This window comes from Vitis vinifera, chromosome 1, assembly GCF_030704535.1.
Source record: "Vitis vinifera cultivar Pinot Noir 40024 chromosome 1, ASM3070453v1".
NCBI classification, from domain to species: Eukaryota; Viridiplantae; Streptophyta; class Magnoliopsida; order Vitales; family Vitaceae; genus Vitis; species Vitis vinifera.
In genome coordinates this window covers 13,150,552-13,222,640 of record NC_081805.1, presented here as the reverse complement: position 1 = coordinate 13,222,640, position 72,089 = coordinate 13,150,552, and the positions used below count along the sequence as shown (strand labels likewise).

The 72,089-nt window shown below is 33.2% G+C and overlaps 3 protein-coding genes across 6 annotated transcripts; all 3 read left to right on the top strand.

Annotated features, from left to right (window-relative positions):
• The first annotated feature begins 1,895 nt into the window (after positions 1-1,895).
• Positions 1,896-3,433, top strand: LOC100243671 (galactoside 2-alpha-L-fucosyltransferase). Its single transcript, XM_019223753.2, has one exon. The coding sequence runs from the start codon at positions 1,917-1,919 to the stop codon at positions 3,342-3,344; it is 1,428 nt and encodes a 475-aa protein (XP_019079298.2). The 5' UTR covers positions 1,896-1,916; the 3' UTR covers positions 3,345-3,433.
• Positions 3,434-28,339: 24,906 nt separating this feature from the next.
• On the top strand, positions 28,340-52,647 carry LOC100267719 (uncharacterized). Of its 4 annotated transcripts, none has more exons than XM_059740806.1 (6): positions 28,340-28,512; positions 29,128-29,246; positions 39,175-39,325; positions 42,762-42,884; positions 51,870-51,972; positions 52,105-52,647. In XM_059740806.1, exons 3-6 carry the CDS (start codon positions 39,231-39,233, stop codon positions 52,357-52,359), a joined length of 576 nt encoding a protein of 191 aa, XP_059596789.1. In that variant the 5' UTR covers positions 28,340-28,512; positions 29,128-29,246; positions 39,175-39,230; the 3' UTR covers positions 52,360-52,647. The 4 variants fall into 4 exon arrangements, with proteins under 4 accessions (XP_059596789.1, XP_059596790.1, XP_059596792.1 ...); XM_059740807.1 differs by having other exon boundaries at positions 28,776-29,246; XM_059740804.1 differs by having other exon boundaries at positions 28,372-28,512; positions 28,814-29,246.
• A 1,074-nt stretch (positions 52,648-53,721) lies between these two features.
• Positions 53,722-55,559, top strand: LOC100264211 (uncharacterized). Its single transcript, XM_002266361.4, has one exon. It carries the CDS (start codon positions 53,876-53,878, stop codon positions 55,349-55,351), a length of 1,476 nt encoding a protein of 491 aa, XP_002266397.1. The 5' UTR covers positions 53,722-53,875; the 3' UTR covers positions 55,352-55,559.
• Positions 55,560-72,089: the final 16,530 nt, after the last annotated feature.

Genomic DNA, 72,089 nt, shown 5'->3' with positions numbered 1-72,089 from the left:
ATTTTGAGCACAGTCTCATAAGGCAAAACGACGTCGTGTCAACTGCAACGACGAAGAACAGCCATGCTCCGAGGATCACAAGTGGTTTCATATTATCATTGAGCAGTCATCAGCGACGCTCCTCCTCCAATGGCCGTGATAAAATCTGGGAGTGGGGCTATGAGCTTCACCAAGGCTCTGGCTGTTTCTTTGATATCTCTGCCTTTTCTCTTCACACTCTTCGTTCTCTACCGGAACCCACCTTCTGATCCAACCCCAGATTTCAGAGAAGCTAGGGTTTTGGACGTGCCACCCAGGATTGTTAATGCGTTGAAACTGGGTACGAAAACAGTATTCAATGGTTCGCTTTTGATTTTTGTTTTCCATTGTATTTGGAATATTACGTGATTGTTTGTTTAGTTGATTTTGGTTTTGAATGAAGTGATTATTATGGGATTTGATATTCCTGATCATGGAACTTGTTTCAGTTTTTTGAGCTAGTTTTGGGTTGTGAAAATTTTCTCCTCGGCTGTTTTTTGGAAGTGGTTTTTTTTTTTTTTTTATAGATAACTTTTTTACTAATTTTAATTTTATATTTTTTATAGCAAAACCCAATATCAGAAAATTATTTTCCTTAATATTTTTTTCTTTCCCTGATGATACTTTCCTATAACCAAACATAGCGAAAATGATTTTTGGAACTTTGGAAAAACCTAATTTTTGTAAGAAAAACACTTATAATCCTCTTGAAACCACTCCCAAAGGCACTCTTATTATGTAGGAGCATGGTATGAATCAAGGTTTACTTGGTTCATTTCTCTTGTAATTGATAAAAGTTTTTTGTCATGACCGATCGGCTCTAAGACACTCCATTACTTCTAGAACTTAAGTGACTTAAGTGGTGTTTGTTTTTTTACTTAATTCTAAATAGAACTTTAATACTTAATAGTGTTAAATATTAAGTTGTTTGTTTTTATAGTATTTTATTTCTATTAAGTATTAAAAAATAAAGAAAAATTAATATGTTATTTTTTCTATTTAGAAAAAGTTACGTATTTTGACTTTTTCTATTTAGTAAAAAGTTTATAATAAATTATGAAAAAATAGAAAAACAAACAACCTAAATTCTGAAAATAAATTATTTTCAGTAAAAGGCCAAAAAAACAAACACCACTTTAGTATCTTGTGAGTGTCAAAAGGTTGATATGAGTATTTTATTCATTAGGGCTCATACAATCTGTACCATGAATTATTGGCTGATTTGAATGCTCCAATTCATATGATGTTATGCTAACCTTCTGTTTAAGCTACCTGCTTTCAATTTTTTTTTTTCAGTTCAATAAACACTGAAACAAGTATGGTTCCAGGTGCTTAGCTTAGACTGAACACTTATTTCATATGGCGAGGGTGCCTAATAATGCTTCATCTTTTTTCTTTTTTCCTTTTTTTTTTCTTGAGTTATATAAAATTCAAAACCATTTTTCAATTCACTATCTCATTGGAAATCTCAACTGGCCTGGGGGTTGTTTGGATGAATCCCTCTTTTCACACATATACACTCATGTACATCACAAGTGAGGTTGGAAGGAAATGGCTCCTCCTCGCAGTAATGGTCGCGCCCAAAACTTCCTCTGATATATGCACTGAGTAAGGTTGGAAGGAATCAACTCTTCCTCTTAGTTATGATCATGCCCAGAAATCCCCTTTGTTGACAATCTTTGAGTTAATAACAGCACTCTCAGCATCAAGATTAAGTGACACTCTTTCTATATTCAGAATTATGAAAACAGAAATGTATCTGACCAGCTCTTAAAAGAAAAAAGATTTCAGTTGCCTGACCCTGAAATTAGTATTCTCTGTCCTGTGTTGTTTGCTAATATGTATCCTGGTTACTCTAATTCATAGGTCCAGAAGATAATTCCTCTCAACCTGCTGACATGTCTAAAGACAGTCTGCTTGGTGGGCTTCTTGCTGCTGGATTTGGCGAAAAATCTTGCTTAAGCAGGTACCAGTCTGCCTTGTATCGAAAAATTTCACCTTATAAGCCTTCTTCCTATCTTCTTTCCAGATTGCGGAAGTATGAAGACCTCCATAAACATTGTGGACCCCATACCAAATCCTACAGGAAAACCATAAAACTACTCAAGTCTGGCCACAGTGTTGGCCCAACAGATTGTAACTATGTTGTGTGGATATCTTACAGTGGCTTAGGGAACAGGATCCTCACCCTGGCTTCTGCATTCCTTTATGCTCTTCTCACAAACCGTGTCCTGCTTGTTGACCGGGGAAAAGACATGGCTGATCTATTCTGTGAGCCATTTCCTGAAAAATCATGGTTACTGCCCCTGGACTTTCCCCTACTGCCTAAATTCAACAGCATTAACAAAGAATCTCCTCATTGTTTTGGGAAGATGCTGAAGAATAATATCATAAATTCCTCAACAGAACAACCGCCACCATTTTTATATATCTACCTGAGTCACGATTATGGTGATCATGATAAGCTTTTCTTCTGTGATCAGGAACAAACCCTTCTTGGGAAAGTCCCTTGGTTGATCATGAAGACTAATAACTACTTTGTCCCATCTCTCTTCTTGATGCCTTCTTTTGAACAAGAACTAAGCAAATTATTCCCAGAAAAGGAAACTACTTTCCATCACTTGGGTCGGTATCTTTTCCACCCTTCAAATCAAGTATGGGGACTGATCACAAGGTTCTATAAAGCTTACTTGGCTGAATCAAATGAGAGGATTGGCATCCAAATAAGGACTTTTGACTCTGGAACTGCTCCTTTCCAATATGTGATTGATCAAATCATGGCATGCACTCTAAAGGAGAAACTGCTGCCTGAAGTCAATAGACAAGAAACTTTTGTTACCCCAGCTGAAAACCAGAAATCAATAGCTGTTCTAATGACATCTTTAAATTCTGGGTACTCTGAGGCTGTGAGGAACATGTATTGGGAGCAGTCAGCCATGAGTGGGGAGGTGGTCAGCGTATACCAGCCAAGCCATGAGGAAGTCCAACAGAGTGAGAAGCAGGGGCACAACAGGAAGGCATGGGCAGAAATGTATCTCCTAAGTACGACTGAGGCATTGATAACCAGCGCATGGTCAACCTTTGGCTATGTGGCTCAGGGTCTTGGAGGTGTGACGCCTTGGATTCTGTACAAGCCTCAAAATCGGACAGCTCCTGATCCACCTTGTGGCAGGGCAATGTCAATGGAGCCATGCTTTCATGCCCCTCCCTTCTATGACTGTAAGGCGAAGACAGGAGTCGATACTGGTGCGCTTGTTCCTCATGTAAGACACTGTGAAGACATGAGCTGGGGCCTCAAGCTGGTTGGTAGACATAGAGAGTTGTAGTTGCAGTCTTTATGTCGAAATTCATCAATCTCTTATGGTTTTGGCCGTAGAATAAAATCTTTGCCATTGAAGGTTCTGCAGAAATACATGGTATTTTTTTTTTTGTCACTACGTTCCCACAGGAAGTCAGAAGGGAAAATGGAAAGGAAAAACCCTCAAAGCCTGACCTCCAATCAAGGGAGCATAGGACAAAGATGATAGCAACTGAAACTGGAGCTTGAAATTTGTAGCAGTTTTAGAATACGTAGATGTGATGGTCTTTTTCTACTGTTGATTCCCAGGCCAGGATATATCTGCAGATCTCATTTAATGGGAATCACTTCATTTCATGAATTTTATTGCTTTCTTTAATATTTGGAAATTCCCACGAGTTCATTGGAGCCAGTTGCAGACACCAGACTGCATTGCATTGACCTCACAAAGGAAATAGAACGTTTCTTAGTCCTTGTTGGGACCTGGACCTCATTGATTTTAAACGTACGCATCTGAAGGGCCTTGAACTTGGGGCTTTTTTAACTTTTGCAGTAATTTTAAAAAATTATTATTAAAAAATAATAGTTAAGAAAATATTGATACATCTACGATAGTTTTGACTACGTGGAAGGTGTCCTTTGAAAAGACACCTTCCACAATTTTCAAAATCATGAAAGAATTGAATTTAAGCTAAAGGTGTCTCTTCAAGAGAAGAGACACCTTCTACAATTCCAGAAAATTGGATTTATATTAAAGGTGTCTCTTGAAAAAACACACTTTTCACGTATCAAAAAATCTAATATGCATTAAAGGTGTCTCTTGTAAAGACACTTTCCAGGTGGCAAAAAATCCAATATGCATTAAAGGTGTCTCTTGAAGAGACACCTTCTATAATTTGACAAATTTGAATGTTTTATGAATTTGATTTTAAAGTTAAAGATGTCTCTTGAAGAGACACCTTCTACAATTCCTAAAAATTTCAATTTATACAAAAAGTGTCTCTTCAAGAGACACCTTTAGAATTCCAAAAAATTAGATTTATACAAAAGGTGTCTCTTGGAAAGACACTTTCCACAATTCCACAAAATCCAATATGTATTAAAAATTGTGGAAATGATTTTAAAGCTAAAGATGTCTCTCTTCAATGTATGAAAATTGTGGAAAGTCTCTTCAAAAGACACCTTCAATATAATTCCATTTTTTGGGAATTGTGAAAGGTGTCTCTTGACACCTTCCACAATTTTAAAAATATTGGGTTTATACTGAAAGTGCTTGTTCAAAAGACACTTTCCACAATTTCCATTCAAACAGTGAAAAATTTTGAATTTATGCTGAAGGTGTCTCTTCAAGAGACACCTTCCATAATTACAAAAAAAAATGGAATTATATTCGGACACCTTTCATAATTTTAAAAAAATTGGGTTTATACTAAAAGTGTTTCTTGAAGAGACACTTTCCACAATTTTTCAGCAATTTTTTAGTGGAAATTTCGAATTTTGAAAAGGGATATTCTACAATTCCCAAAAAATAGAATTATACTAAAGGTGTCTCTTGAAGAGACACCTTCCATAATTTGAAAAAAAAAATTGAGTTTATACAGAAAGTGTCTCTTCAAAAGACACTTTCCACAATTTTCATTATTTAAAAAAAAATTCGATTTATACTGAAAGTGTCTCTTCAAGAGACACTTTCCACAATTTCCATACACATTCTATCTCTTAATTAGTGTTACCTACCATACAACCAAGTGTTTATAGTTTATCACTTATATACATTATAATCAATATTTTGACATTCAATCCAAAACCAATGAAAACAAGTAAACCAAATGTCAAAATCAGCATCTTTCCAAAATAGTAACAATACTATTTTGTGTAAAATAAGTCCAAAATAGATAGAATACTATAGAACTTATGTTAATAAAAAGTTAGTTAATCCAAAATATAATAAGTAAAAACATACATCTTGAGTATTTGTCCAAAATAATGATATGCAAAATACTAATAGCATCCAAAATACAAGTCATATGTAGTAACATCCTCAATGTGTACCGCACGAAGGAGCCTTCCTCTTCCGTAGTGGACGTCTATGATGTGCATGCTCCACTATTGGCTTTATGGGGCTAACATGTAACCCTCCATGAGCTCCACGACCACGTCTCCTACCACGTCCTCGACCATGTCCTCCACCACGATTAGTCTTTTGTCCTTGTTGATCATCATTTGCTATATGAACTAACTCCTCATGAACCAATGTAGCCTCTATTGATGGTGGTGATGATGCAACAAGTGGTATTACAGGTGGGGTGGATGGCGCCTCCATAGGTGTAAAAACAATATTAAAAAAAACATTTTAAATAAGAAATTAATTATAACTATTTTATAATTGAATGAAAAATTTTCATTTAATTGATTAGTAAAAATATATCATAATTTTTTAATATTAAATAGATTTTTTTTACTGTTGGGGGATTCGAACCCCCAACAAAAGGTTCAACATGCATCCCCAACTCCATTAGGGTAAACTTGCCCCATGACATATAATATGCACTAAAGAAATATATGTTAAAAGTTAGGATATAAATACAATATTTAAAAAAAAACTTTAAATAAAAAAATTAATTATAACTATTTTATAATTGAATGAAAATTTTTCATTTAATTGATTAGTAAAAATATATCATAATTTTATTCATAGTGTTTTTAATATTATTAATATATTAAAAATTTATATATTTATCATTATTTATTTTATAATATATCATAATTTTTTAATATTAAATAGATTTTAAAATTAAACATGTTATAATCTTATATTTTTTATTAACATGTACATACATACAAAATTGAGCCTTTTTTGGCCACTTGGGGATATATCATAATTTTTTAATATTAAATAGATTTTAAAATTAAACATGTTATAATCTTATATTTTTTATTAACATGTACATACATACAAAATTGAGCTTTTTTTGGCCACTTGGGGGGATTCGAACCCTCAACAAAAGGTTCAACATGCATTCCCAACTCCACTAGGACAAACTTTTCCCATAATATATGATATGCACTAAAGAAATATATATCAAAAGTTAGGATATAAATACAATATTAAAAAAACACTTTAAATAACAAATTAATTATAACTATTTTATAATTGAATGAAAAAATTTCATTTAATTGATTAGCAAAAATATATCATAATTTTATTCACAGTATTTTTAATATTATTAATATATTAAAAATTTATCCAACATGTAACAGTTACATTCTGATTTCGTTTACCTTGGAGTTTAGTCTAATTTTCACTATATCCGTATGGATATCAATCTAACCGGATGAACAAATTCAATCTTATCCAAATCTAAATTGTATCACAGATACCCACACCACCTTTACTTTATTCCTTCAACTGATGTATGTGGATTACCTATTAAAGATCAACATACCTTCTTGCAACAGCTGAAAGCAATGAAACAAATAAAAATTTTTCTTATTTATTTTTAATTTTAACAAATAAAAAGATAGTATTTTTTATTTTTTATTTTAACAAATAAAAAGATAGTATATCCATTTTGCCCAATGAAGAATCTCCTTGGATTTGAATTTGAATTTAAATTTGAATTTCAATTCTTGCAGGTACTAATCTAATCAGGTTATGATTTTTTATTTTTTTGCAACCCCCGTTTGATTCCTAAGAAAATCCATTCCCCATTCGCTCTCTGGGAAAATTCATCCTCCTTTAATTTTTGAGAAAATCCATGCAAAACCCCCGAGAAAAACAAAAAAAAAATGCTTTTTTTTTTTTGCTCTCTATGCTTTCTGGATCTGTTCTAGGGGTCTCTTTGCTTTTGTGCCATTGGATTTAAATTTCACAAACCCTAAATCCACGATTTTTGAGCTAGGCTGAAAAACACAACATTTCCTTGCAAATAATGATTAGATTACCAAATAGCATCTTATGTTTTTTTTTATAAAAAAAAATTGGACAGATTTTGTATCCTGTGCGCGGGCTGGACTGGTAGGAAATATCGGGAAATTTATTTTTTTTCAACTTTCCCACACTTTCTTGGTGACCAAACACAACCACACTACCAAATATAACCACAAAACTTATAAAAAACACCGAGGGCAATGGTTTCTCAGATCTGCACTTCACTTCCTTCCTATTGGTATTGAGGCAAGATTTCCATCCCATGATCAGCGTGCAAGATAATGGGTTTTCGGGCAGAGGAGTTTTGATGCAGAGAAGAAAAATGGGCTGGAAGGGAAATGGAATGAGGGGGAATGGGTTTTCAATTCTCATCCTACATGTTATCCTACGTGTTCAAAAGTGTCGTAGAATTGGAATTATTTTCCAATCTACGGTATTTTAAAAATTATTTTCCCTGATAGCAATACATTTATCAAGAATCCCTTGAACTTGGGATCTCAAAACAAGAGACATATAGCCTCCTGCCACCAGACCCAATATGCTTTGCTGTTACAATATCACATAACATTATAGTAAATGATAATAATAATTGTGGCTAGTTTTTTTTATTTATTATTATTATTATATTTATTCATTCAATCATTCATTTATCTGTAAATTAATTTTAAAAATAAAAGGTAAATAAATTATTTTAACTTTGTTTTGGCTTCAAAAAAAGAAAAGACAATGATTTTATTTTGACTTCAAACAATAAAAACTCCATCCATCAATAACTTTTAGGAATAGAAATTCAATTCAATAGAAGTGGTCATTATTTTTTGTGGTTAATTTATTATTATATTCATTTTATTAAGAGAGTAATAATTCTATTAATTATGGGTCAATTTGAAATATAAAATATAACTTTGAAAATATACTATTTTTTATTACTTATAAATTTTAATATTTATAAATTAAAAATTTAGTACTTCAATTAAATTTTTGTAATTTATATGATAGATTTATAACAATATAGTACAATATAAATTTTTTACTATAATTATTATTACTAATTTAACACAATAAATAAATATATTAAAAGAGTTTAAACACAATTAAAAACTTAAAAAAATAAAATTCTAAATCCAATTAAAAAATTAAAATTTAATTTAAAATGAACTAACAAACTATCGACATTTTAGAAGGAAAAAAAAACATTAGCAATATTTATTAATTAATATAAAGATTTAGCATTTAAAATTTTCATAAAATTTAAATGATGACTATTATATTTCATAAAAGCTTTAACAACAAGATTGCATGGATCATAATAAGTAATATAAGGAGCTTTTTTATTTACATAATTAAATATTGTTGTGCTTATAGGCCATTAATTTTTGTCTTGTGGTACAACTTTATGGGTTGTAGCACAAAGATATTTGCTTATTATTTCAAAACTTAGCAACCATGATAGATCAATTAGAGTTAATGTTTGGAAATTGTTATTGAAAATGATTTGTTATCATTTAAAATATATATATATAAATATCATTTTTAAAAATTAAAAAACATGTTAAACTTTTGCATAAAAATAGTTTCTGAATTTATTTATTTGTTGAGATAAAGTGTTATTTTTTTATAATAAATTTATAGTATTTTTAGGTATTTTATGGTGTATTTCTTTATATTTTAAAATTGCAAAAGTTTTTTTTTATTACTGATAACTTTTAGTATTTATAAATTAAAATTTTAGTATTTAAATTTATACTTTTATAAATTATATGAATTACTTAAAACCTACTATATGCATGAACATACATGTTCATACTTAAAATATTAATTTAATTTAGTGGAGTTGAATATTGAGTTGAAAATTTATACTTTATTATTAAAAATATGACTTGGGAAGTGATTGTGGATATGTGCAATTTTTAGTAAAAAAAATATTTTAAATTTGTAGTATGTTATATTGATGATATTATGACTTGGGAATTGATCGTAGATAGATGCAATTTTTAGTAAAAAAAAAAAAAATTAAATTTGTAGTATGTTATATTGATGATATTTTATTTTTGTAACTTCAAATAATAAGCAAATCATTATCAAAGAAGCTATTGGAAGTGTAAGTGCATATTTATTTATTGCTCTTACATGGTATCAATGGTCAAGAAGATAAAATTAACTTTTAAAGGTAATTAAATTTTTATACATTTTAAAGATTTTTTCTTTAGTGTTTTTCTATATATTATGTTTTTGAAGTCTGTCTAATTAAACATATTAGTTATTTAACCAAACTTTTCGCAAATGTTTTGTGTACTTATTGTGTTTTATATGCAAAAAGTGTTTTATTGTATAATACTTATGCATATTTTTCACAAACTTTTAACAACCATTTTGTATACTAATGTGTTTTGTATACATATTAACCCTTGTTCGTGCCTATATAAGATACATCTAGTTAGTTAAATATATCCATTATATTAAAGCAAGATTCATTTATTTTATTCTTAGTATTAACATATTTTGCAATTCTCTTGTCTAGTATATATCTTCTATTATACTTATTGAAATAGAAAATCGAGATTGGATGTCAAAAGATAGCAGGTCAGTCAAGTATAAAGGAGTTGAAAACTTTATTAATCTTGCATTAATACATTCAACCAACCATACCTCAACAAAATGTTCATTTTTATGTTGTGGAAATTTGTTATATTAAACTCCTCTAGTCATTAGAAAGCATATGTTCTTTAATAAAATATATCTTAGTTATCAAGGATAGTATTGGTATGGAGAAAAAGGTCCTAGTGGAGTATATCCAAATGTCTTATAATGACATTATGACAAATGTTATTATAATGATGTTATGAACACAATAGATGTGGTTAATGTTGCACAAGTTAATTGTATGAGTAATTTTAATGTATTTAGGAAGTTACTTGAAGATGTAGAAAAACCTTTATATTGAAACGCACAAAGTTGTTAACATTGGTAAAACTTTGCAACTTAAAAGCATGTCATGGTTAGTTTGATAAATGATTCTCATAATTGCTTTAGTTGCTTGGAGATATGTTGTCATTAAATAATGAGATGTTGTTGTCCATGTATGAAGCTAAAAAGACTTTAAAGGCACTTGCGATGGAATATCAGAAAATTTATGCATGTCCTACAAGAATGTTATTACATGCTCAATTTGTTGAAAATCAAGGTGGAAGATAGCAAAAAGGAGAGGAAGATTAAGAAGGTAGTTCCTACAAATTTTTTATGGTATTTCCCATTTGTCTATAGATTCAAAAAGACATTTCATTCCTAAAAAGTTATTGAATATCTTATATGGAATGCCAAAGATAAAGAATATGATGGTGAACTATGTCACACATCAAACTCCTTTGTGTGGAATCTAGTTGACCATATGTGGCTTGATTTTGATTTCAAATGGAGAAACCTTAGACTAGCACTCTCACCAGATGATATAAATCCTCATAGGTTTATGAGCAATAGACATAGTTGTTGTTTTGTTATACTGATCGTATACGACCTCCTTAATTGTGCATGAAAAGGAAGTTTATGATGTTATCATTATTGATCTCAGAGTCATGACAACCTGGTAATGATATAGATGTGTACTTTAGTCTATTATCATATGACTTTAAAACTTTGCAAGAAAAAAGAGTAGAGACTTATAATGCACTTTTGCATGAAGTTTTTACTTTAAAGATCATCCTTCTACGAATAATTAATGATTTCCCTTCACAAGAAAACTTGGTTGGTTGCACTATTAAAGTATATTATCCATGTTTAATATGTAGAGAGAGAACATATTCCCACAGATTAAAGCATGGTAGGAAGAACTCATATATGGGCCATTAACTATTTCTTCTATATAATCACCCTTATCAAAGACAAAAGAAGGCATCCAATGGTGAACAAGGTTTGGATGCCTCACAAAATCTTGAGTAGCGAAGAAATACTTAAAAATCTTGATCGCATTCCTATTTCATAGGGAAATATGAAGGTGAAATCTCTTATATCTAAAGTGAATACAACTCATAGGAAAAAGAAGTTTATATTTTTTAAGTTGGAATATTGGAAATCTCTTCAAGTTCATTACCATTTGGATGTTATGCACATTGAAAAGAATGTCTGTGAGAGCATTATTGGTACCTTGATTAACATCCTAAGGAAAACAAAGGAAAGAGTCAATGTTCAACTTGACCTAGTGGAAATGGGTTTAGGGTCTAAACTTTCTCCAAGAGTTGACTCAAAGAAGACCTACCTTCCTCTTACATATTATTTACTATCCAACAATTAGAAAAAAAAATAGTTTTCCAAACATTGTCTAATTTAAAGGTTCCTAAAGGGTATTGCTCAAGCTTTAAAAATCTTGTGTCTTTAAAGGAATTGAAATTGTTTGGTATAAAATTACATGACTACCATGCAGTCATGCAACAACTATTGCTAGTGGCACTATGTTTGATCTTGCCAAAGCATGTGAGATATACTATATTATGTATAATTTTCTATGAATTGCGTACAAAAGTTGTGGATGTGCCAAAATTGAATGAAGTATACAATGAGCTAGTGGTCATGTTGTGCTTATTTGAAAAGTATTTTCCACCTTCATTTTTTGATATTATACTTCATGTAATAATGCATTTGATAAGGAAAGTGCGACTATGTGGCCCAATTTGCTTTAGATGGATGTACCCATTTGAAAGGTATATGAAAGTTCTTAAGAGATATGTTTACTATCATAATCAACTTGAAATATGCATAACTGAGTGTTATATAGTAAATAAAGTTATTGAATTTTGTATTGAATAATTATCATGAACTCATGCAATTGGAATTCTAAAAAGTAACAATTATGACAAAAAAAAAATTGGTAGACCTATAACTAGTGGTTGTTATATCAACATTGATCATAAGTTATGGTCGTAAGCACATTATTATGTGTTAGAGAATGCAACTATTGTCCAACCATACATTGAGTAAGAAAAACATACATTTATCTTTTTATAATTTCATAACATAATGAAGGAATCCTCAGTTAGTATTCCTTATTTATAACATTATAAGGAGCACATGAATTGGTTGAAGTCTCAATACCTTGACAATCTTAGAGACATATCTAGTTGCAAAAAGAATACATGCATTGTTTTTTATATATTAACTTAAAGGAAATATAATTTCTTAATTTTTAGAAATTTTTTTATATGTTGAAAATATCATAAGTTTTTAATATGTTCTAATTGCACACAAGTTGAAGATGTTATCCACAATAAGCTAGATATTCCTGACACCTCTAGGTGATTAGCATATAACCATACTCACTAGGTGGTCAAGTATCCTAGATATATTATTCATGGGTGTCATTATCATACTAAGGAATGTGATGAGACATGTGTCACCTAGAATAATAGTGTTAGCATTCTAGTATGAACCATGCAAATCGCAAATTCTAAGGATAAAAACCCAATTTTTGGTGAACTTTGCTTTCATGGGGTCATTACTAAGATATGAGATCTTGATTATAGCATGTTCAAAGTTCCAATTTTCAAATGTGATTGCGTTGACAATAAAAATGTTATAAAAGTTAATGAACTCGGATTCACGTTAGTTGACTTTTTTAGAATAAGTCATAAATCATATTCGTTTATTTTAACATCACTAGTCAAGCAAGTCTTTTGTATTGAAGACTAACATAATCTTAGATGATCAATAGTTCTCTGAATTCCTCTAAAAGAACTCAAGGATATGTAAACATTGGATAACATGATTGATAATTGCATGAAACATCGCCCCTTTATAAGTTCAATACTAGAAGTTCAATCATTTGATGTTGTGGATGAATTAGGTGAAATATACATGAGAGAAGACTATGATAAATATGGATTGAAAACAATTCAATAATTTCTTGTACCCTTAACATGAGATAAAGTAAAACATCTCATTTATTGTTTTTCATGACTTCACATTAGCTTAGTTTCTATATGTTTTATATTGCTCGATTTAAATTTCATATATGCATCATAAACATATGTCACTCAAAGGCATTGAGTGATTCAAAGGCACCACTTTGATCTTCATTCAACTATTCTTTTGTTATCCATAGAACTAAATTTATATTTTTTTTTATAATCAAGTTTTGATTTTATGCTCACATAGCTTGAAACTCTCATTCTTGATTTTGTTTTTATTAAAACTGAAAATCATAATTGAAAATATGTACTCATTTATTTTATTATTTTCCTCACAAATCAAATTCTTCATATATATATATAAGAAATCCAAGAACAAGATAAACTTTGAAAGGAAATTTGGAGCAATATATCTAGGAACAACCAATTTAATTATGGAAATATATGTAAGGCTATATTGATCTTACTTTATGAGTCATGTTACAAGTTTTGTTGTTAAAATATGAGTTTTCACATTTATTTGATATCTTCCACATAAATATGAATCCTAAAGGAGAGGAAATCCCACCCCGCCCCCCCGCCCCCCAAAACAAAACATAAAGGCTACATTGAAACTAGAGATTGCAAAAAAATCGAAGCAAAGGGATAAAGCTTAATATTTGATACAATAGCTTTAGTAGTTATATTGGAGAAAATTCAATTGAACTAAGTTATCTTGGAACAATAACTTGAACCCATGTGCTTACAATTATTGAGAATTGAAGGAAATCCCTTAAAAAGACTAAGGAGAAGGGGGATTTAATGAAGGTAAGTCCATTTATAGCTTTAATAAATAAATATTGTATACGTTTAGTAACACAAGTTAATATAAGTTGTTATTGTGTAGACAAACTTTAATGTGGATAAAAAAAACTCTAAAAGGTGTTGTTTCATATTAATGAGCATCAGGTTTTGGACATTTAAGCACAAGTTGATAAAGAAATATATTCTTTCAAGAATGAACTAGAAAAGTTAAAAATGTCACCTTCCATTTACCTATTCATACAAGAGGCTCATTGGAGACATCTTGTTAAAAATACAATTTAGAACGTTTTAATGTTAAGCATATTTTTATTATATCTTCAATTTTCATATTTATACGGTTTGATCATGTACTAATTTTGTATCTATACTTTATAGGAATATCACAATATTAAGAAATTTAGGAAAGATAAGCACATTTACAATCATTATCTTGGAAAAGAAGGACATGCATGTCTTGAGTAGGATATAGTAAGTTATCAATATTAGTTAAAAAAAAAATGGAGTATATAATTTATTCATAGAAAAATTACTCTAATTTTTTATATCATTTATTAACTTAATCATATTACACTAATGACATTTATTGTTAAAAATCTTATAGTTATAAGTAGAAGAGGCTATTGATAGGGTTGGTAAAAGAGTTTTATAGAAGAAAGTATATGAGAAGAAAGAAAAGTTTAATAAGGTTAGAAAATTAGTTATTAACATGATAGTAAGTTAGCATATTTATGCCTTTTGGATTTATATGGTAATGGTACATAATGATATCCTTAAGTATTAGTAAAGGCTTAATGTTATCCTTTTTATTAGTTGTCATATTATATTGATGCAAATATAGTAGTCTAATTTGAAAATTAATTTTGAAACAATATATATCAATTTGTCTATTATCTTTTATATTAAACTAATTCATTTTTTAGCTACCTTGAATTGGTTCTCTTTGATTAATAGGTAAATTGTCTTCAACAAATTATTACTAATATGTCTATTGTAAGACAAATTACTAGAAAAATGATATGACCTACCTCCAATTTATCCAAATAATATATTATGTCAAGCGTTGGGTAAGCTTGATCATCCAAGATGCATGGAAGGTCAAGACTACTTGGTTAGGCCTAACTCATAATTTCATTAACCATCAAATGACATGAAAAATAAAAATAAAAACAAAAAGTGGGAAATTATATGAAAGACGATGCAAGATGTTGCAATAAGACATGTTGTGTCTCTACTCCCACCCATTCTAATATGGGTAGTAACAACATGATATAAGAATTTTTTTTATAACCAATTGTAGCAAACAAGTCAATGTTTAAAGTAATAAAGGAGTCTCAACCACTAGAACTATCATTGTAGCACAAGGTATACATTCCTTTATTAATAATACAAAATTGATATAAGTGATATAAAATCTATATAAATGATATTATTTGTTGTATTAAAAGCAATTAAATGCAAATTAAAAATGAAAAGAAAAGAAATGTTGTTGCAACTGATACACTAATAAAAGAAAAATGATCAAATAGGTTGGTTGTAATGAATGTTACACACAAGCTAGATTCTAGATTCCACTTCCAAATTTGTATGAGATTATCAATGTTAGGTATGCTATTAGCTTTGAACTTAATTAGCCAACGAACCTTCTCATATTTGAAAATGAACATCCTCAAGTATGTCATTTTATGTTAATGGTAAATTTGGTTGCAACTTAATGTTTTGTTGTTTAGGAGTATATGTTACTAACATTCCTTCCATTTTCATAGATGTTGGATTATGGAGAAAAGAAAATGGCGAAGGAACCAGCTATTTGACAATCTAAACCTCAAAATGATACAATCATTAAAAAATTTTAGAAATTTGTGGATAAGTGTCTTAAAAATGAGAAGACATACCTAGGATAACTTTTCACTTCACTATTTGGTGATGAATTTCGAACATATTATCTAGATATAGGTGTTAATACATCATTTGATTTCTAGAGGTGTCATCAAACTGCATTTCTTTCTATTGATAATGTGCAGTTTTTATTTTCATTTGTATTTTTTATTTTTATTTTTTATTTTTTGTAATATGAGTTATTCATGTTGAAGAGGATAAGACTAATGACAACTTTCTATTGGTGTTTTGATAATAGGCAGATGCACGATCAACTAACTACATATCGTCAAAAAGGAATTACTATTTGTATTTGTTAATCCTTTTACAATATCACGAGTGAACTTCAATACTCATCAAATAAACAATTGTTATGAAAATGCTTAGTAGAGTGTCATAATGTTGAATATATTTTTATGCCTTACAATCTCAAGTAAGTCACAAATATTACACTTAAATTTAAAGTTTATAATTGATTTATGTTTCTAATTACTTTTGTTTTTAATATTTTAGCTTTCATTAGGTCTTGGTAGTGATTGAGCTAAGGAAAATGATAATTCACTATCTTTACCTGATGCATCACAAACCATGGAAGGACTTAAAAGGATATCCTAAACATATAAGCTCTTCCTATTATTTTTCGTAATATTATTTTTTTAAAAGATAATATTATATTCATCTTAAATACAATTTTTTTTTATTGTTTATACATATCAAAACATATGACATTTAACTATTTTTAAAAAGTACTCATTGAAATTATTTACACAAGGCTCTTCGAATCTCTATAAAGAAAGCATCCAAGAGAGAGCCATCTTGGCAACTAGTGTAGGTGACTTTCAAAATTTTGTCTTACACATCCAAGTTATGCATCCACATTTATATAAAAGAGTACTAATGTTATCTTATAATTGAACAATTAGTGTCCAAGACAAGAAAAATGGTTTGAATGTGACTACTTTGTTACAAGATTCATTAAAAAGATAATTGTTGATCCTATAATTATTACCTCGAAGATTTTACTCATTTAATGAATTGTACATAATTTTATACATGCTTTTCAATTTTTGTGTATACTAATGTTATTTTCTCATTTGATAATAATAATAATAAACATATTTTTAAGTAGAATTTGATGAAATTAAAAGAAAATGGGCTATTTTTACATTACAACTAATAATGAATCATATTGATGCATCATGATCATGCATGGTAAGTCCTTTTAACTGTTATATGAACTTTTCATGGGTATTATATAGCATGACTTATATATGAACACTGTTTTTAAATCAAAATGAGAAGAACAGAAAAAATCAGAACTATGATAACATCAATGAGTTTTGACCAAAAATAGGATGTTTAAAATAATCCATAAAGTAAACATGATTCCAAAATAATGTCCAATCTAGTGCGTCTTTGCCATATGGATCTTTCATAAAATCTTAGTTGATGACTATCATTCTAATTTTTTTTAAATGGTCAAAACCGTAGTCACCAATCATGACTTTAATTTTAAGCTTAAAACTATAGTTGGTGATTACGACTTTGACTATTTTAAAAAAAAATTCAAAATCTAAGTCACCAACTATGATTTGAAGCTTAAAGTTAAAGTTATTGATGACTATGGTTTTGAATTTTTTTTTAAATGGTCAAACTCATTGTCACCAACTATAGTTTTGAGTAAAAAATATTTTTATATATAAAATTATGTTGTTTAGTTTGAAATATTTAACTTTAATTTTTTTAAATAAAAATATTATATTATTTTTATTTTATACTTATTAAAAATACGTGAGTGATTAATTAACTTATATGAGTATTTAAAAAAAATTATATATGAAATTAAATAATTGGTATTTTTAATTTGTTATAAAAATATTTTTGTTTTATTTTATTAAAACAATTGGCATTATGTTTAATATAAATTATAATTATTTAATTATCTTTAAATATAAATTAAATATAATAAATTATATTTATTTAAAATAAATAAATAATGAAAACCTATTTAGAAAAAAAAAACAAATAATATAAATTATTATATTAATTAATTATTTTTTATATACTATAATGTAAGTGGTATATAATATCACATATATATAAGTTCAATTTAATTATGGACAAATTATTATATATTTAAATGAAAATTTATCATGTTTTCATTTAAATATATAGATAAATTTTCATTTAAATATATAATAATTTGTCCATAATAATAATAATAATAAAAAAAGTAAATAACTTAATACAAATGAAAATAAACACAAAAAATGAAAAACAATCCTCAATGAGTGTCACATGATAGGACTTTCATTTTTTTTTGTGAAACCCTATGATACAAAGACAGATTTATCGAATCTATCTGTGAAATCTACAATGTCTCCATATGTGTAGGTTGAGATGGAGTTGATAAAGGGCAAGACTCGATGTTTGTGTGGACCATAGCATCGCCTAGGTGGGCATACATCCAATTATGTAACATGTGCGAGTGTATGATGTATGGTAGTCTCTATGGGAAAAGGTGTAGGTGATGGTAGGATGGTAGATGGTCGGGCAATCTCAAGTACAATGATATCTAATATGGTTAGTGTTGGCAAATAAGAGGATTGGTCATGTCCATCAACTCCCTTTGTGTTCAAATGTCGTGGGCGCTTGAGTAAATGCACTATAAGGTTAGGGTATACGTCTTTCTTGACAACAATTACTTTTAGGAGAATTGGTAGCACTTGAGGTCCTACAAGTGGTATAAGAGCCGAGGTCACAGGTTTGAATCCCTAGATTGTTGCTAGGGGAGGAGATTGTTGACAAATCGAAGAATTGGTCACGTCCATCAACTCCCTTTGTGTTCGAATACCAAATAGGCTTGGGTGAATGCACTATAAAGTTAGGGTGTACACCTTTCCTGACAGCAATTGATTTTAGGAGAGTTGGTTGCATTTGAGGTCTTACAGTTGGTTTTAGGAGAAGTAATACAAGGCATGATAGAATGACATTTGGTGTTGTGGTCTTTGGTGCAATAACATTTGATATAGTGGCTTCTAATAGAGGAAATATAGGTGATGATGGTGAGGTGACATGTGGTATAGTGGTATCTTCAAGAAAAGGTAAAGGTGATGGTAGATTAGTAGATGGTATAACAATATTTGGTGCAATGACACCTTAGATATAGTGGACTTTATGGGATGAAATAGAGATGATGGTAGGGTGGTATCTTATACGACATGCTCTAAAGGAGAAGGTCAAAAGTGAAGGTAATGGTAGGAGTGAAGAGAGAATTGTGGAATCCTCAGGTGTAAATGAGGTGGATGATCTAGATGGTGCTAACATGATCTCAAGTGGATGCATAAATCATCAAGGTTGTCGACCAACTCTCTCATTGTCTCACCTACCACCTCTCCCTTGACCTTGAATAGGCTGCATCCTTACTATAAGGGTTGACATAGGTGGTCTCATTGATGGGCCTAATGATGTAGACAACTTATGGATTAAACATATGCGATGTTCCTTTCCAATAATGTGCAAAATATCAGTAGCAATCTAATGAATGTCACCTAATACACCTAAAGTGGCCCCAATAGATTGACTAGCAATCTCAACCATACTAGTGATCTAAGAAACAAAAAAGTGAAACATTTGAATATGATTTTCTATTAATATAATTTAACAAACCATTTCTAAGTATAAAAATCATTACCACATTAAGTAGATGTTGATGTACTATTGTATTTCATTCAATCCCTATAGATAGGGGATGTAATAAAACGTTGTGTAATACATCGGTACCACTCCATGTATGAATCATGAAACTCCATAGTACTTGTCATAGGTGGTTTCATCGCATACGCTTTGCATAACTAGCTCATAAGGTAATATACTATGCATGGAATGCCCCCAATCATACTTATGTCGTCCTCGCCTATCCATAAAATATTGATCTTGCTTCATCGAACAAGATGAAGGTATCCTTTATTGGAGGCCAAACTATTACAACACTCACTCCGATCAATGCCACTCGACAATGTCAAAGCAAATAAGAGGTGACGTCGTCCACCAAATCTCCTGGTCTACTAGAGATATCGTTGGAAGATGAAGACTAAGTCTCCTATGTAAGACTCCCATAAAACCTGTAAATATCGACATTTGACATCAATAATGTTAATACTTATATGGTTAACAAAAAACACATTACATCTTTTGTGTACTTGGTCAGGGGTCTATGGATCTAATTGGTCCCAATAAAATGTCAACACATGTGATGGGTTATAAGCCCATGATAAAGGTATTTTCCATCTACATCCCAATGGATCAACTAGCAAAACCTCATCTAATAATGTCTCATCTTGTAATCCCTTGTTCTCATCCAATAATCCCTAATGTACCCCAATAGGACTTTCAACTGGTAAATCATCGATTACATCATAATCTAAATGTTGAGTTGTTGGAAGGGCTAGTGGTTGACTAAAATTGGGTTGACATAAGTAGAGTATCTCACAAGACCAGAACTAGATAAAATATGACATTAATAATGTTACTTAAATTATAAACTTGAAGCAACTAGAAATTTTAATCTAATGTGACACATCTAACAATATCGGTAACACTACCCAAACTTACCCCACACAACTCCCTATATAGGTATGCTAGGATCGCATTGTCCTAACTATACATAGATTAAATCATAAGCTTTATAAGCCTTTTAACAAGGGACATAGCCAATGAAAACACATTTAAAAGCTCAAGAAGTAAATTTATCCTTATAAGGCTCTATCTTAGTAACATAACAAACACAACCAAAGCATTTTAAAACATTATAATCAGGTAATTTGTCATACAAAAGCTTATAAGGAGTTTTCCAAAAAAAAAATGGGGCTAAGAAGTATGTTAATGCTCAAAATTTCTTTGGTAAATGTTACTAAAACATAAGAGAATGTGGAATTTGTAGCAAATGTTTATGTTTTATTTCAACAACACCACTCTATTATGGTGTGTAAACACAAGTTGTTTTATTTATGATGCCCAAAGTGGAAAATAATTTATGATATTCTATATTGACAAACTCTATTCCATTATTAGTTTTAACCTAAATATGAAATTGAGTTTGAACCATTTTGAAAAAAAATTCCAAAGTGTGAACTATTTGATGTTTATGGTATAGTAGAAAAGTTCAAATAGCACAACTATAGTCATCTACAATAGTTAGAACATAATGTGCTCCTGAAATGGAAGGTTGTTTATAGGGTTCCTAAATATCTAGATGAATCAAATATAAAATATGACATGCATGACTTTGATTTTTAGGAAATAATAGTTTGTGTTGCTTTGATAGAGGACAAATATCATAAGAAACAAAAGGTTCCACAAAAGAGCTTTCAAGGAAATGTAAATGCTATAAAACTATAGATGAAGCATGCCCAAGTCTCTTGTGCCAAAGAAACTCAAAAGGTACTAAAGCTTTATTTATGTACTAAGTATCTGTAAATATCAAAATTTTTAGTGAAATAAATTATCACTAAATTGATCTTGAAAAAAATGTGGCTCCTTAATTTGACAAAATTCGGGATCAACAAGTGATAGATCCTACACACATTTGACATGTGATGTATTTTAAAAAGGTAACACATGATGAAATTAGGAAGACCACAAAATTTAGTCTTCCAAATAAAAATTTTCAATTACAATCAAAGGAGAATTAAAAATAAACAAATATCGTCTTTTTGAGAAACTCTTACAGAAAACAAATATTCCAACTAAAGCCAAAAGATAATAAAGAATAAATAAATATTCTCTTGTTGGCAAATTTCCTTAATGAAGAAGACAAGTTGCTAAAATCAATTAATGAAATTCTTTGAATTAAGCAATTAAATCTTGGGGAATTCCAAAATTTAATTTCTTAATTTCATCCATAAATAGGGATGACTTATTTCAATAAAGAGACTTATGAGGGATAGACAAAAACAACTCCACATGGGAAATGAGGCTTCACAAAGAAGAAAAGGCTTAACAAAATCTCTCTACAAGTCTAAAAAATCATAGAAAAACTACATGCGTGTTCTTCGCCTTTCAACAAAGTCATTCGGGAATAAGCCACTCTAAGCCCTCGATTGACTTTGAAAACAAAGAAAACATCTTCATCATTTACACAAGCGATTCCACGGTTCATTTGGGAATGAACCACTTGTGGCCTTTAATTGATCTTTGAAATCAAGAAAACCTTTTTTTGTCATCATTTAAATTGTGATCAAGGTGAAAGAATAAGAGGAATATATTCTTTTGCAAAAGAATATTACCACAAAGATTGTACTCCATAATTGATCAATTTTAATACAAATTTTGTTTCGCATTATTTTTTTCTATTGTTTTACTTCCATTGCAAGATTTTTACGAAATTTGTGCATACAGTATTAGTGCGTGAAGGAATAGCAAATGATTTAATGAAAAAAAAACACGACTAATCTAATATGTTTAGACTCCCTATCGCTTTACCAACTGCCAAAACTGCTTTAGTCTTCAGGTCTTGTAAAACATAATAGGTATGAGAAAAAATGAATCTAATATGAACTTAGTCAAAATGCTTAGAAGATCAATTAGGTTCAAATCAGTGCACATATGGTTTGATGTTTTTATGTCAATAATCCGAATTACAGGTTCTAATAAATCAAGAATATTTAGTGTATACTTAAGAATGGTACTTGCAAATTCTCCTAAGCGTGTGAGATTTATGTTATTGCTATCCATAACTGATTTGCCCTTCATGTATTTAGCTATCTCCTATTGAATAATTTTTGCTATAGAACTTGTCAATTTTGCATCTTTACCAATCCTTCGATCACAAACAACATCTAGAGGTGTGTCAATCACATTGGCAGTCAATTTACTTGGTACCTTTTCCTTTTGCTTCTATAGTTGTTTAAACTAATCTAAATAACCATGTAGCTTAAAACAAATGTCTCTTACATGTCCATTTGTATTACAGTATTCATAATGGTTGTCACTCTTTTTCCTAGCATCTTTTTTCTTAAAATTTCCTCTATTAGCTCCATCTTTCTTAAAATTTTATGATCTCACAAACATAAAACTATTTCCAATATTATCTTTAAAGAACATTTGCACCTGTCTTTGTTTCTCAACTCTTAAAACCATAGAATAGGCTTTGTTAACACTTGGCAGAGGATCCATCAACATAATTTGATTTCGAATATGATCAAAACTATCATTTAATCCCATTAAGAACTGCATTAAATGATTAAAAGTAGTAATTTCTGCTACTGATTTAGCTACTTCATAGGTGCATTGAGGAATAGGCATTAGACATGTAAGTTCATCCCACAGTTTCTTTAGTTTTGTATAATATTGTACCACAAACATTAAACCTTGTGAAATAAAACTAATTTCTCTCTATAATTGATACAATAAAGGTCCATTAGATTAACCAAATCTTTTTTCTAGTTCCTTCCATAGTTCTCTTGTAGAAGTAGTATATAAAAAAGACATAACAATTTCCCTAGAAAATAAAGTTCAAAATCCAAGAAGTTACCATACAATCTACTCTATTCCATTGTTCAAAATCAAGAGAATCTTCATCTGGTATCTTATATTTGTCATTTATGAACCCTAATTTCACCTAAGCACCTAAAGCAATTTTCATAGAATGATTCCAAGAGAGTTAGTTATTATCTGTTAACAAAGTTGATACCAACACCATTTCTAGATGATCCAAGCTCTATAGATAGACAATACCTCTATTATTGTACTATTTTACTTCCAAAACTTCATTTGCAGCTGAATCTTTTCTAGATCCAGAAATTGAATTCCTTGAATCACCACCCATGGTTATGCTAAGAAACAAAAGAGAATACCTAGAAATTATAGCAAAGAATCAAGTCGGAACTATCAAATCATGGCTCTAATACCATGAAAAATTATCAATTACTCTGCTATTGATGCAAACAAAAAACAAAGGAAAGTGTACAACAATAAAGAAATGAAGAAAAAATAGTTTCTTATTTTTCTCACTCTAAAAATGTGTAGACATGTGAGTATTTATATACAAAAAACTGAGATAAATGACAACTAGAAAATAACAAACTACAATGACAATTAAAAAAATACCAAACTACAAACCAAAAAACTAATTGATAACTAACTAAAACTAAGTTCAGACTTAACTACTAACTTTCTATATATTTATATATATATATATATATATATATATATATATATATATATCACATAGCTCTATAATAAAATAAGCATCACTAGAAACATATGGTGTCACTTTAAAATGTGTCACCAATGATATTCTTATGGTGTCACTTTCGAATGTGTCACCATTTATTTACTTTGGTGTAGCTTACAAATATGTCACAAATTGATGCTCTTTATGGTGTCATTGGATAAGGCGATGCTATATTGTAACAACACTGTATGTTTATGATAACTCATTTAAACGTCACCATACATCTTTTTTCTTGTAGTGTTAGTTTGAAGGAATTCAAATTAGCATAATCAAGTTTTTGGAGTAGTGTCGAGGAGATAGTTTGAGTTTTGTTCACATCTCTTCCAAAAGTAGGTGAGCATTTGATGGCTCTAGTCATGGTGGTATCTCAAATCTTGGATTCTTAATTAATTCCTAAATCTTCAACATAATAATTGTTGTTATTAAAATAATTATATTTTGAAAAATTATATATAATTATTATTATTCATAATTTATAACTAAACATGAAAATAAATTTACTTGATTAGTATACTTTCAAAATCATGTATATTGGTCAGAACTAAGCCACTTAATTGGTACCATCTAATCAACGATTACTAAGCATGTAATGACCCACACTCAACCTTGTAATTATAGTCTGTTTTGGGCCCAAGGAGACCCTTACAACATTAAAACATGTCTATATGGTTAAGAAGAATTCATACTTATATAACGTCAAGAACTTTCTCCCATATCTGATGTGGGATATATCACCCCCTCCTCCCCCCCTCCTCCCACCCCCCTCCCCACGTCTCCTCTATGCAAACATAATATTTTCGTTATGTCTCATGGGATTGTGGGACCAAACAGATAAATACCCTTCACTAGACTAAACAAACCTCCACATTGGGGTCGGGTATTGGTTTTGATACAATTTGTAACGACTCACACCTAACTGTGTAGATATTATCCGTTCTAGGTCCAAAGGGGTTTTTACGGCTTTAAATACGTCTATAAGATTAAGAGAAGTCTATTCGATGTGGGATATCACAAACACCCCCTCATGTAAACACAATGTCCTCGTTGTGTCATGTGGGATTGCGAAACCATAGTAATAAACACCCCTTACAAGACCAAACAAACTCCCACATGAGAGTTGAGGATCAATTCTAATACCATTTATAATGACCTTGACCCAACCATGTAGATATTGTTCACTCTTGACCCAAAAGAGCTTTCATGGCTTTAAATCATGTCTATAGGGTTAAGAGAAACTCATTTATATAGTGTCAAAAACTTTTTTCCCTATCCAATGTGGGATATCACAAAGTGAGTAATGGTTAACAATAACATCCTCATTAATTAAAGCCAAATATCATAGTATAGAAACAAAAGATGATATTTTTTCAAAATATAAAATTTCTCAATATAAGTAAAACATTTGTCTATCCTTTGAAAAAAGTAATATTTTTTAAAAATATATAAGAGATAGAATTTTGTAGAGAAATTGACAAAAACTTAGAAGGCAAATAAAATAAATCTCATTAATACAAATATAAAATTATGCCCTAACCAATGGAAAAATCTACATTAATCGGTATTATTAATTTACATTTTTTTTCTTTTTACCTTTACTAACATTAGTTAACATTTAATTAACAATTTGCATACTTTTAATCTTAATTTACTATACCGCATCATTTCATTTTCTTGCTATCACGTACATCACTATATTTCATGAAAACACGATGAAGTTTAGGGAATAAAAGAATCGAAATAACCCTAGATATCGACATCTCACCCCTATTCCTCATTTTCCCAATAAAACTTTTTATATTTAAAATTATTTAATGTCTTGAACTTTTTATATTTAAATAATTTATTATTTTTATTATGCTCAAAGTTGACTTTCATTTAAAGCCCAAAGATTTAGGGTTTGTTTCCAAACTTTTCTTCAAACACAATTTTCCTTTTTTGAAAACAATTTTTTGGTCTCTACAATAGAATATCATATTTTTAACTTAGAAGCAAATTTTGTTATCCAAATAATTTTTTTTAATAATTTATATGAAATTTCTTTCTTTCTTCTTCTTCTTCTTCTTCTTTTTAATTTTTTTTATTTTTTATTATTTTTTTAAGAACAATTTTAAAGTATTATAGAGTGTTTTTGAGGACTTTAGAGTATTTTGAGAAATAATAAAAAATATAACAAATGTTTTGAAAAAAATTTAATTATAAAGAGGGAATTAAGTTTGAAAACATATTTTATATATTTAGGTACCCAAATAAAATTCTATTCTTAAAATAAACACAAAATTATTTTTAAGAAGTGTTCTCAAAATAATAAAATGAGTTTTGAGATCAATGACAACATAAAATTTAAATTTTATAAATTTAAAACTCTTTAATAAAATAACTTATTATAAATAATAATATGATAATATTTAATTTTAATAATAATACATTAAATTTAAATAGAAGGATCGAGAATATGAGCCTATGTTGGGTCATGTGAGTTAAAAACAATTTTTTGTTTTATTTTAAAAACAAAAAATTGTTTTTAAAAATTCCTGACACTGTTTGGTCATTGTTTTCTAGAAATAAAATTTTAAAATAAATTGAAATAGAAAACAATGTTTAGAAAACAAATAAGAGTTTTTTTTTCACCAATTTTTAAAAATAAAAGAAAAATATAGACCTATTTGGCCATGTATTTTTAAACTTGTTTTTAAAAATGGTTTTTTATTTTTAAATTTAAAAATAGTTTTTAAAAATAAGTTTATGACCAACCAGGTCAAATTTTTCGGAATATAGATGTATAATTAAAAAAAGTACTATATATATATAAAAATGAATATAAGGAAGGTGAGATGAAAATATTAGTTTTGTAAATAAAATGAGATAAGATTTGGTATAATAATAATTTAATGATTTTGAAAATAAGGTAAATATATTAAAAATATTTTAATTTAATTTTTAATAAGAAAAAAAATTAAATATAAACAAAATGATTGAGAATGTTAATAGTTAATTTAAACAAAGAGAAAGTTTAAGCATGGAATGAGAAATAAAACTTCAAACAATAAGGTACTTATTACTAGATAAGTTTACAACAAAATAATGAAGGGAAAATTAAGTTTTTGGTGATATAAATATAATATTAAGTTAATTTCATCCGCTTCACTTGAGGTTTCGGTTAAATATATTTTATTTTTATAGGTTTAAAATTTCGAGTCCGTTTGATAGTAATTTTATGAAGCGTTTTTAACATTTTTAATATTTTAAAATTTTTATGATTTAAGTGTTAAAAATATTAGAAACGTTTCGTAAAATCATTATCAAACACATTCTTCATCAAACACCTCTCGTATTATTTTCATTTCTTATTTTTATTCCCCTTCTTTCTTACTCAAAATAAGAGAGGTGTACAACGAAATTTTAAACCTATAAGAATTATATGTATTTAATCAAAACTTGAATGAAATTAACCCATGCAATATTATAGTAAATATTTTATATATGAAAAAAAAATATATAAATACATTATTTTTAAATTTGGGTGGCCCAGGCACAGGCTCAGCCCATTTTCACCAAGGATGAAAATATCGGTAATCACGGATATATCGGTAACTTGATTTTACGGATATATTGGATATATCGGAGAAATATCGATGGATATTTTGAAAAAAAATTTTGATAAGCAAAAAATTGATCAAAACTTATGGAAATGTAAAAAAACCTCGTATTATTGTAATTAAAAGTAAAATAAACAATTTAAAGTTGTTTTGGTGAAGAATTTGATATATATATATATATATATATATATATATATATATATATATATATATATATATATATATATATATATATATATATATATATAATATGATTTGCGATATTAAACATAATTATATTATGTCAGTTGTACTTATACACTCATTATGAAGTTTCATAAAAAACTTATTTTAGTAAATATCAATGATTTATACATATTATCACATAACTTGAGGTTCAATTCTGACTATTGGATCACATCCAGTTTCAATTTGGACCATCAGATGCACTGGGGTCCAAATTGAAATATCAATAAAATATTTTATTTGAGATCTAATTTCTAAAATTTTATTAAAAATATGTGATAACAACTTTCTTTTATTAACATTAATATATTTAAATAATTAAAATTATTAATAATTTATCTTATCAAATTAATTTTAATTCATAAAATATTATCAATAAAAATCAAATTTTAATCCATAGTAGTGATTTAATCATGGATAATTAATAATTATTTATATAGAGTGAGGAAAATTGTTCTCATGATATGTTTCCTTTTTTTTTTTTAATCTCTACTAAATCTAAAACTAAAAAGGGCCACCCACTTCTCTCACTCGGGCATCAAGAAGCCCGAAGCCCTTTTCTGAAGTTGCCCTCCAGACGAGAGAATCCCTAAAAAGTCCCTATTTTCCTCTGCCACTCTCAATCCTCCCAGGTACTAATCTAATCTTGTTATTTATTTTTATTTTTCTGCAACCCCGTTTGATTCCCAAGAAAATCCATCCCCCATTCGATTTCTGGGAAAATTCATCCTCGTTTGATTTCCGAGAAAATCCATGCAAAACCCCCAAGGATAACCAGAAAGATTGCTTTTGTTTTTTGCTTCCTGTGTTTTCTGGATCTGTTCTAGGGGTCGCTTTGCTTTTGTGCCATTGGATTTAAATTTCACGAACCCTAAATCCACGATTTTTGAGCCAGGCTAAAAAACACAACCTTTGCCTGCAAATCATGATCAGATTTTGTCACCTGTGCGCGGGCTGGACTGGTAGGAAATATCGGGAAATTTTCAGAAAAATCGGAAAAAAATCGGCTATACAAACCGAAAATTCGCCGATAAATTGCAGTGTCCGGCTATTTTTTGAAGATTTCGCCGATTTTTCGTCTGCATCCATTTTTCAGCGATTTTAACCGAAATTTGGCGAAATTTCTCCCATCGACATTTCGCCCCCCTCTTTCGTATCGCCGACCACCGAAACCCGAGATTTCGGCTAAAAAAATGGAAACTTTCATCCTTGATTTTCACCGAAGTAATGCTGAACTCATGTTGTAGTTGCACTAGCATTAAGGTACGGCTTGAGCACGAGACGCAAGCTCCGATCTCCGTCAACACAAAAGCATTCGGTCATTTTTGCTCCAAACGCTGCGTTTCGATCGATCACTGAGTTAAAGGTACTGCTCAGTTTCCATTTCTAATCCAGTAAATCGACTTCTAGATTAGACATAATCGGTTATGAAAAAAATTAAAAAAAAAGTTGAATCGTAAATTTTCACAATCCAATAAATCGACTTTTATTTTGTTTTATTTTAAATTTTTGGCAGCAAAGAAACTAGGAGTCAATATGTGATTTTCTTTTATTTTTCTTCATTTTCTTGATAACCAAGGGCTTGAATTTCAGTCGGAGTGCTAGATAATAGCTTGGCATGCTATTGCTGGAAGTTTCCAATTTTAGGGTTTCTGTTTGAACAACCGTGGAAGTGTATTGCAAGTTTGGATTACTGCTCAGACTGAATTCTTTTTAGATTGACGGTCTTTGCTGTTTGGGAATGTTTTCTTGTACAAAATAGAAATAGTGTAGATGCAGAGAAAATATGGGAAAAGGAATTGCAATTTTGAGTTGTTAAATTTTTACCACTGAGATAGGGAATACAGAAAAATGTCATTTAAATCTTACACAGGTGGGGTTTTTGGTTTTTGGTTTTTTGGATTTTGTTTTCTTAAATTTTATTTTAATTTTTGGCTTTTGTTTTTATTTCTTTGAAGCAAAAAATGAGAGATAACATGGGAATGGAAATATCATTTTCTTTTATTGCTCTATTTTCTTGGAAACCAATGGGCTAGATTTCTCTTGGAATGCTTTAAGCCTTTACAAGTTGTTGGTTAAGGTGTTGGCAAATAGAATTAAGAAGGTTATGGGGAAAGTGATTTCGGAGTCTCAAAATGCCTTTGTGGAGGGTAGACAAATTTTAGATGCAGTTTGATTGCAAATGAGACAGTGGATTCAAGGTTGAAAAGCAATTAAGAGGGTGTGCTGTGTAAGTTAGATATAGAGAAGGCTTACGATCATGTAGCTGGAAGTTTTTGTTGGCAATGCTTAAAAAAATGGGCTTTGGGGAGAGATGGTTAAAGTGGATAGAATGGTGCATTTCTACTGTAAAATTTTCTGTTCTAATAAATGGCTCTCCTTCCGTTTTTTTCCAAAGTTCGAGGGGATTGAGACAAGGAGACCCCCTTTCCCCTTATTTGTTTGTGATAATCATGGAGGTGTTTAGTTGTTTATTGAGAAGGGCTATTTATAGAGGCTTTTTATCTGGGTGGAGGGTGAGAGGTCAGAGTGGTGAGGGGATTTTGATATGACACTTGTTATTTGCGGATGATATTTTGGTGTTTTGTGAGGAGTCTCATGACCAGATGACTTATCTAAGCTGGCTTCTCATGTGGTTTGAGGCTTGTTCAGGGTTGAGAATCAATTTGGAGAAGAGCGAGTTAATCTTGGTGGGGAGGGTGCATGGTATAGAGGATTTGGCTTTGGAGTTGGGTTGTAGAGTGGGTGGTCTCCCTTCTTGTTATTTGGGACTGCCTTTGGGGCCCCCCTTCAAATCATCTGCGGTTTGGGATGGTATTAAAGAGCGGTTTCGAAAAAGACTTGCAATGTGGAAGAGACAGTATATTTCAAAAGGAGGGAGACTCACTCTAATTCGGAGCACTCTCTCTAGCATGCCTATATACTTCATGTCTCTCTTTTATTTGCCTAGAAAAGTAAGGTTGAGATTGGAAAAGATTTAAAGGGATTTTTTGTGGGGTGGGGGAGCTCTTGTGCATAGGCCACACCTTGTTAGGTGGAACCTGGTTTGCTTGGAAAAAAGGAAAGGTGGTTTGGGTGTGAGAAATTTAGTTCTGATAAATATCGCTCTCATAAGTAAGTGGAATTGACACTTTTCCAATGAAAGAGAGGCTTTTTGGAAGCAAGTTATCAGTCATAAATATGGTGTGGAGGAGGGGGATTGGTGTGCTTGGGCCGTAAGTGGGAGGTATGGTGTTGGGCTTTGGAAAACAATTAGAAAGGAGTGGTTGTTTCTGAATAGTAGATTAGCCTACCAAGTAGGTAGTGGTTGGAGAGTGAAATTTTGGAAGGACAAGTGGTGTGGAGATGAGCCTCTTTGTGAGTCATTCCCCTCTTTATTTTCCATCTCCCTGTCTAAAAATGCTTGGGTGTCGGATGTTTGGAACCCAGACATTGATGGGGAGGGTTGGACCCCTCTTTTCTCAAGGATGTTTAATGATTAGGAGATTGAGATGATGGAGCGTTTTATGCTCAAGATCCAACCCTTTAGGGTGCAAAGGGAGGACAAAGATAGAGTGGTTTGGACGACTTCAAAGAGTGGTGATTTCTTAGTCAAGTCGCTTTATTCTATTTTGGAGCTCGGAGACTCTCATTTGTTCCCTTGTAATAGTATTTGGAGGGCGAATGTACCTCCTAAGGTAGCCTTCTTTGCTTGGGGGCTTCTTGGGGTAAAATCTTAACTTTGGAGCAACTTCAGAGGAGAGGGTACTCTATGGCTAACAGGTGTTTTCTATGTCTCTCTGAATTAGAGACGGTGGATCACCTTTTACTTCATTGTGTAAATACGTGGGTTTTGTGGAATCTTCTTTTCTCCCTATTTGGTGTGGCTTGGGTTCTCTCATGTTCAGTGAAGGAAACTCTTCTTGGGTGGCATGGAGCTTTTGTGGGGAAAACTCATAAAAAGGCTTGGCAAATGACCCCCTTATGTATTTTTTTGTCAGTCTGGAAGGAATTGAATATGTTAGCTTTTGAGAATGAGGAGCTTTCACTTCAAAGACTGAAATATTCTTTTGTATGTAATATTTGGTCTTGGGTTAGGGTGTCTATAGTTTTGAGCCTTTCTTCTCTTCTTAGTTTTTTGGATTGACTAGGCTCTAAGTAGGGGTTGGTGAAGTGTTATTTCTTCCCTCCCCCCTTTGGTTTCGAGCCTTTGGGCTGCTTTTGTATACTCTCTGTATATTTTGAGGGTACTGTTTTTGGTGCTTCCTCTTTCCGTTGAATATATTTCCTTTTATCTATCAAAAAAAAAATTGTCAATGCTATAGCTGGAAATTTTAAATTGTAGGATTTTGTTTTGGACTATAGCCCAAAACTAATTATATGGGAACATTATCTTGTATAGTTTTATATAGAAAAAGATTTGGCTTGAGTTAAGATTCCTTAATTTTACCAGAAAAAAGGCTGGAACTTTCACTAACTAGCCATTGGTTTCCAAAAAAAAATGGGAGAGAGAGAGAGAGCGAAAGCAGGTGAGAGAGAGTGCGATGGCGAGGAGGGGGATGAAGGTTCGGTCCCGCGACGCAGAAGGAGGGAATGCAAATTCAGCGTGGAATCAAAGGAGTTTGAGATTATTGGTGACGAGAGGAAAGGAAAGTTCCAAGCCCTCATTGTGGAGAAGAAGGGAGGGGTTGCGTCATGGATTCGGTTGGGTCTGGACAGTCTAGGGTTGTTCTTGGAAGGTCTGAACCTCTGTATTTTGGATGAGAAAGCATCAGGATGGGGAAGGGAGTGGAAGGAACAGGGCCGAACATTCTCTATGTCACGAGGGACAAACATCGCGGGGGAGTTTATCCGGCTAGGGGTCTTCGACCTTGCGAGGAAACACTTCTGCATCTTTGTCCCGAGAGGCAGAAAGGAAACGCGGGGGTGGATGACCATGGCGGACAAGATTAAAGAGGTGATAGGCGCTTTTGGTAGTAAATCAAAATTCCAGGAAGGAAAATCTACGGGGAAAATTGCTGGGGGGAGCTCATACGCAACAATAGCAAAACGTGCTTTGTTGGGCAATCCAAATGCGATTGCAGTGAAGGTCAGAAGAGAGGAATCGATGGGAATGTTGAAGAAGCTGGATCACTGTGTTGTGGCTAGCAGGAGGGGTAACGCAGGGGAAGAGGACGATCTTGAGAAGCTGGGACAGCATTGGGCAAAATCGTGGGAGCTCAAGGGAAGCTTAGGGCTGGCTAAAATGGAAAAGGGGAGGGTTCTACTGGACTTTGAAGACTTGGAGGAGGCGCGTCGTGCTGTTTTTTCTGGGAATCGCACGATGAAAGGAGTCCAGATAGGGCTGGAGTTTTGGAGTCCAAGGAGCGGGTGCTGGACAGAGGAGGAGAAGGCAAAGGAGATTTGGGTGAGATTATTTTGACTCCTAGTCTCGTTTTGGAGCCCAGAGATTTTGAAGAAGGCGGGGGACGCATGTGGTGGCTTTATCACGGCCGATGAACCAACGAAGACGCTGGGTGAGCTTCAGTGGGCCAGAATATTAGTGAGGAGCAGAGGTGATGCTCGCCCGAGTGTTCTGGAAGTCGAAGTGGAAGAGGAGGTCTATGAGATAGCATTATGGTGGGAATGCCGTCCGGTGATAAGGAGATCTTCCAGTCAAGCAGAAAGCCATTACAGCAGCGAGGTTGGGGGTGAGGTGTCCTCACGCGCGGAGAAGCGAGTGACAAAGGGGATGGTGAGCGTGAGGATCGAGGACCTGCACTCGTCAGGTGAAGGGACGGGTGGACAGAGGGCTGTTGGGGGTCTTTTTGTTTCTAATGAAGGTCGAGGCCCAATATCCCCGTCGTGGATCCAACCTGGGGCAGTCCATCTTTCAAGCCCAAATGCCAGCCCAAAGGTATTAAAAAGGGACGGTGGGCCTGGGCTGAAGATTGGTGCAAGGGGATTAAAAATGAAAGGGGTGGCCTTAAGTCCAGATGCAGGCCCGTCGGGTAGGCCCGATGAGGTGGGCTGTTCCATTACAGGCCCAGTCTCGACACCAATCAAAGGCCTAAGTTCAAAGGGAAATGGTCCACAGCCTGTTAGAAGTTCATCAGCAGGCCAAAACCATTTTTTATCCCAGAAGTCGGTGTCTGATCCAGGTAAGAATCAAGTGCCAGAGCCTTTTGTTGCGTGGGAGACTGAGGACTTGAGGAAATTAAATGGCGTGGTCAGGATATCAGAGACGGACAAGGCTCTCGAAGAGGAATCAATGAGGTATGGTAAGGGGATGTGGTCTTGGGGGAACAGGGTTCTGGGGATCCCTCATCTTAACTCTTTTAATTTTGATCGGACTCCGGGAGTGGAGTCTTTCGGTCATTCTGGGGATTGGAATGAGGGAGCTCGTGTTGACAATTCAATGTGGCTAACAGTATATGAGGGTGGTGTTGAGAGGAGCAATGGATGCAGGGAGGTGGGTGTAAAGGAAAGCAGCAGTGATACGGGAAGGAGGACTGTGGGGGATGGTGCCACATATGATTCCCAAACAGAGAGAGGAATGCAGGAGGATAAATGGGAGGAGAGTGATCTGGCAAAATTTAGTCATTTCCTGGGATTCCCCACGGAGGGATTGGAGAAGGAAATACTGAAGTTTCTGTCTCAAATCAAAAAGAGAAGGGAGAAAATCCATAGTAAAGAGCTATTGGAAAAATCTAAGTTTGAAAGGGAGCTAAAAAGACTGGAATGCTCCATTAATTATGAGGGGGGGCTTAAACAGAAAGGCTCGGTTCAGGGCAAAGGGCGCCAGATTGTGATTGTCCAATGAAGATGAAAATTCTGAGTTGGAATGTGAGGGGAGCAAATGATAGCTTTAAAAGAAAAGTAATTAAGACGTTTATAAGGAATCAGAGGGCGGACGTAATTTGTATTCAGGAGACTAAAATTCAAGCGATGTCGGATTACATTGCGAGAAGCATAGGCTCTGGCAGATTCATAGAGTGGAAGGCTGTGAATGCGGAAGGTGCTTCGGGGGGAATTTTGGTGTGCTGGGACAAAAGGGCCTTGGAGGTTCTAGATTGGGAAGAGGGCCAGTTTACCTTATCTTGTAGATTCCGGAATATAGAAAATGGGGTGAGTTGGATTTTTACGGGAGTGTACGGTCCTTTCTCCAAGATGGAAAGGGAGGCTTTATGGGATGAGTTGGGGGCGATTAGAGGGCTGTGGGAAGACCCGTGGTGTATAGGGGGGGACTTCAACATAACCTTGTTTCCGAGGGAAAGGAGCAGCCAGAGGAGAATGAATTCAGCAATGAGGAAATTTGCGGAAACAGTGGATGATTTGGGGCTGATGGATCTCCCACTTCAAGGGGGAGAATGTACTTGGAATGGGGGACAAAACAATCAGATCTGGGCAAGATTGGACAGATTCCTTGTCTCCCCTAGTTGGACTGACCAATACAATGGGATTAGTCAATGTAGGCTGCCCCGTCCGGTTTCCGATCATTTCCCAATTATGCTAGTGGGGGGGGGGGGGGGGGGGGGGGGGGGGGGGGGGATAAGACGAGGCCCAACTCCATTCAGATTTGAAAATATGTGGCTTAAGGTTGAGGGCTTCAAAGATTTAGTGCGCAGCTGGTGGCAAGGAATTGAGGTAAGGGGCAGTGGTAGTTACAAGCTGGCTACCAAGATGAAGGAAGTCAAACAGAAATTGAAAACTTGGAATAGAGAAGTCTTTGGGAAGCTGGAAACCAATAAATCCGTAGCCTTGCAGCAGGTGGAGTTTTGGGATAGGGAGGAAAGTGGGAGAATTCTGACGGTGGAGGAAACGGAGCTTAAGAAAGAGGCAAAAGAGAATTATAGGAAATGGGTGACTATAGAAGAGACCCATTGGAGACAGCTTTCTAGGGAAATATGGCTGAAGGAGGGGGATAGAAATACGGGCTTTTTTCATCGCATGGCAAGCGCTCACCGGAGAAATAATCAGTTGGAGAGAATAAAGATCAATGGGGAGTGGCTGTTAGAGGAGCAGGAAATCAGGGAAGGAATTGCTAGCACTTTCCAAAGCTTACTTTCAGAAGATATGGGGTGGAAGGCGGATATAAGGGGCCTTCGGCTAGACCGGATCAGCCAACAAGAGGCGGAGACCTTGGAGAGGCCCTTTACTGAGGAGGAAATTTATGTGGCATTGATGGAGATGAATGGGGATAAAGCCCCTGGCCCGGATGGCTTTACAATGGCGTTTTGGCAAAGTTGCTGGGACTTCATTAAAGAGGAGATTATGGAAATGTTCAAAGACTTCTATGACCACAGTTCTTTTCTCAAGAGCCTCAACAATACCTTCCTAGTGTTGATCCCCAAGAAAAGTGGGGCTGAGGACCTTAGAGACTTCAGACCGATTAGTCTTTTGGGGGGGCTTTACAAGTTATTGGCTAAAGTGCTAGCTAACAGATTGAAGAAAGTAGTTGGTAAGGTGGTCTCTACTTCTCAGAATGCCTTTGTGAAGGGAAGACAAATCCTTGATGCGTCTTTAATTGCAAATGAAGTGATAGACACGTGGCAGAAACAAAAGGAAAAGGGCATTATATGCAAGTTGGATATAGAGAAAGCCTATGACAACATCAATTGGAAGTTCTTGGTGAAGGTGTTACATAAGATGGGTTTCGGGTCTAAATGGGTGGGGTGGATGTGGAGCTGTCTATCGTCCGCTAAATTTTCAGTGTTGGTTAATGGAGTGCCTGCAGGTTTCTTCCCAAGCACTAAAGGTCTTAGACAAGGGGATCCGTTGTCTCCTTACCTCTTCATCATGGGGATGGAAGTGCTTGATGTGCTTATCAGGAGAGCTGTGGAGGGGGGGTTCTTATCAGGATGCAACATTAGGGGAGGAAGTGGCCCCTCCTTGAACATATCTCACTTGTTTTTTGCTGATGACACAATGGTCTTCTGTGAGGCCAAAAAGGATCATCTAACTTACTTGGGGTGGATTCTTTTCTGGTTTGAAGCGGCTTCAGGTTTAAGGATTAATTTAGCCAAGAGTGAGATCATTCCAGTTGGTGAGGTGGCGGAGGTGGAGGAGTTGGCTGTTGAGCTTGGCTGCAGGGTGGGGACTCTACCTTCTCAGTATTTGGGTCTTCCTTTAGGGGCCCCAAATAGAGCGCCTTATATATGGGATGGGGTGGAGGAGAGAGTGAGGAGGCGATTAGCTCTTTGGAAACGGCAATATATTTCTAAAGGGGGAAGAGTTACCTTAATTAAAAGTACATTGGCTAGCATGCCAATCTACCAAATGTCCATTTTCAGAATGCCAAAGGTTGTTGTTAGAAGGATTGAGAAAGTGCAAAGAGATTTTCTGTGGGGAGGGGGAAACATGGAGAGAAAAGTGCATTTGGTTAAATGGGAGGTGGTGTGCACAGACAAAGATAAAGGTGGGCTAGGCCTTAGAAAGCTAGCTTTGTTGAACAAAGCTTTACTTGGCAAGTGGATATGGAGGTATGCTGGTGAAAAGAATATTTTGTGGAGACAAGTGATTAAGGTGAAGTATGGGCAGGAGGGTCTTGATTGGAGGCCTAAAAAAGGAAATGGGATGATTGGTGTAGGGGTTTGGAAGGAAATTTGGAAAGAATCAGATTGGTGTTGGGATAACATGTCATTCCGCGTAGGAAAGGGCAACATGATATGCTTCTGGACAGATGTGTGGTGCTCAGATTCCTCATTGGCTCAACGCTTCCCTCATCTATTTGGTATGGCCGCGCATAAGAGTTTGACGGTTGAGGAAATGTGGGATCAAAATTCGGGTCAAGGAAACTGGAATCTTCATTTTTTGAGGGACTTTAATGATTGGGAGATTGAGTTGGTTGGGGAGTTTCTCCACATTTTGAGGGGCTGTAAACCTTCTTTGGAGGAAGATTCAGTTATATGGAGAAAAGGAAGAAGTGGCCAGTTCAGGGTTAAGGAAGCGTACAGGTTGTTGACGAATTCTGATGTTATGGGTTTTCCTTATAAAAGCATTTGGGTGGCAAGAGTGCCAACTAAAGCTGCCTTCTTTGCGTGGGAGGCGTCATGGGGGAAGGTGTTAACTTTGGATAGTCTGCAAAGAAGAGGTTTTCAACTTCCAAATCGGTGTTTCTTGTGCGAATGCGAAGAAGAAAGTGTAAATCATATTCTAATTTACTGTACAGTGGTGAGAGCCTTATGGGATATTGTCTTTGGTTTAGTTGATGTAAAATGGGTTTCTCCAGGAACTGTAAAGGAGGTCTTAGCTAGTTGGAGGGGCTCGTGGGTGGGAAAGAAAAGGAAAAAGATATGGGATGCCATTCCGTTGTGTATTTTTTGGACGGTATGGAAGGAGAGGAATAGATTAGCTTTTAGGGGGGGGGGGGGGTTTAAATATTCAAAAGTTAAAGAATTCTTTTGTTTGTAACCTGTGGAGTTGGGCCAAATTGTATGTAGGTGAGGAGGCGTTCTCCCTTATAGGCTTCTTAGAGTGGTTAGCCTCCTATTAATGGGAGGTTTTTCTTTGTTTTGTTTTTTGAGGCCTATGCTGTTTTGTATACTTCCTGTATGCTATGCGGCGTTCTGCCTTTTTTAATGCTTATCTTTTACTTATCAAAAAAAAAAAATTTTACCAGAAAAAAGAAAGAGCAACAAAAAATGTAAAACTCTAATTTTAAAAGAAGAAAAGGAAAAAGAACTTCTAATTTTATTAGTTATAACTAATAAATATAGAAATGTGAATTTATTATGATTGTTGTCGAATGAAAAAGATGTAGATTTGAAGGGAAATAAGGGAGGGGTATTTTGGGACAAGTGTACAAACTCTCTGGACTTCCATATATAATGTAACTGTAAAATAATTTTTTTAAAGGAAAAGTGTGTTTACGTCTACACAACCCAAATTTACATTATCCACATTTAATACACTTATCTAAAAATATTTAGGATTTTATACACTTTTTGGTCAATCATACTACCTTTAACCACATTGTTTTTCATTTTATGATTTTGTTTTTTTTAAATACGTGTGGAAGCACACTTTTCCCTTTTTTTTTTTCTATGGTTAATTTCATTGACCTTCCCTAAGGTTTTGGCTAAATACACCTCGTCCCCCCATTGGTTTGAAATTTCATCACATGTCTCCCCTATTCTTTTCATTTGATGTTTTCACTTTTCTCCCCTCTAATTCAAAATTTTTGACGAATTTTCAAACCAATGAGGGCTAATTGTAGCTAAAACCTCAAGGGAGTTGAGTGAAATTATCTATTTTTTTTTTATTATTATCTTTTAGTAATTGAAATGACACTATTTGCCTGTTGTAAAACTCACCTCATATTCATCTAATAACAGACTCCAAACACAAATTCAAAGGATTCAAAGAAGCAGGAGCAGAAGCAGCAAAGACCATGTCATTCATGAAAGGAGATCTGCTCGCAAGAACGAGAAAGCTCGTTAAGGGCTTGGCTAAGGCTGAGCCAGTCTGGCTGAAAGCCATGGAACGGTTTGTCTATCTCTTTCTCTCCCTCTATTATATAGATTTTATATGACTGTTATGCTTGTATTAATGGGTAAATTTGAGCTCCTAGATAAATTTTCAGTGTCTAAACATGGGTTTTCTTTCTTTTGTGTTCTGACATTTATTTATAGTTGGAAGCGTTTGGTGTTACCAGGATAGGAGTTATAATGCAATGCCTTTTGTCTATGTTAATCCATATGCAATTTTGGAATATAACAGAGAATTGATTGAGTCTCAGAAAAACAGTTTTTAGTTTTTGAAAATTGGTCTCTAATGTTTTGTAGAAAAAAATTTGTTTGGGAACCTGAAATATTTTAACCCTGTTTTTAGTATTTTTAAATATGTTTTAAAAATAATTTTTATGTCTAGTGCTTTATTTGTAATCACTGTACATGTTTGTATGATTATGTTTTAAAACATCCATCATAAAACATTTGAAAAGAACTAAAATATGTGATTTGAAAATACCTTTTTTTTTCTTAAGAATAGAAAACAAAACAGTTTTCTATTACCAAATGTGTTTTCCTTTTGTTATTATTATTATTATTATTATTATTGTTTTGGAGAACATAAAATTGTTTTCGAAAACAATTGCCAAACATGCCCTATGGTTCTTTGAAGGAAAATATCAAATGGGTGTAATGCAATATGGGTTCAGTGGCCTATCTCTCTATTAATTGTTAGCGATCCAGTGCTTTGTGAACTTTTTTTTGATCAATGGGCTTATGATACACATGGATTTTCTTAGTGATTAATTGGGGTGAGTTATTGGTTGATGCAAGAGTTTAAGGCCATGTTTGGTTCGTTGAAATGAGGAGTGAGAATGAATATCTCATTCCTCTTCTCATCCATTTCCTTGTTTGGATAACTTAAATGACTGTGAGTATGAAATAAAAAACTATTCTAGCATAAATGAAATCCCACTTATGAGTAGGATTTCAATTGATCTCCAATATGAGATATTTGATTCTCTCAATGTAGGAAAGGATATAGAACATGTTAAAATTATATTTTACCCCTTCATTTTCATTAATTTAGGATGACTTATTATGGTTAATTTTTATTTATTGAAGTGAATCTTATTTTTCTTAGTCTTATTATTTAGCCAAAAAAAAAAAAAAACGAACTTCCAAAATATGTTCTTTTAAAAAAAAAAAAATTTTGAACTGTGTAAGAGTATTATTATTAATTTTTTTCCTTTTTCATTTTCATTCTCATTGTTACCAAACATTGAAATTGAAACAAATAATCATTCAATCCTTACATTCCTAGGTGTATCTAAACACAAAAATTTGAATCACCAAATTCATTCTTATTCAACAAGAAATAGGAATGGAAACAAAATATTCATTCCCATTCCCCATTCCAATGTACCAAATATCGCCTAAGGGTTTTGTCATTAATTAATTTTGTGTTATTTCTTGGATAATGCCCATGCCTGAAAATTAACTAGTGGGGACTTCCTTCACATTCCAGTAAATATGGTTGGCTGCATTTGGACTTGTTTGCTACAGTTAGATCTCCTGCAATCTTGAAAATTAGCTACACTCATTTAACTAGTCCATAGACCAACCTGAAGGAGCTTAGCTACCCTGTCGATTTCCTAACTTAGCCTTTCTTAATTCACCAAAGTCTGTCTTATTGTTTCATGTCAACTGCATCAATCCTTTTCACATTTCCACTATGTTGGAAACTGTTTTCTTTTTGTTGGATCATTGGCTAGCATTTCATCTCTCAACACTAACTTTCATCAATTTTGGTCTTCCCTTTCCCCTTATTAAACCAGATAACTCCTCATTGCCTCGCTTGCATGATCAGTTTTTTCATTAGCAAACTTGAAATTTACTCTTGTCATTTTTGGCATTCCCCTGTGCTCTTGAATCATCTTCAGTTTAAACCATATCATTCATCATTACCTCACTCGTGCAATCATATCTCTTTTAGGTTTGGAAAAGCCATGGTAATAGTAGTTTTTCTAATTTTTTGCCTATTAATGCTAACCTACACCATGTCGTGGATATATTCATTTCCCATTCTTTTCTCATCTTCCCGTCATTCATCTCCTATTCTTGTCTGCCCTATGTTTTATACTATAAAGCATTACTACTGTGGTCGTCAATTGAAGTTTACGAATACATTGATCAAACTGCAATCTGGAGGTACTCATTTACTTCATCTATTGCACTAGTGGTCATCCTCTTCAGTCATGTGACCTTAAAGCTAATCAAACCCAAGTAGAAGATGTTTGCTCTTGGGTATATCTTGGTCATGCATTTTACCTACATCCTCATTTCCCTTGTATTTTATATAAATTACATTTCCATTTGTTGGAAATGAGCAGGAATTGAAGAAAAGAATAGAAATCTTTTTAGTTTCATGTTGTTTGCTGTGATTTGTCTAATGCTTGTCACCAGGTTCCATTCCCATTTCTCTAAGATGCAGGTGATCCAGTTTTGTTCTTTTCTGGAGACTGACAGTACCATTCGTTTCCCCTTGATAGCTTGGGTATCCGCATCAACCAGTGTATTTGCACTACAAATATGACTGGAAAGTCTGTCTAGACTTTGTTCAGGAAATCCTTTTGTTACATTTGAACTGGAAAGAATATCTACCAAATAAATGGTTATTATAGAAAGTTGAAATTGCATTCCAAATTTTTGCCCCATAACTATGGATTTTTGACTACTAGTTGTAATCTTCAAAAGATGATGCACCAATCCACTTCTTTGTTTTAATTATCTATGTTTTTGTAGGAAGATAAATTAGTCGAGAAGAAAGAGAAATATAGAAACAAAAATTAGTCTAATAGTAATTAGAGAAAACAATATGTCTAGTCAGTTTACTTTGTTTCTGAACTCATTCATAGTACACTTAATGCTGTGAATGCTAACATTGTTCTACCCAATCATGTTTCTGCTCAAAAAAAAAAAAAAAAAAAGTGGGTGTCAAAAGGAAGAAAAGACAAATTAATTTGAACTTTTTCCAATGCAGAAGGTGGAGTCCATGAGGATTTTTACCATTCATATACTTACCACATTGGCTTCTAACATCTTGCTAACCAATTATTCCTTTGAGGTTAATGTTTTTAGAAATCTTGATATTGGATGTTGACTAAAGGGATTGAGGTAAGCAGAAGGTTCGCTTTTTTGTGTCAGAGTATGTATGATTTGCATCTGGTGTCCAAAAATAATTCTTTTGGAAGCACTAGAGCCTACTTGAAATGTGGGAATAAACCAAACTATATCTTTTCTAAGATGAAAGATAATATTGGTTGTAGAGTTTGTGAATGTCATGGTTTTGCCATAATTTTGCAACTAATCTTTCTTTAGATATTTCTGAAGAAAATTTCCTACAGTTGGTTCACACACACACATATAATTTGATAGTCATGCTTTTCCTTACCCTTGATTGTGTTGACCAGGGCCCCACCTCCAACATTTCCTCGGCCTGATGGAAAAGTTAAGAAAATCAGTCTCCCTGAGGATTTTTATATTCAAAAGTTCTTTCAGAAGCATCCAGATTCTAAATATGAAGATGCTATCAAGTATTGCTCTATTCTTATAAATAGTTCTATCTATTTGTCCTTTCTGATCTATGATAACTAGCTTGTTAGAAATGCTTTCTTGCCATGCATATGTTTCTTCCAAGTGATATTAGAATGATCATAAAGAAAAACATTCATGGTGTATGTCTTAAATTTGTCAAGTAATGAGGAGAGAGAAGAAAACCTTTCTATTTTCATAATTGATCTTATTTTATTGTATTTTTTGCTTTGAGTTTTTAGAATTTAGAACTATTCTTTATTAAAAACTTCTATTAAAGAAGTTCTTATGAAGCTTAAGTTTCTAATTTTAATTTTTTTTCTATTTTCTTTTTAATTCTATTATTTAGATGATTTATAAGTTTTAAGAAGGAAATAAGAGTCCTACTAAGTTACTATATAAGTTATATTTATTTATTTTTTTATAGTTTTTTATAGTTTTTGGGGTTTGTTAAATTCCATAAATAAGGTTAATTGATGTAAAACAAGATGAATGATTGATGATGAAATAATATTAAGTTTGTATGCTTTACCTATCAAAAAAATAAGCTAAGTTTTGTATGCTTAGTGATTTTCAATCATGAGACTGTTGCTTTTTCTCTAGGTGTGACTCTTAGAAAATCTTAGTGATACTCTAGGGTTTCTATAATTTTTTTCCCTCTTTATCTTTCTTTTTGTATATTTTGTTTTATTTTTCCCCACTGCCATGAACTTCATTCCTCTTTCATCTTCTTAGATCCTAAAAGATTGAAGCACTTGCCTACCTATTTGAATGTAAACAACCATCGCAAGGTTGCCCTATATCAGTTTTGGCATTAGAGTGGAAGTTCTTGGTTTGAAGGTGTGTATAGCTAAGGAGTAGAGTAATTTATCTAAGCATGAGTTCAAGATTCCAAATAATCAAGATGTTGTTTCAACATGTCTGGAGGAAATTTATGCTACATGATAATCCCAACAAATGGTCATCATAAAACTTAACAACCAAGTTGATGGGATAGTGAAACTATTAGTAAGAAGTCAAGAAAAACAATCCATTGAGGAAGGGGGTGGGAGCCATTAGCATAACCAATTGCCTAATAGAGCATGTGGAGAGAAGGGTAATTTTATGATGAGTAATCAACCAAGGAGCACAATATGAGACATCCATTGTAATGTGGACATGGAAAGTATTTCAGACTTTGAGCAAGATTAGATGTAACTAAAAAGTACGCATTGAAGTTATTGAATTTTTGAGAAAATTGAATTCTACAACTTTTCTTGGTTGGTTTATGTCTATAGAAGATTACTTTGATTGGTATGCTTTGCTTGAGAAGGTCAAGATGCATTTTGTGAAGGCAAATTTTAAAAGGTGCAACACTTTTATGGCAGCATAATGTTGAAGATTAATTTTAGAGAACCAACCAACCGTCTATAAACACATGGAATTAGATGAAGTTGAAGATGAAAGGGCACTTTCTCTTAATTGATTATGAACAACTTTTATACATGAAAATGTTAATCTCAAACAAGGTAATAAATTGATTTTGAAAAATACATAAAAGAATTTCATGGATTGAGCATTCCAAATTAAGTTAAGGGAGTGAGACTCAAATTATTACTTGCAATAGAGACTTTGAATGGGGATCTAACTTGAGATGGTGGCTGCACAAACTTACACCTTAGATGATGCTTAACAACTAGCCCTTAAAATTGAAGAAGCGCTCAAATCTTGGGTTCTAAATGCTTACGATCACAAAGTAGAGGATCTTTCTCTAATCAAGGATCAAGCAAGTAAAACCTTAAGCATAACAAATTCTAACACTTATCGTGTGAATGGTGAAGGCATCAATCAACCATCTTTGAATGTGACTAAAAGGGAGGTTAATGAGGGTAAACTCCCATGGGTGTTGTTGAAAAAAGGGTTAGTACAACTCCATTATGTTTCAAGTGTGGAGGACATTATTCGTTGTTGTCTATCCAAGCAGTGTTTTCAAAGGAATTGGTGAGGCAAGCTTCAAAGCGCACCTTAGGGTGAAGCATTCATAAAAGTGCTCAACTCTTAGAAGGCGTATACCTTTGGAGTCGAAGAGTATCCAACATGGGTTTCCAGTGCACATTTGATGTGCTAGTGCTTAAGGCGTAAGCCTTCGATGTGTTTTTGTTGTTGAGGTGGTTAGATACCAATAAATAAATAAATAAAAATAAAAATAAAAGAAAAAGGAAAAAAAATAAAAACTTGTCTTTTAACCAAAAGAGCCAGTTGAGAGTGCTATAAGAGGAGAAAACACAAAGAACCCCAAACCTAACTCTTACTTGATTGGCCTCATGCATTTTTAGTGACGACACATGAGGCTTTGGCATCTTCCTTTTGGTTCGGTGAGATGCTCTTCCCTCTTCGTTCTTTGTTCTTTCTTCTCCTTGGTTCTAAGCTCTTCCTTCTTCGTTCTTCATTCTTCCTTCCCCCTAATTCCGGTTTCTTTGCTTTTCCCAAATTGGTTATATATATATATATATATATATATATATATATATATATATATATATAGATATGGGTATATTATTCCCTAATATTTTATTTCATGGTCTCCTTGTTTTTTCCTCGTCTTTTTTTTTCTTTTTTTTTCCCAAGAAATATCTCAACCTCTTTGTTCTATTTCTTTTTATGAGGTTGACCTTTTTTTTCTTTTTCTTTTTTGTGTAGAAAATTATCAAACTAGATAGAATTTAGTTTCTTTTTCTAATAGTTGATTTTTTAGTAACTAGTAAAAAACTTTAGATAATTGATTTTTTCTAGTAGTAAAAAATTAGATAATTGATTTTATTTTGATTTTTGAAATTCACAAGTTATTAACTTTTTTCAAATAGCAAAAAAAATCAGATAACTGATTTAATATTTAAATTATTTAAAATTTGTTTAAATAATTAGATTTTTCATTTTATTAAATTTTATTTATTTTTTATATATTTTAAATTATTTTTAAATATTTATCAATTATAAAAATGAGGTTTCAAAAGGCTTATATCTCAATGCTTGGAGGTGTACGCCTTGCCTCACAAGCACAAAAACATCTCGGCTTACACTTTCGTCTTTACAACTAAGGGATTATACTTGTGTATTGAAGAACTAGAACTTGAATCAGAATTAGCCCTTCGATCAGATCAGGCAACGGAAAGTGCTTGAGGTGGCTGGGCAGTTGACCAGGCCCTACCACATACAGATAGCAAGCAAGAGCTGTGTCAGCTTATCCAGAAAATGAAATTCTTGCCACCCCAAATGCTGCTACCTCTTTGCTAAGCATACAGGTTGAGAGGTACAACGAAAAGCAATTTAGACAAGAAGGGGAAGGGGTTTATTTTGATGCTTTAAATGAAAGTCATTGTGTTGTAGTGTGACATCTATTGGTTGCTCTAATAGCAAAAGAGGAAAGGTTTTCTATGATGAATCTGAAATGGAAATGTCATGAATCCATTACAAAACAACCTATAGGAGTCCCTAAAGAAGCGTTGCAAGTGCAAAATGGTGCTAAAGAACAAATCTCCATCTATGTGAATTCTAATGCGTGATATTGATCTAGCTCTACCTTATATATTACAAGGAGCACATGGACTCCAAAAGACCAGTTATTATGCTGTCTATGAAAGACTTTATTCTGTAAGGGTTGAGTCTTTATGGAGTTTCTTTCTTACTAACTCATGGGAAGGATGAGTTATATGAATGGTTAGCCATGATCTTTGGATTAATCAATACATTGAGCACATTTATGCGAGTCATGACATGGGTTTTAAGGGTCAATATTGAAGAGTATGCATCATAGAGTATACTCCAATTACTGATCTTTCTGAAGTTAAAAGCTTGAGAAACTGATGCTTGACTTTACAAATTGTCATGATGGGCGGCAAACATGAAGAATCTTTGATGGTACAATAAGGTTTGTTGGAATTTCTTTTGTAGTTGAGAAACTCAAGAATCTTATTCTTTTCTAAGAGAGTTTACTAGAAAATTGTAGAAAGCGAATTCAATACCGCACATTATACAAGAAGAGCTGTGGAAAGCAAGTTCATACATGATGATGAAAAACAAAGGGTGGAAACCATTGCTTTGGCTTTCAATTGACTGTAGAAAGCCATTAAAACTCAAGGTTGAATTTTTTTTCAAGTTGGGGGGATATCGATGAGGATGAATCCCCAAGATCTACCCAAGAAAGGAATGAAATGAAATAAATAAATCCTATTGCTCTATCAAATATATTTAGATAATTTATAGTTTTTTAGGTTCTCTAGTATCATAATTAGTTGGTAGTTGAGCTTGCCATTGAAGTATCTATTTTGAGTCCTTAAAATTTAGAAGCCTTCTTTATTAGAAACTTTTGTTAAAGAAGTTTATATAGACTTTAAGTTTCTAATTTAAAAGAGAAAAGGCAGAAGTTTCCATTTTTTTTTTCTAATTTTATTATTTTAAAGAAGATTTAGGAGTTTTAGAAAGATAAAGAGTCTTAATGAGTTAGTATATATGTTCACTTTTTTTTTTTTAATAGTTTTATTCAATTTTTAGGTTTCCATGGTTCACAAGACTAGTTGATGTAAAATGAGATACATGATTGGCAATGAAATAATATTAAGTTTTGCATACTTTACAATCTTTAATAGTAAGATTCTTAGAAGGTCTTAGTGAGACTCTAAGGTTTTTATCTTTTCTTTTTTATTTTTTTCCTATATTTAATTTTACTTTTCCTTGTTGCTATAAAATTTATTCCTTGTTCCTCTCCATAAATCTTAAAAGATTGAAGTTTTAGCCTACCTATTTGATTGTAGACAACTATTTGAGGGTTTTTTTTTTTCATCAAGCTTATTATTGTTGTCATCTGATAGATAGTTAGAATAGTGGATTGTCAAACGGGTTGAACCAGAAACTTGCATGCTTGAAATATATTGGACAAACAACTTTCCTAAAAACTTAAGTTTGTAGGATTTAGACCCTGCAATGTATAACATGTACTTTAACACCCTCTCTTACATGCAACCTATATACTTGCACATGGAGAGACATAGGCTCACAAATAAACAAACCATAAAAACCCTCCTTTGGGCTTATACATGGGCTTAATTAAGTGGGAAAATAAATATGCGATAAATTTCGACCACATGACCTCATGCCAAATGAAGCTTTGCTACCATATTGGACAACCAACTTTCCTAAAAGTTTAAATTTGTAGGATTTGGGACCACAATGTTGTGGAAAGTCAACCTTCAATTTTTTTATTTTCTTATTGGATTTACTTATTTGATTCTAGGCTGATTGATTAACTATATTTAGATAGGTTCCTAGTTTGCCTTTTTATTTATTTATTTATTGTTTTCTCCATTTTTTTCTCCTTGATTTCTAATTGTAATTTAGGAATGTTATTGTTGTAAATCTTCCTTCCCTAGGTTGTTCCCATTGTATATAAGTGATCCACTATATAATTTTGAGGAGATACAAAATTATATTCAGAATTTGCATATGTTATTAGAGCTGTATTAGAGTTTATTGGTATGCTCTTAGGGATAACTGATCACATGATTAGTGTGTTTGTTTTCTACTTATTTCACTTATTTGGGCATGCAAAAAGTTAAATTTGCTAATGAGTCTTTTTCTTCTATTGCTGGAAAGGGTTCTATTACTATTTCTAAACACCTAGTCCTAAATCCAGTCATACATGTTCCTTAGCTAGCTTGCACTCTTCTTTCAATTAGCAAATTGACAAAGGATCTTAATTGTGGGGCTAAATTTTTTCCTACTCATTGTGAATTTCCGGACCTATGTATAGGGAAAAAAATTGGCAATGCTAGAGAGGTAGGTAGAGGGACTCTATTACTTTGAGGAGGACCTAGATATGTCAGTATGCTTATCCTAATCTACTCATGTTGGTGCCTCTTTGTCCTATGAGGATGAAATTAAATTATAGCATTATTGATTAGGACATCTAAGTTTTCTTTATTTCAAGGTTTTATACCCAACTTTATTTAGGAATAAAAAGGTTATTGACTTTCACTGTAAAATATGTGAATTGTCCAAGCATCATCTCACTCATTTTCCTATCCAAACCTACAAACAATCAGTCTTTTTCACTTGTACATAGTGACATTTGGGGTCCTTCACGTATTCCAAATGTATTGGAGGCTAAGTGGTTTCTTACTTTTATGGATGACTGTACCCATGTATGTTGGGTCAACCTTTTTAAAGAAATATTTGAAACAACTAGACTGTTCCAAACCTCACATAGAATGATTCAAAACCCATTTCCAGCGAAACTTCAGGTTTTTTGAACAAATAATGGAGTAGAGTTTTTTATCTTCTACCTTGGGTACCTACTTGAGTGGGAATAAGATTTTTCATCAAACATCTTGTGTTTATACCCCTCAACAAAATGGAATAGCTGAGAGGAAATATAGACATTTGCTTGATACTGCTCGGGTTTTGTTATTTACCATGGGAATGCCCAAATATTTGTGGGGAAAAGCTATCTTAACAGCTTGTTATCTCATCGATAGAATGCCTACCGAGGTCCTCAATTTTAATTCACCTTTGGACTGTCTAAAAATGATTCTTCCAGCTTCTCACTTGTCAACCCCCTTCCACTAAAAGTTTTCGGTTGCACTACATGTGTTAATATCAACAAATATAATTAAAGCAAGCTTGATCCTAGGTCACTTTAATGTGTTTTCCTTGGCTATTCTCCTACTAAAAAAAGGGTATAAATATTTTCATCCTCCTACTAAGAAGTTTTTTGCTACTATGGATTACACTTTCTTTGAGTCACAACCCTGTTTTACCAAATTTCTCTTCATGAGGAGAGCAAGAGAGTGGTAGAGCATATTTGGGATGATGATCCTATACCTATATTGCAACCACCTTCTACCTTACCTATAACTGAAATTAACTGCAAAAAAATCTAAGCTGATGATCAACTGGGTGTGGGGGAGAAGGAAACTGAAATTGAAAAGCCTCATGAGCTGCAGGTGTGTTCTCGCAAAGGTAAGTTTAAGAAAAATTGTCAATCTTTGGATCCAAACATAATGCCTCTTGAAAATATAGGTAACTCTGAACCTTGTCTTACTCCATTTGTTATTTCTTCTTAATCTTGCTTTATTAATCCCATTAATCTAGTCTTAGATCTTGATTTGCCTATTGCTTTTAGGGAAGGTATTAAATCTTGCACACAACACCCTATAAGCAACTTCATTTCTTATTATAGACTAAACCCCTCTTTTAAAGCCTTTACTACTAATCTTTCAATTATGTATATTTCTAAAACTATAAAAGAGGCTCTTATTGTTCCAAGGTGGAGAGAGGTGATGAAGGAGGAGAAGAGAGCCTTTGATAAAAATGATAGTTGGGAGCTAGTGAATAATCCTTCTGAAAAGAGACCTATTGGATGTAAATGAGTGTTTAACATGAAGTATAGGGCAGTTGGATTAATCAAAAGATACAAGTCAAGACTTGAGGTGAAATTTTTTACACAAACTCATGGAATTAACAATCAAGAGACTTTTGCCCTAGTTGCTAAGATGAATTCAATCAGGGTAGTGTTATCTCTTGCTGCAAGTTTGGAATGATCGCTACTTTAGTTGGATGTAAAAAATGCAATTCTGCACGGTGAATTGGAGGAAGAAGTGTATATGGATCTTCCCACCTGGTTTTGAAGAGATGTATGGAAATGAAAAGATTTGCAAGCTTAAAAAATCCCTTTATGGCCTCAAGCGATTACCTAGAGCCTGGTTTGAAAGATACACACGATCTCTTCTCAAATATGGGTAATGTTATATCTGACCAACCAAAAATGGCCATAGTGTATATAGATGATATCGTCTTGATCAGCAGCGATATGCATGAAATGGAAAATCTGAAACAGCTTATGGCTAAAGAGTTTGAGATTAAAGGATCTTGAGACATTGAGGTATTTTTGTTCTGATTCATAATTTTTAAGTTGTTCAGCATTATTAGAAATTGTGAACCAAAGTTCAGCATAATTTTAAGTTGTTCAGTTTGAGTTTAGGTAGGATATATATGGAAAAGAATTATTCATTTGTTGCCTGTTAGATTTATATAGGTTACAGCATGAAGAGCTGAATATCATTCTTCTAAAATACGATGTTTCTGTGTTTTCTAGTATTTAGGGAATATGCCTCGTAACATGACTTTTGATTTAATGCCCAAGTTCAAATCAGGTCACAGATCATGCAATAAGCTGAAAACACTTGTGTTTATAGACGTACAACTTGCAAAACCAAACAGTTCACATTTTTTATAGATCTTTGGATTTTGATTTTTTGATTCATATTTGTTAAGTTTCACGGTTTTTCTACCAATTTTGAACCAATGATCAAGTTTTACAGTATAATGATGAAAAAACATGTATCTTCTATCCTCCAAATTTCAGAACACAATTTTATTTTTTAGCAGCTGGAACTGGATGCTAATCTTTTTTACTTGGTGAATCTGCCTTTTGCTATGGACTGTTAGTTTGATTCCAAAGTTCAAGTGAGATCAGTCAATAAAAAATTGATTGTGTTGATATGTTATTACTCAACTGTATCAGTGCATCAATCCTCTACTTAGCCTACTTAATATCTAGGGTTAAAGAGTAAAAATTAGGTTCCTTTTGTTGAGGTTACATGAGATTTGCAACATTTCTTTCTTGGTTGTCTATTCTGCAGTAATATATTATTATTTGATGATTGACATATTCTAATTATCTGTTTCTAATTAAAAAAGGAAAGGGAATTCTTACAGGTGTACTTTGTTTGCTAGAATTTGTGTGGTTTCAAACACAGCTTATTTGATGGTGTGTGGTTTCAAAAACATCCTATTATTTGATGATGCCTGACTACTATATCATGTGTTAAATTTGCTTGGAGTTTTAGGATATTATCATATTATGATGAGATTTCTAGTGGATAATGAAATTGACCTAGGATTGAAAGCCTTGAGTCAAATTTTAACTTCATTTATATGTAATGCTCTGACAGGATTAGTGCTTTTAACCCCCCTCCAGCCCGTGTATTTGGTTGTCGGGTGCTTGAGTTGAAGGAACAGGGAGTCAGTGAGGAAGAGGCCATGGCTGTAGCCGATGTATGTATTTCATTTTTACCAGGTTCTTGAGTCAAATTTTCTCAGGAACATAAGTTTGTCTTATTTTTGTTTGTGTTTTCTTCTGTCTCCTCCTTTCTCCAAATTTAACCAGCCTTTTACTCTGGTGTTTAGATGGAATATAGGGCAGAGAAAAAGGCCAAAAAGATGGCATATGCTCGACTGAAGCAAATTGCTCGTCTTCAAGGGAAGAGACTTCCTCCTAACCCATATCCTAGTGCTATCAAGGAGATACAGGCTGAAGAGAGGAAATATGTTCGTGACCGTTTCTTCAATCCCAAGATACTTAAAATTGTGGAGAAGATGAAAGAGGAGAAAGCAGCTGCGATGCAGGACCGAATGAGAGGAGGTGGCTGGCAATCTTTTTGAAGTGGCATGCAGTTGGAATATTGAGCCTTTTTTTTTTATCTCAGAACCTGAGCCCCAGTAATGTTCTTAGAGTAAGCCAGAAGTAAAAATATTTTTGAAGAGGACCAACTAGCTTTAAAATGATGTATGGATGATGGGCTTTGAAATGATCTAAGCTTAGACCATATATTTTTGTTTTCATGCCCATATTTGTTGGTTTACTAATGAGGGAAACTAATTGCGGAGATGGGTATGAAACTTATTTGATGTTATGAGAATCTACAAATAATCGCATTGTGTTTGATTTTTAACTTAATTCTAAATAGAATCTTAATGTTTAATAGTGTTAAATATTAGGTTGTTTGTTTTTGTAGGAATTTATTTCTATTAAGTATTAAAAAGTAAAAAAAACTAATATATTATTTTTTCTATTTAGAAAAAACTACATATTTTGATTTTTTCTATTTAGTAAAAAATTTATAATAAGTCATGAAAAAGTAAAAAAATAAACAATCTAAATTCTAAAACTAAATTGCTTTAATCAAAAAGCCAAAAAAACAAATACTATCCTGTCTCAGCTGAAAACAACCCATATTCCTTAACAAACATTCTGTATTAAGATATGCCTTAAAAAATTCTCTCCTAATGCTATTTCAGCATTAGCCATTGGATACCTTTCTTGGGGTTTAAGCATACAATTTGGATTTGCTTTTTCTTCTTTGAAAAGCCAAAGTGTATTACAAAGGAAAAGGTTATTCCTGGCAATCATTTCCATGTAGCTCCTTTTAATTTTTTTTTCTACTTAATTAGATTAAAGGAAACCCTTCCAATCCGCTTTTCCATCCACACCCATTCCTTGTGGTATGAATTCTACTTGGACACTGAGTTGTCATGTATTATGTATGAATTCAAGTGATGCTCCCTGGGTATCTGCCTATAGTTCCAGCCTTTACTCCTTGACAAAAGAATATGATACATAGCTAAGATATTGGCAGTAGACTGGGGTGTCTTGTCTTAAAAAAATGTATTTACGGTATTTCAGAAACTGCCTAATTCCTTCATGGTATCACATCTATAGTGCTTCATGCTGACACTTTCCCCTCATGTCACCGGTTAAATGATTGTACAGATTTTTTTTTTAAAACAATAAATTAGTTTGAAAATAATTAAGAAATTTTAATCAAGACAATATTTTTGACTTATTCTTTGTGTTTTTAATTATTTCTCCAAACCCTCTAAAAGCAGTTGAAAAACACCTAAAATTTATTTTAAAATTTTGGCATCTTAATTTTGAAAAACTATTTTTAATTTAAAATTTATTAAATATGTTTTTAAAGTATATATATATAAAAGTTACATTTATAAGAAACTATTTTTATAAATAAGATGCCCCTCACTGTAATTGGTTGATGGGGTGATATTGGGCTATCAGATTGCGTTACCGCTCTATTGCATCCAGGGTTCTTTTGACTTGAGTTTCCATTGGCCAAGAGTCTCTGCAAGTCGCACAATCCAAATCTCTTGGCAGCCGTCGGTGATGGAGGCTGCATCATCCGTTACGAGGAGCTTCGTTGCAACTTCAAACCCACCAAGAGTATCCATTACCAGCCCAATAGCCTCCAACCCAGCATGGTGTTCCACCCCTGCAAACATGTTCCCTCTTTACGCCTCCTCCACTAACTTCTTCGCTATCTTGCCTACCCCTCACCCTAACCCCAGAAACTGTGCGCTTTATCTCACTCGATGTTCTACAAGACCAGACACAACCGACAAAAATTCTACTGTTGGACCCAGTTCAAATTCAAATTCTAATTCGAAACCCCAAGATTCAGCCGCCCCCGCTTCGAATGAATCCCTTTCTTCTGCTGCTGCTGCTGCTTCTTCATCTTCTAGGGGTTTGGTGTTTGATTTGGGTCCCTCAAACTCATGGGACAGTGCCCAAATCGGGTCACCGGTGGTGAAGAGATTTCTCAGTGACGATGAGGAGAGGTGGTACATGTGGTACCATGGGGCGTCCAATGAAAATTCGGCTTCGGATTCCATCGGTTTGGCGGTTTCGAGCAATGGGGTTCATTGGGAGCGAGGCGGTGGTCCAGTTAGGTCGGGTGGGGATGTGGGATTGGTGATGAATTGTGGGAAAGACTGGTGGGCGTTCGATACAATGAGCATTAGGCCTTCTGATGTCGTCATCATGTCCAGCAACAGGGTTAGAGGTTCTAGTGCTGTGTACTGGCTTTACTATACTGGGTATAGTTCGGAAAAGGTGGTGTTTTTGGATGATTCTTTGGAGTTGTATTTAGAAAACCCAGAAAGGGCTGGCGCTGAGAATGGGGAGAATGGTGGAATTGGCAAGATTTTCAAGTCTTTGCCGGGGTTGGCCATCAGCCAAGATGGGAGGCACTGGGCTAGAATTGAAGGGGAGCATCACACCGGAGCTCTGTTTGATGTGGGATTGGAAAACGAGTGGGATTCCATGTACATTGCCTCACCGCAGGTTGTTTTCCATGGAAACGGTGATCTCAGGATGTATTATCACTCTTTTGATGTGGAAAATGGGCAGTTTGCTATTGGAATAGCAAGGTCAAAAGATGGGATTAGATGGGTGAAGTTGGGGAAGATAATGGGAGGAGGAATAAGTGGTAGTTTTGATGAGTCAGGGGTGGTGAAGGCTTGTGTGGTGAAAAACCGGAGGGATGGGAAGTACGTGATGGCATATGAAGGTGTTGATGGCAATGGGAGGAGGAGTATTGGATTGGCAGTGTCTCCAGATGGGTTGAAGGAGTGGAGGAGGTCTCAGGATGAGGCAGTTTTGATGCCAGCAGAGGATGATGGATGGGATAATAAAGGAGTGGGATCCCCATGTTTAGTGCAGATGGATGGGGATGGGGATGGGGGTGAGTGGAGATTATATTACAGGGGCATTGGCCAGGGGGGGAGGACAGGTATTGGAATGGCAGTTTGTGAAGGAAGTGATAGAAGGAGATTTAGAAAATGGACAGGATTTCATCTGTAAAATGGATAGGCACTGGTGGGTTCTTTTGCTAGTAGTACGTCAGCACCGAGGCATCATATATTTTCTGCAGTATGAATCCGCCTGTCTTTGTCGTCTAGTTGCAAAATCAATAACCATTCATGAGTGTGCCACTGTTTTTGACATTGATAAACATGAGATTAGGTTTGTGGTTTGCTTCTTAATTCTTATGACTTGAAACTTTTCACTCCATTTTGAACAGTTAACAAGATTGGTTAATCAGGTGTCCAGGGATGAGATGAGTTTGAATTCTGTGAAGTTGGGTTTCAAATTTGCATGTGAAAGCTTCTTATCCCTCTCACCGGCTTGCATTTGTAACATGCAGACAGGGGCAACCATATGGATACATTATAGCAGGCACTTCCCCTTTGTAAAATTTTCCTTTCTGTAGCCGAATAGTGGAGTCATATTCATTAAGAGGCTCACATACTCGTTTTGTGATGCCCCTGCATGGTAGCTGTCACACCCTCGAAAGTCACCTTAATTTTTTCACCTGGTGCGCGGTGCTAAGGACCCCTCCTTAGCCAACCTTCCTTCCCAGTCTTCACAACACTCACACACAAGCAACAGCAAACCAAAGAGAAACAAGGACACACGAGATTACAGGAATGTCTTCCCAACTTGTATTAGTTCTCAACCTACAAGATACAAAATTGTTCCTTGAGCCAGAGGATAATGCTTACAACCCAAGCATTCAGAGATCCTCTTTCTCTCCTTCCTCTCTCTCTCTCTCAAGGCTGCAGGAGTCCTATTTAAAAGACTGGCACTGCAGTTTTTCCCCAGGTGGTGGTGCAACTGCTCAGAACCGCTCTGAACTGCTGGTATAACTGCCCACCACCCAGATGGTGGCCTGCTGAGAAACCACCCACTTGCATCAGCATCAGTTTTGCCTCAGCCCACTGTCAGTCTATGCAGCTCCTTGACTTGCTCACTAGCTGTCCAAGCTGTATCAGTGTGCCTCCCCCACACTGATGAGTGAGCCCAAGCCATGTCGAGGTGCCCATGGTCTGGGCCTGTTGCTTTCCCTTCCTGTGTCAGGTTCTGCTTCAACGAGCCATGGCATTGCGCCCATGGCTGTTCCCTCTTGGTGCACAGGGCATTGCGCCCCTGTGCTGTGCATAGGCACTCGGGTGCTAGTCGGCTGTTTGTCTGATGCCCCATCTGGCCATGGCATTGCGCCCATGGTCTTCTTGGCTGGCTTGCTTGCACAAGGTTTAGGCGCCCTCGTGCTGGCGCGAGGAGGGGCTAGGCCGCATCATGCCCCGTGCTGCTGCAGCCACGGGTTGCATGCCACACATGTCGTGGAGCCCATGCGTGCATGCTCAATTGCCATGCCCGGATGCCTTCTTGGTGCGGTCAAGGCTCGCCCTTGGTGCGGTCAAGGCTCGCCCTTGGTGCTCATCTCCCTTGAGACACCCACCCCCCCCCTTAAAGAGCAATACGGGCCGTTTTCAAAGTTTCTGGAGGAGACATCAATATGTCTGAGGAGACATAATGAAATATTTAAATAAATACAAATTAATTTAAATTCCCAAAATATCCCTCTGCACCACTCTTTAGCCCAAGTGCCTTCAAGGTGCGCATGGTGCCTGTCTGGCTTGTCCTTGGTGCGCGCCTGGCTCGTCCGTGGTGCGCGCGCGGTGCTCGTCTGGCTCGCCCGCTGTGCGCACGCGGTGCGTGGCTGGCTCGCCCGCGGTGCGCGCCTGGCTCGTCCGCGGTGCGCGTCTGACTCCTTTGTGATTCTCACACTAAGCTTCAAGGATTTGAACCACCAACCCTCTAGGCTTCCCTTGCTTTCAACCCAGGCTCTCATGGGTGCAAGGCCTACCCATGAGGCCTATTTTTCCCGGTCTAGATCAAGTGGCTAAGGGGTTGACAGTAGCTGCTATACTGGACTTTTCAAATTCATTCCAAATCTATGGCAATGTGACCCATACGTGCAGTGGGCAAGGCCAGAAATTTATGTTAGTGGCACAATTTTACTAACATATTTTCATAGTTTAGAAGACTTGTATAAGGTTGTTATTGATAAGATTAACTAAAATCACATAATATGAGTAAATGTAATAATACAATTTTAAGTAAGAAAATCTAAATTACTAAATTAAAGGCATGATTGGATAAATATTCTAAATAACCAATAAGCAAGATATTTAAAAAATTTAGTAATTTTTAAACATTTTATAAATGTATTTTTTATAAGAAAATTAATTTTTTGATAAAGAAAACCTATAACTATAGGTTTCAATAATCTGAAAGAAAAGATTTTCAAACAAAATTTTCCAAAAGCTCTTCAACTAAATTATAAGTGAATTAAAAGAAATCTATAGTAATTTCGACGATCCCATACGAATATTTCGTGTGATCGATATTTCAATTTCTTTTTGCTGATTTATCAGATTTTTATCTTTTCAAACAATTAAGCAATGACGAAAATGTTTGCGATTTATGGATGATATTTCATCCAAAAAATTGTGTATTCCATTTTTTTTCTTATTTATTGGTAAAATTATAATATTTCAGCCTCATGAGAGATGGACTTGGGCCCAATATAACTGGTGGGCTTATCAACATATGAAATACATCATTCTTTATTGCAACGATATTTCGGCATCATGAGGGAGATGGCCTTGAGGCGAATGAAATGGATAGCCTTTGCCGTCGGAACAAACGTGCTTTGCTGTTATAAATGCACAAGAAATTATCTAAGTTATATTTTATATGTTACAAATATCTTATATATAAAAAATATATATATAAATATTTTATAATAAGTTATTTTAATTATCTTATAAGACAAATATGAATTTATAAACAAAATTATCAATATTTTTAAAAATAAAAAACTTATATAGAGCATTTCTTTTATATCATTCAATATATTTGAACTAAATACATTATCATCTTAGTTTTTATGTGTTATCAAATTCAGTATATTATTGCCTATTTTTATATATAAATTTTTTTTGAAGTTTTTTATAATAGTTTTTATGAGTTTATTTATTTATCGATGTCTCCCATCAATATTTTTTTTTCAAGGATGTGTCGATATCTACTAACATCATTAAGAGAACAAAATATATAACATGCATAATACAAATGACATTCAATTGAAGGTTTCATAAATAATGCCTTCTTAATCCAAACATTGCGTTAACAATTATTCAATTTTTTTTTCAAAATGATTTAACATTTTTCTATGTATGATTATAATTAAAAAATATTATTAATTTTGTCTAACAAAAAATTATAATTCAATTGTGGCTTTCAGGGTTGTGTAAGATGATAAAATTAATTTGAAGCATTTTAAGGTAAGATTGAAAACTTACCCCTCTTGCATAAATTTGATATTTTGGTGATGAATAGTGTCATTTTCATTCTTTTGAAGATTATTTGTTTATTTGCTCTCTTTGTTATGGAGTTCTCTTTATTTTTTGGTTTAACTTTGCATTCATCTCTAATTTTCATTATTGTTGAACTACTTTCATCAATATTCTTATTCAATTTCCTAACTTATCAACATTTCGGCAATTTCTCAATAAAGAGGGTTATTGGCTAAAAAAAAAAAAAAAAAAAAGATGCTTCTTAAATCAATGTCAAGATGGTGCACTACATCTACTTACAAGGAACCCATGACTTGTATCTTTTGCGCAACTCTTAATGCACCCAAGTCATGTACAAAGTAAGAGCAATTTCTCAAGATGGTGCACTACATCTACTTCCAAGGAACTTATGACTTGTATATTCTGTGCAACTCCTAATGCACCAAAGTCATGTATAATGTAAAAGACATGGGTTGAATGCTCAAATCAATATTAATACACCAAAGGGATAATAAAAGGATAGTTAAGTCTAACTTTGTTATATCATGTCTTGTTTTTAGGGACTCAATCTGAAAAAACTCCCATTAGCCCCAAAAGTAGACTAGGCAGTGTAGAAAGATTTTGTTCCACAATCACATCACCTTTCTATACTATCTCACAACAAGGTATCCCTTACTCTTTATGTGTTTCCTTTTTTAGTGGTACTTTAGTTCTTTAGACTATGTCACCGTCTCATTGATATCACATAAAAGTATCTTAGATGATATAGCCAAAGAAACTACCCATAAGGCAAAAAGATTCCTTTGTCTCTATAGAAGCAACAAAAACCACTTAGAGTGTATATATACTTAGAGGTCGACCTGTGAGAGTCCTCATTAGATTGAAAGTCCAATTTCTCGGTACGAAAGGAGTACCAACTCATCGCAAAGACTCACAAACATATAATCCCTCGTTCTCTAAAGATACTTGAGTATATATTTGATATCCTATCAATGCTCTAATAAGGAAATGAACTAATATCCACTCATTATTCTTACAGCAAAGCAAATATCTGGTTTAGCACATAACATCACATACTTAAAGGCTATCCATTGTAGAGGCATTGGATACCACCTTAATGTGATCTCTCTTGACAGATGTAAAAGGAAATTGATCCTAAGAAAGACAACTCTAAATCCAAAGAGTAACAAACCTTTCTTGGAGTTTTACATCATGTGCTTAAACAAATGCTCATCAATATAGGTGACATGACATAATTTTCATATTATTTCAGTCTTAAAAGGACCTTAACCCCAAGAATATATTGTGTCTTTCTCTAGATTTAAAACTAGAACTAAGTAGACTACTAGATCTTGACTGATGACAATATCCCTACATCATATTCAATGAGTAGATTGTCATCTACCTACAAGATATTAGAGCATCACCACGCTTTCCCATGCCTTCTTATACACACAAGGCCCTTTGCTAAGAAAATGTTTGGTTGTTATATCTCATAAATGAGCCACATTGTAATAGATAGGAGTAATATGATGAATTTAAGTATGATCACTACTGAAAAAGTTCTCCATAGTTGAAACAAAGTTTTAAACTAAAACCTTTAGCTATAGTCTTAGCCACATAAAATTCAACATTTTCATCTATTTCTATGTTCCTCTTGTAGACCAACTTATACCTATGGGTTTTATCCCTTTAGGTGCTTCTACAGGAACCTAAACTATGTTAGAATTCAAATATTTTAACTACTTCGTCATAGCTTCTTATCTTAAGTGAGCATAAACACTACTCACCACTTTATCATAATCTATGAGATATAATCCTCTCACTATGATGAGACACTAGTGTATTAGAAATCATAGGAATGGAATGTCTTTAACTCTCTAGATCCATAGGATCATATGTAATGTGGGACTATCTTCTAATATATTCTCTAATCTGTATGACTTTTTGTCTTATTCCTTATCATATAGTCTTAATAGAAAATATGACATTTGTGTCAACAAATACCTTTTAATGATCTTGACTATAAAGGTAATAACCCAACAACCCTTTTAGATATCTTATAAACTGATATACCTCTTAAGAAAGAGATGTATTACATAGTTTATAAGACATATCCCCAAAAAAATCTGGGAAAATATGAGAAACCTATCCATGATCCCACTATGTCTATCCAAGTTTGATATCTTCTTTCCACCTATCCATTTTGCAATAAAGACCCTGGTGCAAATAATTCCATGCTCCAACTGAAAGAATCAAATTTACTAGACATATCACCTTGATCTAATCGAAGTGACTTGGTATGTATACCTAATAGGTTATCCGATCCCACCTTAAATTCAATGAATGTACCCAATGGCATCACATTTCTTATGTACATATCCAAACCTAGAGTAATAATCACTAAAAGTGTGCATGGACACTAAAAGTTCCATACATGTCAGTATGCACTAACTCCAAACATTCCTTGGCTTTAGTATTCTTGGTCATTTTACCATCTTTACCAATCTTTGGATCCTATTTAGATTAATATGACTCAGGTCTAGAAACCAAATGTTTAATTAGTGCTAGGTTTAATCCTGAGATCTGACTATTCTTATCACTTGGCAAAGTGATAATTGAATACATATAAAAGAAGAAGATATTACCTCCTACTAACTTGCATAACTAACCTTGCATTTGAAACTAAGGTAAGTATAATCCCATCATTTAACCTTGTTATTTGTTGAATATCCTATAAGGGCTTACAGACAGTGGGCCTAGAATCTATCCACCATAAATGGTGAAATTCACCACTAAATCTCAACAATGAGAAAATAATGTATATTTTCCTTTTTCCTTTAGGAAACTGGACGTTCCTTTTCTAGTATCTTAAAAGGTCACAAAGGAATCACTTTCCCCTGAGCTTGCTCTCTTTTTCTCTCTTGAACTTTCCTTATTTGATATTGTTTTTCTTCTAAATAGAAGAACTTAAAGAACCTTAGACTCCCATATGGACACCCTATAATCTTTGAGAATCTTCTTATCCATCTCAAAAGAAAATGGAAAGGTCTTTAAGATCATATGAATACTAGTGTTCATAACAGTCTTAAGAGTAGCTTGTCAAAGCTGATCTACCCTTATCACAAAATAACCATTATAAACTAGAAAGAAAATATCAAAGTCTCTAGTAATAGACATGTGTTGCTATTGCAACACAGTATCCAAAGATCCAAGTATTAGACACTTGGTCTTCTGATCCGTCTAATACCACCTTGATGTACTACTCTTTCTTTTTGCTAGATTATTTCATAAGGAATAGCTAACTCTATCTAAACTAGCTTTCATGCAATTAGTTGCTATATCCATAATAAAATTAAGTCCAAATGATTAGTTGGGCTTGGTCCAAAGTGAGAAAGAGAGTGATTAAAAATAATTAACATGATATCTATAATAAAGAATATAACCAATCATATGATATAATTGAGCGTTTAAGGCAATTGGTAATTAATTTAGTAAAAATGCAGCGCTTTCAAACTACATGTCCTTTTACAATGTATCCTAATAGCATAAAAATCAAGCCTATGTGGGGCAAGTCATAACCTTATAACTAATTAAAGACCCTCTCAGATTAATCTCCCTGTCTTAACCATAAAGAAATCTAAAGGCAAGATCAACATACTTTTTATTTGGCCCATGAACTATGCAAGTGGGACTGTGTGGGATGATTCTACCACTTCATATCCAATGTCAAGTGTATAACAATTGTCCTCGAACTATCAATGTCACCAAGTAAAGAACCCCACCATGGGGATGGCCACTCCTACTATAGACATATCTAGTCTCGTCCATGTGGAGAGTTCATATCCCTTGATTCTTAGGGCTAACCCACCGTGGGGTGGTGATAAACCCAAATCAAGATGGGCTTGACAATGAAGGTTGTGGGCTTGCCTAAGGCCCTCTCCTACTTAATCTATTGAGATAAATAAGAGCATTTTAAAACCATTAGTAATTTCCTCAATGAATAAATTATCTACTTTGAAAATTTTCAAAAATATTTATTTCCTAATTGGATACCTAGTGTAATAGGAGAATATGAACATGAAAATTTTAAAATTTTCATATAAGTAATTTTCAAAAATAATTTTAATAAAATATTTACTCTGAAAATTTTAAAATTTATTTTCATAAAATTCTCATTCTATACACAATTCTGTTAATAAATATTTTATCTAGGAAATGTTTTAAAGAAATTTATTTCCATCAAATTATTAAGCCTTTTTGGTAATAACCTTTTAATGATAAATTATCTCTAATGAAAATTTCTAAAATATTTATTTTCAAAATTGGAAACTCTCATATAATAAGGAAATTAACAATTTATGAGATTTTGAATAATCTTGAGAGCACCTTATCCAAGAAATGAACTTTTGCTTCTCATATTCAAAAATCCTTATAAGATTAACTTTCCTTATTCATTACACTTTTCCAACTTAATAAATATTTCCATGACAATTTCATAATAATTTATTTCATTTAATACTACTAAAAATAGAACGTTTTAGTAATTTCTTAATGGATAAAATATTCTCTATGAAAAATTCTTAAAAATGTTTATTTCCAAAAAGGAATTAAACAATCCATTATGGAAAGTATTTCCAAAATATTTTATATCTCCATTAGATTATTAAAATTTTCCAAAGTTATTTTGGTAACTGTTCTTATCATAAATTTTCTATCACGAGATTTTCCAAATCCATTATTTATCTTTTTAATTGGGACTCTTATACTAAAAGCATTGCACTCTTATTCCTTATTATTGAACTATCCAAATAGAATGGTTTTTTTTTTCTCTCTAGGAGAGAGTCTTGAGGACCAAATATAGATGTAGTTTTCCTTTTTTCACCGAGAAAGAACAAGACAACCTCCTAAAGTTTAATAAACAAATAGTTATAAAGAAATAACAATCTTCCTAGCAACAACCAATTTAAATAAATAATCTTGGAAAATATATTCTCATGAAAATTTACTAAGAATACCAAAAAACTTTTCTTTGGGTTCTAATACTTATTTTGGTAACTTTCTTAATTATAAATTCTCTATTATGAATTTCCAAAATTAACTTATTTTATTTCAATCGGAATCTTGTGCAAAAAAGGAAAACTATTATTTTATAAATATTTGGAAAAACGAGAGCTTTTCCTCAAGGTTTGAAAAATCGAGATATTTTGTCGAAATATCGGATGTTGGAGGTGGTCGAAACGAAATCGACCATCGATTATCAATTAGGCAAAAAATCGCCAAAAAATAAAAAGAAAATCGGTGAAATATTGTTTATATATATGTCTTAGGCCAATTTTTTGGTGAAAAAAATCGAAAGTGCAGCACCCGCATGTAGGGGAGGGGTGTGCGCATAAAATAGCCAAAAAATTGACGATTTTTTGAAAAATTGTTGATTTATAGCCAATTTTTTGGCAAATTTTCAAAAAATGCCAATTATTTATTTATTTATTTTAAAAATATCTATCCTTTTTATTTTTCCAATTATTTATTTATAATTTATCTTTTATTTTAAATTTATAATACCCTTTTATTTTATATTATCCTTTAATTTTTAACTACTTTTCATATTTATCTCATTAATCCTATTTAAAAAAAATTGCTATCACTTCAATTTTTATTTTATATTTTATATTTATACTTATAATTTTATTTAATTTTAAATTTTTTTATTTTAAAATATTTAAAATACAATTTTATTCAAAAATTGATAAAATATAAGAGAAATTAATGAAATTCTAATATTTTATAAATTAAAATTAATTTGATAAGATAAATTATTAAAATAAATTTTAATAATTTTAGTTATTTAAATAAATTAATGTTAATAGAAAAAGTTGTCACCGCAAATTTGCAATAAAATTTTAGAAATTAAATCTCAAATAAAATATTTTATATAAGTTGATTTAATTTTTTATTTAAAATGTAATAAAAAGAAGTTTTAATAAGAATATGTTTTAATTTTTAAAATAAATGAATATAAATATATTAAAGGAATTTAAGCTAATTTTTTTTTTTAAGAAATTGATAAATATTATCTTTAGTCCTATTTATGTCAATTACACTTACAAAATAACTTTACCATGTGTATTTTTTTTTCAAGCATTTCCATGAATTTTGAATAATTTTCACTCACCGATATTTTTGTCAAAATATCCACCAATATTTTCCCGATATTTTTTTATATATATTTATAAAATCCAAGTACCTATATATCCGCAAAATCCAAGTACCGATATATCTTTATTTATCGATATTTGAAACCTTACTTTTTCTTAAAAGAAAGATTTTATTCTTAGAGATCTCAAAGATTTGAAAATATTTTAAATAAAATTAAAATATCTAAGAATTAATTTTAAAAAGGTAAGAAAGCTCTTAATTATTTTCCAACTTATCTTTTCTTTAAAATAAAATTTTCTTACCATGCACATTCCAATTTAAATAAGTTCTTCAATTTTGAAAAAATGCATGAAAATTTATTTCTAATTAAGAATACCAAAATATCTTGAGGCCACATATGCAATTAATCAAGAGCATATAATAAAAACAAGGGAATAATTAAATATAAATTTTTTTCATGGTCTTCAAGGATCCTATTGCATATTTGATAATTAAAATTTGGATAAAATTCAAATTACCAAAAATAACCCTACAACCAAAAATAGGGTTATTGAAAACAAAAAACCCAAAAAACCCAATTACCTTAAAAAAATGAGCTTAAGAAAAGGAACAAAATTTGGCCCAAACAACTAAAAGGAATTGGAAGGGATATGCAATCCCATAACGACATGTCTTTTGCACAACCATGCTTCAATTGGTCATATCTCTCTTGTTTCAAACTTCGAATTCCAATATGTTTGAAGCGTTGGATTCTTGACTTTCTAAGCTTCAAAACCATATATGATTTGCCCCAAGAAACTTATTGGAAGTAGCCTTGATTTTGGCTCAAAATTGACGCCATTGTGCTGCCATGCACTTTGTACAACTTTGCTTCAAATCCATATGTGGCTTGCTGATTCGTCCCCAATTGGTGTTCTACTTAATTCGGTTCTTAGACGGGAGTTATCAACAAAATTTATAAACCTAATTCACCATATACTAGGGTAGCATAGCTAGCATAGTATAATGGTTCTAGGATCGTCCACAGGGATGGGTTTTCATCTCACACACGATATTAGTTAAAGTACTGAAATAGTGCTTTTTCTTTTATGAGTTAGCTTTAAAAGTGTTAGCCCAAGGGTTCTCCTAATCGGGTTTTGATGATAACAAACCATGGTTAAGTGACTAATTGGTTTAATGGTTAAGAATCTCAGGCATAAACTCGAAAAATTCATCAAATGACCAAATGGATACAAGATCGAGACGCTTAGAAGACTTGTTATCATAGGAAACTAATGTAAGATGAATACATGAGTGCAATTAGGATTTTCACACATTTCATGCAACTTAGAAAACTCGGTTTATTCTTTAAAACTTCAATTTCATTAAAACCCGAGTTTTTAACAAATGTACCTTAGGCAAAATGTTTTATAATTGAATTAATAATTCACCTAAAGACCTTGCCTAAGTGTTAGAAAATAATGGAATTGAAAAAGAAAGGTTTTCGGGGCCAAAAGGATCAACTGATCGAGGCTATGGTCAACCGGCTCGACCAGCTGAGGAACCAGTCGACCAGTTGCCCTCGTCCAGTCGAGGACCGGTCTAGGGATGCATAAAAAGTTTCTCTCTCTCCTAGTATCCTTCTCTTCTCGGTCGAGGTGATTATCTTCCTGGTCGAGGACCAGTCGAGGAACGGTCGAGGCAACAGTAGCCTGTCAAGCATTAAATGCTCCAACGGCTAGTGAACTCGTCGACCTCTAGCTCGACCGGTCGAGGTTACCTTTTTCTATTTTTGACTCCCGAGCTTAGAAACCTATAAATTGAGAGCTCCACTTCATTTATTGACAAGAAAACACTTGCAAGCAATTGTCTACCTACCTGTTCTTGACCAAAAAGCTCTCATTTCTTTCTTAGTGCATTAAATCATCACTTGCATATCCTTTAGTGCACTCTTGTGTGTCATCCTAGCTTTGTCTTGTATTTGAGCTATCCTTAAGTTAGGTTGAGGGATTCTCTCTTGTAAAATCTGAGTGTTAAAGCCTTCAAGAGGTTTGAATCTTGAAGAGATTGTGTAAGAGCTCATTGGAGCCGGAATCCAAGTGTAAGAAGATTGGAAGCTTGGTTAAAGCTTCAAGTTAGTGGAACCCTCACTCAATTAGGAGATTGAGGAGAGTGGACATAGGCAAGGAAGTGTCGAACCACTATAAAACCTGAGTTTGAATTTTCTAACTCTATATCTTTATTTTTCTTATATTGTGCTTGAATTTTTTGTGATTGAAAAGATTTTAAAAACCCAATTCACCCCCCCTCCCCCCTCTCTCCCCTCATTTTGGGTGTTTTTTTTAATTAAGCATAACTTTTATTTTCTCAATTGGTATTAGAGTTAGACCTCTTGTTTTTTAAAGACCTAATCGTCTAAGAGGAAATGACTATTCCATCAAACTCATCCCAAGCTGAAATTTTTTCAAAACATAGAGCTCCATTATTTAAGGGAACCGACTATCCTTATTGGAAAACTAGAATGACTTGGTATTTGCAATCTACTGATTTAGATGTATGGGATGTCATTGAAGATGACCCAACTTTTCCCACTAAACTAGTTGATGGAATTTTGGTTCCAAAACCCAAGAAAGAATGGAATGAGCTTGATAGAAGAAACTTTCAATTAAATGCTAAAACCTGTTTTTACTTTGCAATGTGCTATGGATAGAAATGAATATAATAGAATATGTCAATGCAAATCGGCTAAAGAAATTTGGAGGTTGCTTGAAATAACTCATGAAGGAACTAATCAAGTGAAAGAGTCAAAAATTAATTTACTTGTTCATAACTATGAATTATTTTCAATGAAAGAAAATGAGACTATTGTTGAGAGATTACTAGGTTCACCGACATTGTTAATGGTCTTGAAGCTTTGGGAAAAACCTACAAGGAATCCGAGAAGGTGATGAAGATATTGAGGTCTCTCCCATCAAAGTGGCATACCAAGGTCACCGCAATTCAATAAGAAAAAGACTTGACTAAGCTACCTATGGAAGAGCTCATAGGGTCATTAATGAGATATGAGATCAATTTGACAAAGAAGCTACAAGAGGGTGAAGACAAAAATAAGAAGAGCATAGCCCTCAAAGCTACAACCAAGGAAGAAGAAGATGTTGACGAAGAAAAACCAAGTGATGAAGATGATGATTTAGCCCTCATCACAAGAAAGCTCAACAAATACATGAGAGGTGAAAGGTTTAGAGGAAGGAAGTTCACCTCTAGAAGAGATCCTTCTAAAAAGGAATCTTCATCCCATGGTGACAAGGAGAAATGGGAAGAGAAAAGAGATTTGATATGCTTCAAGTGCAAAAAACCAGGACACATTAAATATGATTGTCCTCTCTACAAGAGTGAAGCTAAGAGAAGAATGAAGAAGACAATGATGGCCACTTGGAGTGAAAGTGAAGAATCCTCTGAAGAAGAAAAAGAGAAGGAAGTGGAAAACATGTGCTTCATGGCAATAGATGATCTTGATGAGGTAAACTCTAACTTTAGTGATAAAGATATGCATAATGTTTTTGACAAATTATATGAGGATTTTGAAAAACTTAGTTTGAAAAATAATTCTTTTAAAAAGAAAATTCAAGAACTTGAAAAGGAACTTGAAGAAGTAAAAGAAAAATTTTCAATTGTTGAAATATCTAAAACTCATCTTGAAAAAGAAAATGAGATTTTGAGAAGTGAAAATGAGATTTTGAAAAAGAAAAATGAATGGTTGACCTCCTCTCTTTCAATTTTCTCTTGTGGACAAAAATATTTTGAAATGATCTTAGCTAGCCAAAAATGTGTTTTTGACAAACAAGGGCTAGGATTCAAATCTTCAAAAAATCAAAAGTATTTTAAAAATTACTTTGTAAAAGAATCCACAAGTGCAAGCCCTTCTACCACTTGCAACTTTTGTGGAAGAGGAGGGCACATTAGTAGTATATGTCCCTTAAGAAATGGTTTTCAAAAGAATTCAAATGCTAAAGCTAAAAAGGTTTAGGTTGAGAAATCCAAGGTCACTAACCCTCAAGGACCCAAAAAGATATGGGTACCTAAATCAACTTAAATTTTATTTTGTAGGGTTCAAAGAATGATAAGTGGTTCTTGGATAGTGGATGCTCAAGACACATGACCGGGGATGAATCCAAGTTTGCTTTCCTTACAAAGAGAAAGGAAGGATACGTTACCTTTGGAGACAATGCAAAAGGAAGGATCATTGGTCAAGGCAACATTGGTAATGACACATCCTCTCTTATTGAAAGTGTTTTATTAGTGGATGATTTAAAAAATAATCTTTTGAGTATAAGTCAACTTTGTGACAAAGGTTTTAAAATGATTTTTGAAGCATCTCATTGCATCATCAAAGATATTCAAAATGATAAAACCATCTTCATGGGCCATAGATGTGATAAAGTTTATGCTATAAATATTTCAAAATATGATGGTCATGATAGATGTTTTTCAAGCATGCATGATCAAAGTTGGTTGTGGCATAGGAGGTTGGGACATGATAACATGGAACTCATTTCCCAACTCAACAAAGATGAACTTGTTAGAGGCCTTCCCAAAATAAATTTTCAAAAAGACAAGTTTGTGAAGCTTGTCAAATGGGAAAGGAAATCAAAAACTCTTTTAAAAACAAAAATTTCATTTCAACAACTAGGCCTCTTGAATTGTTGCATATGGATTTATTTGGTCCCTCTAGGACACCAAGCCTTGGAGGAAAATCTTATGCATTTGTTATTGTGGATGACTTCTCTAGATACACTTGGGTCTTATTTTTAAGTCAAAAGAATGAAGCCTTTTATGAGTTTTCAAAGTTTTCCAATAAGGTTCAAAATGAAAAAGGTTTTACAATTACTTGTATAAGAAGTGATCATGGGAGAGAGTTTGAAAATATTGATTTTGAAGACTATTGCAATGAGCATGGTATTAACCATAATTTTTTGGCTCCTAGAACTCCTCAACAAAATGGGGTAGTTGAAAGGAAAAATAGAACTCTTCAAGAAATGGCTAGAACCATGCTAAATGAAAACAATTTACCAAAATACTTTTGGGCCGAAGCGGTTAACACTTCTTGTTATGTTTTAAATAGAATTTTATTGAGGCCTATTCTTAAGAAAACTCCCTATGAGCTTTGGAAAAACAAGAAACCCAACATTAGCTATTTCAAAGTCTTTGGGTGCAAATGTTTTATACTAAACACCAAAGACAAGCTTGGAAAATTTGATGCAAAATCGGATGTTGGAATTTTTCTTGGTTACTCAACTTCAAGTAAAGCCTTTAGAGTTTTTAACAAAAGAACCATGGTTGTTGAGGAGTCCATCCATGTTATTTTTGATGAATCTAACAATTCTCTCCAAGAAAGAGAGAGCTTTGATGATGATTTAGGCTTGGAGACCTCCATGGGAAAATTACAAATTGAAGATAGAAAGCAACAAGAAGGAATTGTAGAGGATCCCAAGAAAAAAGAATCACCTTTGGCACTACCTCCTCCTCAACAAGTGCAAGGTGAATCAAGCCAAGACGTCTCTAAAGATTGGAAGTTTGTCATCAACCACCCACAAGATCAAATTATAGGTAATCCATCTAGTGGGATAAGAACTAGATCATCTCTTAGAAATATTTGCAATAATCTTGATTTTATCTCTCAAATTAAACCTAAAAATATAAAAGATGCTCTAGTTGACGAAAATTGGATGATTGCTATGCAAGAAGAGTTAAACCAATTTGAAAGAAGTGAAGTATGAGAATTAGTGCCAAGACCTCAAAATCAAAGTGTTATTGGAACTAGATGGGTCTTTAGAAACAAAATGGATGAAAATAGCATAATTATAAGGAATAAAGCAAGATTGGTAGCCCAAGGTTTTAATCAAGAAGAAGGGATAAATTATGAAAAAACCTTTGCTCTCGTAGCTAGATTGGAAGCCATTAGGATGCTACTTGCCTTTGCATGTTTTAAAAACTTTGTTTTATATCAAATGGATGTGAAAAGTGTTTTCTTAAATGACTTTATAAATGAAGAGGTCTATGTTGAACAACCACCCGGTTTTCAAAGTTTTAACTTTCCTAATCATGTTTTTAAACTTAAAAAGACACTTTATGGTTTGAAACAAGCACCTAGAGCATGGTATGAAAGATTGAGTAAATTTCTTTTGAAAAAGGGTTTTAAAATGGGAAAAATTGACACAACTCTTTTCATAAAAACCAAAGAAAATGACATGCTCTTAGTGCAAATATACGTTGATGATATCATTTTTGGAGCTACTAATGTCTCTCTTTGTGAAGAATTCTCTAAATGCATGCATAGTGAGTTCAAAATGAGCATGATGGGAGAACTTAACTTCTTCCTTGGACTTCAAATCAAGCAACTAAAGGAAAGAACCTTCATCAATCAAGCAAAGTATATAAGAGATCTCCTCAAAAGGTTCAATATGGAGGAAGCCAAAACAATGAAGACTCCAATGAGTTCATCCATCAAGCTTAATAAGGATGAAAAAGGTAAGTTTGTCAACTCAACTTATGTATAGAGGCATGATAGGTTCTTTGCTATATTTGACCGCTAGTAGACCCGACATCATGTATAGTGTATGCTTGTGTGCTACATTTCAACCTTGTCCTAAAGAGGCTCATTTAAGTGTTGTAAAATGAATTCTTAGATATTTAAAAGGGACAATGGACATAGGCCTATGGTATCCTAAGGGTGATAACTTTGAATTAATTGGATTCTCGGATGCCGACTTTATCGGTTGTAAAGTTGAAAGGAAAAGCACTAGTGGCACTTGTCATTTCCTAGGACACTCACTTGTTTCATGGCATAGTAAGAAGCAAAATTCGGTAGCTTTGTCAACGGCGGAAGCCAAATACATAACAGCCGGTTTATGTTGTGCACAAATCCTTTAGATGAAACAAACACTTAGTGATTTCAATTTGTTTTTTGAACATGTTCCTATTAAATGTGATAACATTAATGCCATAAACATTTCAAAAAATCCGGTGCAACACTCTAGGACTAAGCATATAGAGATTAGACACCATTTTCTTAGAGACCATGCACAAAAGGGTGACATTACACTTGAATTTGTAAGCACAAAAATCAATTTGCTGATATTTTTACAAAACCTCTAAGTGAAGAGCAATTTGTTGATATTAGAAGACAACTAGGGGTGATTTCTTTATGATCAAATGATTGCTTGATGAATTCTTGATTGAATATACCTTATGATTGCATG

Excerpts from the sequence above, each read along its gene's own strand:
- LOC100243671 (XM_019223753.2), top strand. The coding sequence starts at position 1,917 with ATGTCTAAAGACAGTCTGCTTGGTGGGCTTCTTGCTGCTGGATTTGGC.
- LOC100267719 (XM_059740806.1), top strand. The coding sequence starts at position 39,231 with ATGTCATTCATGAAAGGAGATCTGCTCGCAAGAACGAGAAAGCTCGTT. Across the intron at positions 39,326-42,761 it reads TGGCTGAAAGCCATGGAACG|GGCCCCACCTCCAACATTTC; the intron begins GTTTGTCTATCT and ends TGTGTTGACCAG. Across the intron at positions 51,973-52,104 it reads AGGCCATGGCTGTAGCCGAT|ATGGAATATAGGGCAGAGAA; the intron begins GTATGTATTTCA and ends TCTGGTGTTTAG.
- LOC100264211 (XM_002266361.4), top strand. The coding sequence starts at position 53,876 with ATGGAGGCTGCATCATCCGTTACGAGGAGCTTCGTTGCAACTTCAAAC.